This window comes from Sebastes fasciatus, chromosome 7, assembly GCF_043250625.1.
Source record: "Sebastes fasciatus isolate fSebFas1 chromosome 7, fSebFas1.pri, whole genome shotgun sequence".
Lineage (NCBI taxonomy): Eukaryota > Metazoa > Chordata > Actinopteri > Perciformes > Sebastidae > Sebastes > Sebastes fasciatus.
In genome coordinates, this window is record NC_133801.1 from 4,400,169 (window position 1) to 4,472,257 (window position 72,089).

Consider the following 72,089-nt stretch of genomic DNA (forward strand, 5'->3'; position numbering starts at 1 on the left):
GTGAGGAGGGGGAGACAGACAGACGGAGGGACGGAGGGAGGGACAGACAGGGAAGGAACTGAGAAGAAAAGACTCGGACCAAAAGCTTGTTTCTTTTTTTTCTCTCCTTTCTCTTTTTCCCCTGCGAGGTTGGAGAGAAATGAACTCTGGAATTGTGATTTTTCCTTTTTTTGTACTCTTTAATATCAAACCTTATCTGCTGTACTGGAAACTGCAACGCCTTCTGTCTCTAATGATGAGTTTCACAAAGCACACATAAAAGTTTCCTTACAAAATACCTCCGCTTGTCTTCATGTCTTTTTTTCTTGTCCTTGTCTGTCTGTGTGAAAAAAAAGTGAAGCTGAAACATCTGGATCGCCCCCTGGTGGTCGGCTGCAGTATAGGTCATAAACCCGCCGCCTCCATGTTAGCGGACGGGACATGAGCCAATAAAAGTCAAAATACATGTCAAATAAATATTCCTCAAGGTGGTTTCTGTCATTTAATGGAGTTCTTATCATGCTGATGTTTGTTCAAGTTTTTCTAAGATTGGTTCAGGTGGATGACCTCGATAACGTGGCTCCACCGCCCGATCACTACTGCGCAGACTCCGGCTCCAAATGACAGGAAAATGTCCAGATGAGCCCGACTATGTAAACAAATCACGGAGAAGATTGCACAGAGACTTCATTCTCTGCTCAGGTAGACATAAGGCAAGGCAAGGCAAGGCAGCTTTATCTGTAGAGCACATTTCAGCAACGGCAATTCAAAGTGCTTTACATAAACATTCAAGAACATTGCGAGAAAGTGCAAAAGAACATTAAAACATAATTAAAACAGTTATAAAAACATTAAAGATTAGAAATTAGAATTTGGTGCATAAAAACTGAACGCTGCATGTTTAGTTCTGACTCTGGGGACACTAAGCAGAATTGATCCAGATGACCTGAGAGGTCTGGCTGGTTCATAACATAGCAGAAGATCATTACTCCTCTATATCTTTATTTATAAAAAGTTGTTTGATGCTATATTATTAATGCTCTGGATATTGTATAGAGAACTGTTAACCTTCAGTTCAGTCTGGATGTTAATCATGAGGTGTCAGGAGGTGTCAGGAGGTTCAGGAGGTTCCAGACTGCAGCAACCTGCATGTCTTCATGTTGCTGCAGCTCCATCAGTGAGGTGGGAGGTGGAGCTCCGCCAGCAGCAGACCTGATGGATCTCGGACTGTTTTTAGGCTCGAGGAACGGAAATGGGCAGTTCCTTGTGGAGAGGAGAGATGTGCGCACGCAGCACCGACCTGCTTTTACGCGCGCTGAAGTGCCACTACACTATACCTGGAGCAGCTCGAGACCTCCAGACATGTTGGTGACATCAGAAAAATTGACGGTGTTTGTTTAGACCCTTCCTCCTCCTCCTTCTCCTCCTTCTCCTCTTCATCATCATCATCATCAGCTGCTCTTCAGTCTGGCTGTTGTAGCTCCGCGCGCACTGGAACCCCGGTTCACCTTCAGAGCGCGCGGCCGCTCCTCCTCTGGTCACCTGTGGCTGCAATGATGCTCGCGCTCACCTTCACCTGCCGCGCGCTACTTGTCTACCTGCTGTCGGAATCAGTCCGGACCGACAGAACCAGACCAGCGGTAGGACCCGGACTCATTAACTAACCTGGACCCGGACTCTGTTACTAACCCACTAACAAGCAGCCTCCAGCTGTTTACTGAACTAGTGAAACTTCTGTGGTGTTGATGCTCAGATATATATATATATATATATATATATACATATATATACATATATATATACATATATATGTATATATATATACATACTATATAACATGCATATATAAAGTATATATACATACTATATATATATACGTATGTGTATATATGTATATATATGTATATAAATATACATATACACTAAAACTAGTAGCTGTACTGGTGTTGCGTTCAAAATGTACCTTAAAGGGAGATTTGTCTAGTATTTAATACTCTTATCAACATGGGAGTGGACAAATATGCTGCTTTATGTAAATGTATGTATATATTTATTATTGGAAATCAATTAACAACACAAAACAATGACAGATGTTGTCCAGAAACCCTCACATGTACTGCATTTAGCATTAAACAATATGCTCAAATCATAACATGGCAAACTGCAGCCCAACAGGCAACAACAGCTGTCAGTGTGTCAGTGTGCTGACTTGACTATGACTTGCCCCCAACTGCATGTGATTATCATAAAGTGGGCATGTCTGTAAAGGGGAGACTCGTGGGTACCCATAGAACCCATTTACATTCACATATCTTGAGGTCAGAGGTCAAGGGACCCCTTTGTAAATGGCCATGACAGTTTTTGCTTGCCAGTTTACAATGTTATGATTGGAGCATATTTTTTATGCTAAATGCAGTACCTGTGAGGGTTTCTGGACAATATCTGTCATTGTTTTGTGTTAATTGATTTCCAATAGTAAATATATACACAGATTTGCATAAAGCAGCATATTTGTCCACTCCCATGTTGATAAGAGGATTAAATACTTGCCAAATCTCTCTTTAAAGTACAATTTGAACAGATAAAAATGTAAGTTGCGATTGATCACGATTAAATATTTTAATCGACTGACGCCCTACGTAGAACAAAATGTTAAAATCTCTTCATCTTGTGTTAAACCACGGACCTTATTTCAGGCATCTAACTAAAAACCCACTGACTTCCAGACAAGTGCTAAAACACTAACTCATTTCTGGGTTTTAGGACTCATTCCTACACAACTCTTTTCCATTTAATTATTAAAACGTACTTCTCACGGACCAAATAAGAGAGAGAGGGAGAGAAAAATAAGGAAACAGCAGAAAAGAAACCACCAGCTTGTGAGCGGTGGAAAGTGTGTTGTTGTTGTTTTTCATCTTGTTGGCTGTCTGTTGAGGGACCACTAGCGGCTCCAGATCGCCAGGTTTCATCCACTTTGGCTTTAATTGGTTTTCGTCACACTGAACAGACTCGACAACAACAAAACCCAGAACCGCCTGGTATTATTTTGGTTATTCTGGTACAATATTGCTTTTCAGAGTCTTAATCTTCATGTTTGTGTGGTGTGTGTGTGTGTGTGTGTAGGTGTGTGTGTGTGGGTCCCTGGAGGACAGCGGGGTAACACCAGCCAGCGAGACCAAACCATAAACACACACACGTTGCTGCCAGGTAAATATTTGAGCTGCTACTCAGGGGAAACAGACAGGTGTGTGAGAGAGAGAGAGAGAAAGTGAGAACTCTTAATGAAATAGAGACCCAGTAATCCTATAATATATTTTAACAGCATGCTAAACAAATATCACAGCTACACTGAGAGTAGAGTACAGGTAGAAGTATGATCAAATATATGAAATGAGATCACTAAAATCTATAAACTCCAGTAGAATATGGCAGTAGTTTTATTAACGTAGGTTAATAAAAAGAGGAAAATTCATTACACAAACTATTGGATATAAAAATGTGCCGCTTAAGAGCCAACAGGAATATTATAAAGAAGCCTGGTGGAAATATACCAATAAATGATATTTATTAGGCTGAGTGTGCTGACTTGACTATGACTTGCCCCAAACTGCATGTGATTATAATAAAGTGGGCATGTCTGTAAAGGGGAAACTCGTGGGTACCCATAGAACCCATTTACATTCACATACTGTATCTGGAGGTCAGAGGTCAAAGGACCCCTTTAAAAATGGCCATCACAGTTTTTACCTCACCAAAAATTAGTATATAAGTTTGGAGTGGTATTTAGCCTCCTTCGTGACAAGATATTATGACATGGTTGGTACCGATGGATTCATTAGGTTCTCTAGTTTCACATGATGTCAGTATCTTCTATAGCTACAACCTAAAAATCATAAGTTGCGAAAAATAAATTAGTGGCGTTAAAACAAATTTGCGTGAATGCGTTATTATTGTGTTAACTTTGACAGCCCCAGTTCTTTAAAAGTGTCTTTTTTAAAGGGAGTGTTTGTAAGAATCAGAAATGCTTGTTAACAGCGACACCTGTGGCCGTTAAGCCAATGAAAGTCAGCATCCTGTTGCTCGCGCTTGTGCTCGCTCTACATAGACATGAACGAGCATCGCTCAAAACAGTGAGGCGACACACGTCAGCTAAAGCCACAATATCACTCTATATTTCAGCTGCTTGGCAGTAATGTTAGCTGACCAGACGAAGGTCTCTCCATGAATCAATGGTGATCCTAGTGTTGGCTTTTCCTGCTTCAGTCTCCCGACCGCGGCCGGAGGGAACAGGGGAGACACCGGAGTTTTGGTCGGAGACGATAACGTTTCTCTCTGCAAAGCCCCGTCACTTCACAAGACACGGGAAACCTCTGTTGGTCTGGAGGAGCTGCAACATTTATTTCTGCACAAACATCCACTGTACATTCACTAGATATTCTCAGAGCTAAACTAACTCTTCTGCAGTGTGTAGTGTGCGCGTATGCACGTGAGAGTGGAACAAAAGAGCGAGAACGAGCGCGATGTGTGAGTGAAGGCAAGGCAGGCAGAGGAGCAGAGGAGCAGATTACAGCAGAGACTCCGGTCCTGGAGACCAAAGCTACGGCCCCCCCCCCCGCGTCCTCCGACCGCCACCAACACTGTTTATCAGACGGGCTTCACTAGATACAACCAAGAGGTTTTGGTGCTTTCGTGTAGTTTGTGTTGGAGTCTGAGTCTGAACAGCGTAGCCACACACGAGCTCGCATGGGACACCGACCCGGATTGATTTATACGTGTAAGAAGTACAAACAGTCCCTTTAAAGGTTTGAAATTAATGTGAAAACTGTGCGTATGCTTTTGAGATGCTCAACAGTTAATGTAAAGTGCAGGTAATTTGTGGTTAACGGGTTAAAACATATGAAACTACCAGTCTGCTTACATATAAAGTGAGCGGCACAAACACTCTGTATACCTGCAGGAAGATTATATCTTCATCAGCAGAGTAAACTGTGTGTTTGTGTCTCCGATCACAGCGTATGTCATCAGCTCTGAAGAGTGTGTGAAGGTGTTTGTACACACACACACACCTCTGAGATGTTAAACATGTCATCCCTCCGTGTGTTAATGATCGGTTTAACTACTCAGCCGTACGGATTAATGGCTGCGTTCACAAGTGAGCGATTCACTCCTTCACAGGCAGTTAGTTGAGACGCTGAATGCCGCCGGCCGGGTGTCAACAGGCCTTTCAGCAGCATCGGCGACCCTTTTCCAGGACAAACATGGTGTTTGGTAAAAAGCTCTGGAGATGAGTTTTTTTATGTTTTCCTAAAGCAGGAATGTGTGAGGCAACGAGGAGACAGTGGAGGCTTGTTCTCGCTTCCTCTGCTGCTCGCTCACTTCCTGTCTCAACATACGTTTACGTTGCCAAAGCAAGTGTGAAATAACAGCTAGAAATGCACGGAAAATAAGTAAAGATCTACTAGAATAAAGAGAGGTGTGAACAACATTTTAATTACATATATAAATCAAAATAGGTCATGTTTAACTTAAACATGCAAATGGAAAAATTGTGATTTGTCTCTTAATGAATATACTAAAAAGGCACTAAACAGGCAGTATGGGCTCATTTGCCATGTTATGATTTTAGCATATTTTTTATGCTAAATGCAGTACCTGTGAGGGTTTCTGGACAATATCTGTCATTGTTTTGTGTTGCTAATTGATTTCCAATAATAAATATATACCTACATTTGCATAAAGCAGCATATTTGTCCACTCCCATGTTGATAAGAGTATTAAATACTTGACAAATCTCCCTTTAAGGTACATTTTGAACAGATAAAAAAAAGTGTGATTAATGTGATTAATCCTGATTTACTATTTTAATCAACTGACTGTATATATATATGTATATATATGTACAAATATATGTATATATATATGTATATATACATATATATATGTATGTATATATATATATATATATATATATATACAGTACAGATGACAGTACAGTACAACTTAAGACAAAAATAGAAAGTATGTAGACACATGGCTGAAGTTGTATTGGCCCAGAAACTCTGGTTAACACTGAGGATATTGTATAGTTGCTGTAGTTGTACCTGACAGACAGGAAATCCAGTCTGACCAACGCTTTGCACCTGGTCTCCTCCTGCCCTCCTCCACTCCTCCCTTCATCCCCTCTTTCCTCTGTTCCCTCTAACCTTCCTCTACTCCTCCCTTCATCCCCCCTTTCCTCCGTTCATAATTTAATCTTATTTTAATCACCAGAACCAAATGATTGTTGTTGTTTTTTACTTCCTATAGTTCTGATGATAAAAATAGTTGCAGGTTTATTTTCTCTGTCGTCTGAGACTAGTTGAATTAAACCGGGTTATATTTAATATCTGACCCAGCAGTCGTTCAACACATCAGTTCATGTCTGGACATTAAGGCACAGACGTCTCATTCACCACTAAACTATGTCAACACTGTCGGACACAGCAGAGCTCAGAGAGAGAGAGAGAGAGAGAGAGAGAGAGAGAGAGAGAGAGAGAGAGAGTAGTGAGAGCTGATGGACAAAGAGGCACTGATGAAGAGAGAGGAGGGGGAGTCAGCGTGTGAGTGTGTGTTTCAGGTGTTTTCAGTGAGTGTGTGTGTGTTTCAAGTGTTTTCAGTGAGTGTGTGTGTGTGCGTGTGTGTGTGTGTGTGTGTGTGTGTGTGTGTGTGTGTTTCAGGTGTTTTCAGTGAGTGTGTGTGGCAGCGTGACGAGTTTCATGTATGTTTTGGAGACATGTGAAGTTATGTGTGATCCTGTGCTGGTGTCAGGCTCCTCGAGGAGCATGTGGGAGTAATTTAGATCATCACGCTGCCAGACTCTCCTCCTCTCCTCTCCTAGACTCCTTTCCTGGTTTCCTCTCCTGGTTTCCTCTCTTTGTTTTCTCTCCTCTCCTAGTCTCCTCCTCTCCTCTCCTAGTCTCCTCCTCCGGCCAGGCTGCCTCATTGCTGCTCCGCCGGCCTCCGGCTGGGAGCCAACTTTGACACCCTCTACCTAACTATTTCAACTGTTTATTCATTACTTTTAGCTAATTTTAACTAACTATTTCAAGTGTTTGCCCATTACTTTTAGCTCATTTTTAACTGTCTATTTTGACTGTTTATCCATTACATTTAGCTAACAATTTAATTTTTTATCCATTACATTTAGCTAATTTTTCGGGACACTGGTGCTTGGAAAAACTACCGCTTTTTACTGCCAAAATCACCTCAAAGTGAAAGTTCCTCGTAGAAGCTTTAACTGTAAAACATACAGTTGGTTGGTTACAGGTTTTAATAGCTATTCCAAAACATATTTTTTTGTGTGTTTTGCAGCCGTTCCTGATCACAGAGAACATGTGGCCTCGCGGTTGTGTCCTGGACTGCCAGAGGGGGCGCCACAGAGCCGTGTGCGGCAGCAACGGCAGGTTGTATAAATCACTGTGTGCTTTCCAGAGGGCCCAGTGCATCAACACACAGCTGCGTCTCGCTCCACGAGCACACTGCTCAGGTACTAACCTCCAGTATTTCTTTCTCTTAGTTCTCTCCATTTCTCTCTCCGTCTCTCACTTACTGAAGGTCCTTTCAGACACAAGGCGAGAACTAGGGATGCACCGATACCGATACCAGTATCGGGTATCGGATCTGATACTGTGCTCATGTACTCGTACTCGTCTCGTAATCTGAATCTAAAGAATCTAAAAGTATAAAGTAGAAGAAAATGGAAATAATCAAGTAAAATACAAGTACCTCAAAATTGTACTTAAGTACAGTACTTTAGTAAATTTACTTAGTTACTTTCCACCACTGAGCACACGTTGATAATAATGTCTTGATTTTTTCCTTTCGTTTTAGATCCAAGTCAGTCCAAATGCCAGCTGGCCCGGGCTCAGGCCCTGGAGGCCGGCGCCCACAGCCGCCATGTTAGCCCAGCAGCGGTCGTCTTTGTGCCGGAGTGCAGTCCGGACGGTCACTTCCTGCCGGCGCAGTGCCACAACCAGACCGGATACTGCTGGTGCTCCATGCCCGACGGCAAACCTGTCAGCGGTACCTCGGTCCTCCATCTGATCCCCAACTGCACTGGTCAGATATACTTTATTCACAGCTCTACAAATTAAAGGGAAAACTACCCCCCTTCAAAATAAAAGCCCCGTAGAGTAACTATCTTAGGGAGCTAAGGATGAGGCTTGTTTTTCAAAACAAAAGCCCCTAACCCTCACTGTATGTTAACAGGTAACTAGGATTGGACCTAATTTTTCAAAATAAAAGCCCCACAAGGTAACTATTTCTTAACAGGAACTCAGAACGAGACTGTTTTTTTTTTTCAAGATAAAAACCCTATAGAGTAACTCTATCCTAACAGGACATTCAGGATGAGGCTTGTTTTTCTAAATAAAAAGCTCCAACTTTCACTGTGTGTTAACACGAAACTAGGGATGGGCCTAGTTTTTCAAAATAAAAGCCCCAGAAGGTAGCTTTTTCTTAACAGGAACTCAGAACGAGATTTTCTTGTTTCAAAATAAAAGCCCCATAGAGTAACTCTATCCTAACAGGACTCCAGGATGAGGCTTGTTTTTCTAAATAAAGGTCTCCAACTTTCACTGTGTGTTAACAGTAAACTAGGAATGGGCCTAGTTTTCAAAACAAAAGCCCCAGACGGTAGCGGTTTCTTAACAGGGAACTCAGGACAAGGCTGTTTTGTTGTTGTTGTTTTTTTCAAAATAAAAGCTCCATAGAGTAACTCCCTCCTAAAAGAAACTTGTGATTTGGGATGCGCACCAAGTACCAGGCACACTGTCAAAATTTCTTGTGAAATGTTTTAGTTGATATTATAATTATACCTTTAGCACTTTTGTATATCTAGAGAGGACCTTTTTAGTGTCTTGCTGATGTTCAGGAAGATCTTGAACAAATATGTGAGTTAACAATTCTGTTACTTTAAACTAAATCTGCATGAAGGCTTGTGTGTTTTCCACACTGAAGTGTTTTTGGTTTTCAACAGATCACATCGCCAAGTTGGTTCAGACCAGCGATGCAGATTCTGCTCTACTCAAAGGTGAGAATGATGTTTTACTCCAGATTCACAAAGGCAGCATTGCTCTTTATGACAACCTTTTTCTTCTTCACATTCTAGATATCGACTTGAATACTTGAGCTATACGTTCACTAAAAAAGTTCTGTATGTTTCTCGTTTTCACTTTTTTCTTCTGGCGTGGCACTCTGGGTGTTTCTCTGCCAGACACGCCTGCAGGAAGTGGAGCATTCACAGACCTTTCCACATGCCAAGACTCCCTCCGTTCTCTCATTCTTTCTTCCTCTGTGACGACTATTTACAACCTCTATTCCCGTTAATTTCACTCTTTTCTTGTGTTACAGATGAACTTGGTGAACCTGGACCTACATTAGACCCCAGAAAACCCACAGGTGACCAACCGAACCTTCTCCAATAAGGATCCTGTGTTGCACTGAATATGAATGACAGATTTCATCCAAGCTATTGCAGACACTTACTATTGATCATATAATCCATGCTGTAATTAAGCATCCACTGATTTATCAGAACAGTATAAGGAACAGAAGGTTATGGTTTGACAACCTCAACAGCCAAAGCAAATACTTGCCAAATACTTTCCCTACTCGAAATGTACAGCACATTTTGCTGCCTCTTAAAGGAACAGTGTGTTACATTTCAGAGGATCTATTCATAATTATGTTTTCATTAGTGTAAAATAATCACCTGAAACTAAGAATTGTTGTGTTTCTGTTACCTTAGAATGAGTCCTTCATATCTACATAGGGAGCGGGTCCTCTTCACGGAGTCCGCCATGTTTCTACAGTAGCCCAGAACGGACAAACCAAACTCTGGCTCTAGAGAGAGACTTTCACTTTTTTTTACGTTACCTGAAGGCCACCGTAGTTCGCCGACACATTTGTGAAACTGCGGTAGCGTGAGCCGCAAAGTGCTAAACCATGGTATCGCCATCCCCCGTCTGACTTCCGTTGCTCCTAAAGTAGTGTTAATATGGTGAGGGTGGCCTCTGAGTGAGGTGAACGGCGTTACCATGGTTTTGCACTCGGTGACTCACATTACCACAGTCTTGAAAGGGAGGAGTGAGCAGAGGGGTACTCACTATACACACTATAACTTTAATGTTAACTTTCCTTAAAGGTGCAGGGTGTCGGATTTGGTGACATCTAGCGGTGATGAAAAAGACTTCATAGAGACGTCCAGAAGCTGGTCTTTCTACTGCTTTTAGATTTATTTTTATTTTTTTCTTCTGTCTACGGCTGCACGATTATGGCCGAAATGATAATCACAATTATTTTTTATCGATATTGAGATCACAATTATTCACTGATTTTAGCGACAACATATTTTTATTGCACTTTCACATTATAATAAATTGCTTTCACTTCCAAGCTGTGCTACATTCCTGCTGTGAGCTACATTTTAAAGTTAAATGCATCAATCTGGTGCTCTTCGAGAACAACATTAGCAACATTAAGAGCTAGATAAACAATGTTATGCTCTCAATTTAATCATAAACATATTAGTTTGTATAGATAATATCTATCCCCAAAAGTGAAGTAAAAACATCTCGATCACCAGCTGGTGGCTCGCTGTTAGTTTAGGAAGCGCTTGATTTGATATGCAGCAGTTTTCTATGAGCAGAACGTGTCTTGTCTTGTTCATGAAAGTGTGGGAAGCCAAAATTGTGATCAAGATTAATATTTGATTAACTGCGCAGCCTTGCTCCTGTCCCTTTGGTTTGTTTTGGTGTAAAACATCACAGACAGATGGACGGTGTTGTTAACTGGTATTGATGTTCAGATTATCTCTCCCACCTTTCCTTCGCTCTCCTCTGCACAACATCTCCACGAGCACAAATACCTTCAGTCATTCTCTGACAGTCTGATTCTCTCCTCCAGAGCTGACGGCTCCTCCGTTCTGGGTGACCATCCTGATGAACTCTGACCCCAAAGGAAACCGCTCAGTCAGACGACCCACTGGTAAGACTCAGTGTGCCAATTACATTCTCACATTCTGCAAATATAATATGATGACTAGAAAATTATTTCTCTAAACATTGGTATATGTCTTCATTTGAGAAGCAAGTCCACACAAATGCCACCAGGTTTTCTTGTGTGTGTGTGTGTATTTGTGTTTGTACAGACAGTCCTCAGACGTGTGAGCGTGAGCGAGCGTCGCTGCTCTCTCAGATGAGTTCATCCTGGCAGGAAGAGCGTTTCATCCCAGAATGCACTGCAGACGGTCGCTACAGCCCCGCGCAGTGTCACGCTGCTACGGGTTACTGTTGGTGTGTCAGGGTGGACAGCGGCAGGCCGCTACCGGGCACCTCTGCAAGGTCATCACTCAGTCTGACAGCTCTATAGTTTCTGTTAACCCTCCTCCTCTCATCTCCTCATTAGATATGACTGGTTTATATAAAGTTGGTAGAGATATAATTACGGACTGATGCACCGAAGTATTTCATCTTAATCATCCAATGTTACACCAATTACTGTCTGCGTTCCCTCGCTGGGTTTCCCTTAAAGGAAACACACAGAACAAATCACAGTAAATCACGGTTGGACGGTTTTGTTCTCGAGGGGTTTATCAGGATGTTTTCATGTGATGGTTTTTCTTTGGTCTACTGGTGTGAGGAAAACTCCCTGAGGCCTGATAATGTTTGTTTTTTTCCTTCTGACAAGCAGTGTATACGCTATCTCTGGTTGTAATTAATTAGAAAGCATTTAATTTGACCAGGGAAGGACAATTAAATAATACTTTTATTCTGCTTCTTGATAAACACAACATTTCCACCACTAGATTTATCCAAATGTAGCATCCAGGGCAGACATATTTTGATATTTGATTTTTTCCCTACAAAATCAGCTGACAATTCTTGGCTTTTCTATTTCTAATACATACTTTCAGTGTAATGTTGGTTTAGTTGCTCTTTCTGTTTCTATGCAGGAATCGTATCCCAGAGTGCACTGGGGCAGAGGAGGCACCAGCAGACAGGAGGAACAGGGAAAAACCTCTGCCTGGTAAATATGAGCGTTTCTCGAAAAAACATGATTTTAAAATTGCAAGAATTCTGTAAAATGTTTGATGCGTTTTCTCTAGCAAATCATCTGAAAATCTCATCCTGTTTACTTCATTTATAATTTATAAAACATTTTGTTGCCTGTCTGACAGAGGTGATAGAAACAGAGCAGCAAACATGAAACCAGGCAGCAACCTTCGGGTCTGAGAAGTGAAGCCAATGCTGAAGTGCCTTAAACTGTCATTCTTTCTAACAGCCAGCAGGGGGCGACTCCTCTGGTTGCTAAAAGAAGTCTGGTTGTATAGAAGTCTATGAGAAAATGAGCCTACTTCTCACTTGATTTATTACCTCAGTAAACATTGTAAACATGAGTTTATGGTCTCAATCGCTAGTTTCAAGTCTTCTTCAATACAGCATGATGTTCATTTAGTAAATGATGGTCCCATTTAGAGTCAGATAGACCATAAAGCAGGGGATGCTTTAGGGCGGGGCTACCTTGTGATTGACAGGTCACTACCACGGCGTTGTCCGGTCTGGGAGTTGTCTGTGTTTTTGTCTTACAACTTTAACCCTTTCACAGTGTGTTTTCAGTTCATGAAAGTTAATTATAACCTTTTTGGTTACCTGAAAATGTCTTATTCATCGTTCGGTTGTACTTAGCTCCACCCTCTCGTATCACTTCTGGTTGCAAAAAACAAGATGGCGACAGCCCCAAAACTCGAGGCCTCAAAACGGCAGTCCACAAACCAAAGTGTGACGTCACGGTGACTACGTCCACTTCATGTAGTCTATGCATGAAACAGAAGGGAAGGATAGAAGTGTAGACCAGTAGAACATCCAGGGTTACCGTCTCCTCTGTTCTGTTCCTGCAGGATGTCCCGGAGCTCGTAAGAAGCAGTTCCTGCAGAGTCTGGTTAGAGCTCTGCAGCTGGAAGCAGAGCATGCTGGGAGTCTGAGTCCCTACCAGTAAGTCTATCTCCTATCTACTGCACATTACAGTGAAGCTCCCAGTGGTCCAAAATCACTCCCTGTTTACCATAAATTGGGTAAACTATTGAGTGTTTGTTATATAGAGAGATTTGAATATTGAATGAGTGAATGAGGGAGTGACACAACCTCAGTTTGTCTTTAATTAGTGAATACTAGTGCAACCAAACTGTCTGACGGCCGACCGTCGGCTTGGTGTGTGTCGGGGCCTTTACCGAGTGGTCAAAAACCAATTTCACACTTCAGTGAACAACACAGACCTGATGAAGTACCTGATTAACTGTTGAAAGAACAGAACAGACCAACTCCATCTGTTTCTCTCTCAGTTCATTTACAGACATCCCTCTTTTTTTGACTCACATTTTTGCCATCATAAAATTTTTCTTCTAATTTTCACCAGTCTGCATCCCGTCCTGTACCCTCCTCTCTATCTCTATCTCGCTCTCTCAGCTCCCCAACATTACCATTTTTACCAAACCCAGGTTTCATATCCATCGTTTGTTTTCTTCCTGTTAAATCAATTCCAGGTTTATTTGTGTTTCGGTCTGATACAGAAAATTGAAGGTGTGGTCTTTTGCTCGCTTTATAACTGTTAAGGAACCCAGGAGCCACCTGGTGATGTTGTGTTTCAGCTGGCTGCCACCGTCGCTGACCCGTCGCTAAGCCCCGCTCACCGCTGCTACTCCATCAGAGCTGCCGTAGAGCCCACACCGTCACTAACTCCATAAATATCTAAATCATTTGAACATAACGTTTTAGAAATCTCCTTCCAACCTCTCTGGGTAACGAGTATCGCTATTACACAACGTTTAACCACGACTAGCTCTAAATCCACAAAAGTCAGATTTTCATTGGAGTACTCCTTTAAGCTGGTGTCACTTAAACCTCTCACCTCTTTGGTTTTGTCCCGTTTCTTTCCACCAGGGCCTCAAACACACCTCCCTCCAGCTCCCCTTCTCCTGCATCTTCCAACAGCCCTTCCTCCTCCTCCACTCCGGACGCTGTTTCTCCTGCTGCTCTGGAGGCCGTAGACTCCTCCAGGCCAGAGGTGGCGCTGCGGTGGCACTTCGGACAGCTGGACGTGGACTCCAACGGGCTGCTGAGCGAACGCGAGGCTCGACCTCTTCGTCAGTTCCTGCGACAGAGGCTGAAGCCGCGACGGTGCGCCAAGAAGTTTGCTCAGTACTGTGACAGGGACGGAGACCGAGGCCTGACGCTGGAGGAGCTGAGGGTCTGCCTGGGCCTCTGAGGTGGGTCAGAGACGGGTGTGTGTCCCAGATGACTGTAGTGTGATCTAAGGCATTATCTCATGTTCCTCCAGGCCACTTTCAAACTTCTTTTTCCTCACTGTACTTCATGTATGAGTACAAGCAATTCTTTGACACACAGTGACGTCACACTCTACCCACACCGCCGTCTGCTACAATGCATATTTGCACCTCCGCCTCCATAGCAACCGGTTGTTTGGACCTCCAACAACAATGGAAAGACCCCAAATGCCCGCATGCGTGTGTGAAAGAATAAAAATACATAAATACCCTGAGCAACAGTGTCCTTACCCTAACAAACACATCGTAGCTGCACATCTTTAACATAACTTTAATTGCCTAAATTCGATGGTCGAAATCAGAAGGTAATTTCGATCGTTTTCCGATTTAGAATAGTAGTCGTGACACCCCTACAACTGTCAAAGTTACCGACTGTAGCTTTAAAGTGTTCAACCTGGACCCTATTTTTAACGTGTTATTGTGGGGAACAGTATTGAGGGATAACGCTGCAGGCTTCAGCTGTTAAACGGGCTGTAATGTCATCTCTCGGCGGGGCAATTGCATTCTGAAATCTCGCGAGAGGTGACTTGTCGAAATCAGCGCCATGACATTGAAAATCACTGGTCCACAGGCCGAGATAAAAGCGTCTTTTTCCTCCTCGCCAGGTTGTTGATCCCAGGAGAGCCGAGCGTTTCGGGCCAGCAGCCAGACAAATTACACCCACCGCTGTCTGAGTGTTTATGTACCTTTATGAAATCAAAACAAACGTGGGCAGCGGTTAAATGGCCTGCTTGTCAGTGAGCCATCAGTCACAGCTCAGCCGTGACACCAGCTCGCTAATCAGGCTGCCGCAGACGACCATGACAGCTACAGGAGTGTGTGTGTGTGTGTGTGTGTTGCTCTATGAGGTGCATCAACAGGGGAGTCGGGGTGTTATTATGAGTGTGTGTGGGTCACTAGCTCACTATTCAACCTGCCTCGGACAAAGAGCCTGTTTCTACATGAATATTTATGGCGTTTCTGTTGACATATACAAAACAAAATATCTGGTTTATACAGAGAACTTCTATAGTGCCTCACTGTACAGATCGCATAGACACACACTATCGTTGAAAAGGTCTGAATCTGCTGCCACAGCAGCTCGATTGTGTCCAGTCAGATGTGTGAGAGGACTTCTCTATATGTCTATAAGTCTTCTTTACTAATAGACGTTATTCAGTTTGGTGCAGTGATTCTCAAAGCGGGGTCCAGGGACCCCCAGAGGTCCGTGGCACTCAGTCAGGGGGTTCACGAAATCATTAGCTATAAATTATAAAATTGTGCTGTATCATTAAAAAAGTGCAAATCTACAGATGGCGACCATTTGCAGCAATAAAACAAGCATATTAGTGTCCATTCATCCAATAGAAACTCTGATACGATTGTGACACACAGCAAGAAGTTCACTATTTTTATTTATTGTTAAAGGGACTGTTTGTAACTTCTTACACGTATAAATCATTGTGGGTCGGAGTCTCTGCTGTACTCTGCTCCTCTGCTCCTCTGCCTGCTTGCCTTCACTCACACACCGCGCTCGTTCTCACTCTTTCGCTCCACTCTCACATGCATGCGCGCACACTCCACACTGCAGAAGAGTTAGTTTAGCTCTGAGAATATCTAGTGAATGTACAGTGGACTTTTGTGCAGAAATAAATGCTGCAGCTCCTCCAGACCAACAGAGGTTTCCCGTGTCTTGTGATCGTTATCGTTAAACTCCGGTGTCTCCCCTGTTCCCTCCGGCTGCAGTCGGGAGGCTGAAGCAGGAAAAGCCAACACTAGGATCAGCAGTGATTCATGGAGAGACCTTCGTCTGGTCAGCTAACATTACTGCCAAGCAGCTGAAATATAGAGTGATGTTGTGGTTGACTTTCGCTGTTAACAAGCAATTTCTGATTCTTACATAGAGTCCCTTAAGTTGAAGCACTTATTCATTAATTTCCCCCAGACTTCGGTTGCATGGTAATCAAAATGCAAATGTAATTTTTTCATCATTTTTATGTTCAAATCATTCAAGAGCAGCAGAGGTAGAGCTGTCCAGGCGAGCAGCGATCAGAGGGTGGCAGATTGAAAGGAACAGGGGGACATAGATATGAACTAGAGGGGTGAGGAGCAGCTGGCAGAGATACTGTAGCAGTGACCTCCGGTGGTGACGGAGGAGCAGCTGCTGAGTTACAGTAAATGAGAATGTAGTTTATCCCCCCTTGTAGGTTTTTAATGTATTTATTTCTCTCTCTCTCTCTCTCTCTCTCTCTCTCTCTCTCTCTTTGCCACAGAGAGCAACAGGACAAGTCACCTGATGCATCTTATTGAGACTTGGATTATACTGCATAAGTTGTGAGAGTTTGTAAACAGATGTTTTGATATCGTTTTGCTGTTGTTAAACGCGGCTCCCATTTACTTCAATTCATCAAGACTTCTCTCCATTTTTTTCTAGGGCTGGGACGATTCACCTATCTCCCGATTCAATACTATCACGATGCTTGGGTGCCGATTCGATATGTATTGTTAAGTATTGCGATTCAATATTACTATTTATTGTAATTTTTGTAAACTTTTTTAACACTACCATGGGAAAAAGTTGAATCATACACTTCTAGGGACTTTTACTTTAGAAAATATCTTAATTAATACGTTAACAATGTTTAATTTTCAGCATGTATGTAGTCAGAGATGTCCTGAATTCAAATATATCAGTCATTGTCAGGAGTTATTTTTTTTAATTTTTTTCCAGCAACCCAAAAATCAAAGAATAAAGACACAAATTAGTGGTATTTTCTTTTTAATTTACAAGGGAGATGTAATGTTTTATACTTCTGGTGAATATAATCCATCAATTTTATTTCCATAAATGTATTTTGTATATACAGTTCTCTTTGTTTACACCTTATTTTGAAAACCAGACGTAGTCACACGTGTCTACTTCCTCTAACTTCTCCAAGGTGGTCTCTAGCTCTCCCGTCAGCTCCGTTCTCTTTATACATCCATGGTCAGCTCCATCGGGGCCGTTTGACTGTATTTAACATAAATGTCAGTATCTGGGTGCTCTACAGTTGTAGCGTCGGCCCATTTGACCACGGAGATGAGAGCGACGGTCGGCTCGACCGCACGTAACCGTGATACGATGATGTTTCCTGTCCGTGACAGAGTTAGCATGCAGCTTTAGCCGTGATGTCCAGCTCTGCTTTTCCTGCAACGTGTGAAACCCAAAGTGTTTCCATCCTTTACTGGATGTGTAGTGTTTACATCGCTGGATTCAACATGTGAGGGTGCAGGTCGTATCCACGCAGACCCTCCGCCGTTTTCTACTTTCTCGTTTCGGCTTGCTGTGATTTGTTTTGGTTGACGGATACGGAACGGATATGACGTCACGTTACTCAGACTACAACAATAAAAGCGGTGACTTTCTTCTACCTCCACATAGACTCAATTGAAGCAAATATATTGATTCTGACATTAAAACAATCTATTCGTAAAAAATCTATTCGTAAAAAAAAAAAAAAATCGTGATAGGTGAATCGATTTTTTATTTTCCCACCCCTGAAGTTTTCTTCGTTCACTGTGGAAGCATGAGAGAAAAACAAAGTTTTCTTCACAAATTCGAGGTAGCAGGGTGAATAATTGATGTAAAAATTCCAATTACCTTTTCTAACATCCTCACCTCCTTCCCTTAATCCAACCACCTTTTCTTTGCTCCCTCCCTACCTCCTTCCTTTAACCCTTCCTTCCCTCCCTGCTTTGTACATACTTTGCTTCCCCATATTTCATATACATATTGCCAATATATTGATGTGACATATTTTGATCATGTTTAATTCATGAGTTTTTATACATTATATTTTAGACAGCACACTTTCTAAGACACTAAATTGTTTGCTGATTGATTGATTGACTTGAACTGTGATGAACGTCTGAGTCATTTCCAGTTTTCGATTCCTTGACGTTTGTAAATGTGATTTCAATAAAAGGTTGTCATCTCCTTTTTCATTAATCTCAGCAGTGATACTGTGAGAATTGTTTTTGCCAGTAATCATCATCAGTAAATGTGAATGAAGTTGTTTGGTCCCAAGGGAAAGGGAAGGCCTCTGGTTGCCACAGCAACCGCTGCCCTCATTGGATGTCACAATAAAGAAATCAGCAGATAAACAGGAAGCAATAGAGGAACAGCCGAGTATATTCCAGGATGCATCAGCTCCTGTCCAGGTTGATAACTGTGGACGAGACGTTAACAAGACATCATTAAAGGCAACAGGACTCTCTTCCTCTGTGGTGTCGTTACTGCAGACTGAGCCTGAAGGTCCACCATGACAGGCTTTCCTATCAGGGGCCACTGCTTTCACTTCCATGCTGTGCTACATTCCTGCTAATGTACAAATTAGTGCTGAACGATGTTGAAAAAAAAACGACATTACAATATTTATACTGTTACCCAAGAGATTTCAAGATTCAAGATGTTTATTGTCACACCGGTTGTACAAGTACAATTGTGTGAAATACTTTTTTTCTGGAAAGCTCCATTAAGAAAACAGCAAGTTACGTATAGCAAAAAATAATAAAATAAAAATAATAATGTATTTATAAATAATATACAGTATAATAATAATATTATATTATATTTAAAGTAGTACAGTTTGATACCAACAAACAGTACTACTTTAAATATAATATAACGAGCATAAAATCATAATTTTACGAGAAAAAAAGTCGTAATATTACAAGAATACAGTCATAACTTTACAAGAAAAAAAGAAAATAACACTATTTACCATATATACAGTATATATATATATATATATATAGTAAATGGAAAAGTAATTCTACCCTCACTTTTTATTTTATTTTTTATTTTACATTAGTTAACAATACAATGATACCAATAAACAGTACTACTTTTAATCGAACAGATACACATATACATATATATATATATATATATATAGAGAGAGAGAGAGGTATATTTATACATATAGAATAGAATAGAAAGCTTTATTGTCATTGTATTAAATACAACGAGATTCACAGTTGCCACTTCTGGTTGGTGCTTTAAAACAAATACTTGACAAGACTAAACGAGGCAGATAAAACATATAACAGGTAAAACACACACAGTTATAAAGCAAATAAAACAGGTAAAGTAAATGTAATAAATAAATATAAACAGAAGTGTTACACTAGAATTATAAAATATAAAAATAGATGTAATATAAACAGAGGTAATTGCACTTGTAAAATAGGTAGGGTAAATGTAATAAATGTATATAAATATATATATGATAAATAGAAAACTAATTCTCTCTCTCGCGCTCGTCTCCCTGGCGACCCGTCGCTGACTCGGTTGCCATGGCGCTCTGCTGCAGTTTCCCGGATGTAGTATTTCCCCCAGTTCCAACATGGCGTCGGGAAAGTAAAAGACTTCAGTTCGGTTTGTTGCTCTAAAGTTATCCTTCATCTGCTCCTCTCAACACAGGGGCGGTAAACTCCACACCGCGGTGGCAGCTGAACTAACGTTTCACTGTGAGTTTCGGGGTGAGTGAGACATATTTAGGTTTAGTAGTTTGTTGTGGCGCGTCTCTGCTCCTCCGGTTAGATGCTAACGGTGGCTAATGCTAGCTGCTACTCCAGTCTGTTAGAGGAGACCACCACAGCACCAGGCGGTCTGGTCCATCTCTCTCTGTGTGTGGGTGGTGTTTGAAGAAAACCTTACTGTGAGTGTGAGGAGTAGTTAGGAGTAGCCAAAGGTAACGTTACAAGGTGATGAGTCACTTGTGAAAGTTGTTAAACAGTTATAAACAGCAGCTCTGGGAACATAACAAGCTAGTTTAACGTGTGTTTCTCTGCTCTAAGACCCTCTAAGCTCGCTGCACGGCTTAATGGCAAATCCAGGAGAAAAGCTGGTTCTGGTAACATTAGCTTTTCTTATCTGTCTGCACAGCTATCAGCCAACTCCCTATTAATGACAGTGGTGGTAATGTAACTAAGTACATTAAGATAAGATAAGATATTCCAAAAATAGATGGGGAATGTGCAGTGTACAGCAGCAAAAAACAAGACGCATCAGCTTACACAGTAAAAAAGAGCTAAACTAAGTGTAACAAAATATGAACCATTTAAATAGAAGGAAGTATAAAAATAGGAGCAGTATATACAGTATTGACAATAAACAGACTATTAACAAAATTGCACAAGTTGAAAATGATATTGCACAGTGAGAATGAATGAATGAATGAAGTACTGTATTTACTCCTTTACTTGTCATACTTTAAAGGGGACATATCATGTTAATTTTCAGGTTCGTACTTGTATTTTGTGTTTCTACTAGAACATGTGTACATGCTGTAATGTTCAAAAAACAACATTATTTTCCTCATACTGTCTGTCTGAATATACCTGTTTTCATGCTCTGTCTGAAACGCTCCGTTTTCAACAGAATGGCAACGGAATTGCGTTGCTAGGAAACAGCTTGGGTCCATGTTTACATCCTGTCAGTTGGTGTCATTCACATACACTGCAATATTTAAAACTGTGTAATGGTCTAATATTGTACATTTGTGACATCACAAATGGACAGAAATCCTAACCGCTTGTTTCAAACGCACAATTTCTGAATAGGGGCTGTGTGTATTTCTCCATGGATTGAGTGTTTTGATACTTTCACAGTATTTATATAGAACTTAAACCTGCTTTATAATATAAAAGACATGGAAATCTCTCTTTTTACAATATGGGACCTTTAAGTACATTACATTTCATGATTACTTTACTTAAGTAAGGTTTTGAATGCAGGACTTTTACTTGTAGTGGAGTATTTTCAGTGTGGTATTAGTTCTTTTTACGAAAGTAAAGGATCTGAATACTTCCTCCACCACTGATTAATGATAGTATAATACACATGTACAGCTACGTTTAACCGGTTCCTGTTAGTCACTATTAGGGCTTGTATGATTCACCTATCTCCCAATTCGATACTATCACGATACTTTGGTGACGATTTGATACGTAATGCGATTTTTAAGTATTGCGATTCGATATTACGATCTATTGTGATTTTTGTAAACTTTTTTAACACTAGACCATGGGAAAAAGTTGAATCATACACTTCTAGAGACTTTTACTTTGGAAAATATTTAAAATTAATACTGTAAAAATATTTTTCAGCATGTATGTAGTCAGAGATGTCCTGCAGTCAAATATATCAGTCATTGTCAGGAATTATTTATAATTTTTTTTCCAGCAACCCAAAAATCAAAGACTAAAGACATTTCGCTCCCAAATTAGTGGTATTTTCTTTTTTATTTATAAGGGACATGTAATGTTTTATACATCTGGTGAATATAATCCAATCAATCTTATTTCCATATATGTATTGTGTATATACAGTTCCCTTTGTTGACACCTTATTTGAAAACCGGACATAATCCCACGTGTCTACTTCCTCTAACTTCTCCACGGTGGTCTCTAGCTCTCCCGTCAGCTCCATCGGGGCCGTTTGAATGCATTTAACATAAATGTCAGTATATGGGTGCTCTACAGTTGTAACGTCGGCCCATTCGACCACGGAGATGAGAGTGACGGCTGGCTTGACCGCACGTTACCGCAATATGGTAACGTTTCCTGTCCATGACAGAGTTAGCATGCAGCTTTAGCCGTGATGTCTAGCTCTGCTTTTCCTGCAATGTGTGAAACCCAAAGTGTTTCCATACTTTACTGGATGTGTAGTGTTTACCACTTTGGATTTAACATGTGAGGGTGCAGGTCGTATCCACGCTGACCCTCCGCCGTTTTCTACTTTCTCGTTTCGGCTCGCTGTGATTTGTTTTGGTTGACAGATACGGAACGGATATGACGTCACGTTACTCAGACTACAACAATATAAGCGGTAACTTCTTTCTACCTCTGCAGGGACTCAATTGAAGCAAATATATCGATTCTGCTATTAAAAGTAGTATAGGTGAAGCTATTTTTTTCCACCCCTAATCACTACCGTGTTACACTTTAGTTTTCACCTGTGAAACAGGTGTGTGTGTGTGTGTGTGTGTGTTTCAGCCGTATGCTGTCTGGCCAGGCTGAGAGAGGATATTGTCTGTCTGAGATTAAGTTGCTCCCTCCCCTCCTTGACTCCACTTTTTATTGCACTAGTCATTTCTCCCGTCCTTTGGTCTTTAATGTTGTTCCCTCCTCTTCCCTTTCTCTCAGCTGGCATTTATGTATGTGTGTTATTCATATGTCTGCAGTGCGTTTGTGTGCGTGAGTGAGTGGAAAAGAGAGTTTGCGTGCAGTTAGTTGTCAGCAAGGTTGTGCGATTAGTGCTGGGCACACCACACATTCCTGGGATGCCAGAGCTGTATGGAGGGGTCACTCTTCTATCTCACATATACACACCCCAGCAGTGAAATCAACCCCCATCTCTATATCACGCTTTGCGAGTTATTCAGTAGGGGTGTAACAATACGTTTTTACAACGATACCATACGTATCACTTTCCATGGTTCCGATACAATTCAAGGACATATTTGGCTCAACTAGAGCGATACGATACGATTCAATGACTTTTTCTGACTTTTTCAGTCCCGATATCGATACCGATACCTGGACTTAATCAATAAGCTGTATGTTTCACAGTGTGGAAGTGACTGGGATCAATCTTTTATGTGTAAGGCAACAACAGGCCTGACTTAAACATTGCTTTCTTAACTTTGTAAAACAAAATGTGACCAATAAATACATAGATATGAATATATATATAATTTTTATTTATTGTAAAATAATAAATTGTACACCAGCAACTTGGTAAAAAATCTTCAAAATTAACAGGAATTACAATTCAAGTGTAAACCTTTTTAATGCAGCAACAAATTAGTCACAACTAAAACAGAAATTCAAATTACAGAATATAATGTATATAGTATATAAACATAGAATTGAATTGAATAGATCGGCCCCATTGTCACCGATATCCGATCGAGCTATCTGAATCAGTATCGGCCAGATATCCGATCCAGTATTGGTGCGTCCCTAGCAAAATGTCAATGATAAGATTCCTGTATTTGATTTAGAGCATACAGAGACATTATTATTCATCTTCTGTTCTGACAGAGATCGTGTGGTTTAGATAATCGATTAACTGTTTAATTTGTCGTTCTCTGGTGTAAGCTTCTCAAAAGTGATGATTTGCTTCTTTTCTCTTGATTATATTACTGTAAACTGAAGATCTTTTGGTTTTGGACTGTTGGTCGGACAGAACAAGCACTATAAAGAAACAAAATTGTGATGGCACTATTTTCTGACATTTTATAGATTAATTGATGAATCAAGAAAATGATCGTCTATTAATCTATAATGAGTCATAATTTTAATACTATAATAGTACTCTGTTTATCGGGTAAACTCTGTGCTGTTCCTCTCTGTGTGTCTTTTACTTTGCACAGATTGAGGAGTTTTGTTCTTGTGTTTGCATGTACCCTTGTTTTAATCTCGCCTGAAAAATCAAGCTTGTGCCTGCATGTTCCCAATGATACGGAGGTTTCACACACACACACACACACACACACACACACACACACACACACACAATACAGAGAGAGTTCTGGATGTTGGCTGCGTTTCACCTCAGTTGTACTGGTGGTGTTGCAATGCTAGTGAAAGGCAGTATGTTGTAGTGGGAGGGAAAAAAAGCTGCTTAATGTTTTTTGCACTCTCATAACTCTGGAATAGTCTGGATGACACAAGCAGGACTCTTGTTGCAGTGCTCTGTCGCTGCTATTGATCAGGATCCACGATCAAGTGCTGTTAACCCTCTGAGACCCACAATAGACCTGTTTATGTCTTTTTTAGGGGGGTACAGGGGTCTTTAGGGGAGGAGATAGCAGGTCAACAGTAGACGTCACGTAGAAGTGGTGTACATCATCTGAAAGCTGGGAACCTGAAGATTAATTTGAGATGCTGCTCAGTACTGTGTGTCAAGTCGTTCTAGTCATAAATCAGAAATAAACACAAATTATTTAATTGAATTGTAAAAGTGTATGAGGGTTTAGAACATTATGATCAAAGCATATGATGTCTATTCCCATGCTGTATTATGTCTCAAAAGTTAAATTTTTGGGTTGATACCATTTGTTACACAGATTTGGTGCTAAATTTAAGAACTGCCTTGTAGACAGTAAATCTCAGAGCAGCTGATGGAGTGAAGACTGGCCTCAGTAATGACAGGGGAGATTGATGGGATGTTTGACCTCTTCACAGCGACATCACCTCATTGTCTGTTTTTGACAACATGCCATCAGCAAGTAATGATGGTGCTGCACTGACTCATGTGTTTTACAGTATGTTTGATGTTTAACTGACATCATCATTCTGCAATAAGTTATGATGAGAGTAGTTGAGTAGCTGTGGTGGAATGTAATTTACATATTCAAGTACTGTAATTAAGTAAAAAATCAAGGTTTTTGTACTTTACTTGAGTTTTTCCATTTTATGCTACTTCATGCGTCTACTCCACTACATCTCAGAGGTAAATATTGTACTTTTTACTGCACTACATTTATCTGACAACCTTAGTTACTTTTAGGATTAGGATGCCCGATGGCCCGTGGCCACAAAATGTCCCCTGTAGGTGTCCCCCTGTATGTGGCCAACAAGTTTTATCAGGTCTCTCTTGAAAATGAGAGTGTGTGTCTCAATGGCCTTGTTGAGATCTGGCATTAACATATGTTTGAGTGATCGGACCACAAGTGAACAGTAGGCTTGCTGCAGTGATCGGTGTTACCGGTGTTACACGGTGTCCGGGCATACGCAGAGCTTCAGAGAGCCGGGGAGGAGAGAGAAAGAGCGGGCGGGCGGCTGTCAGCTCCGTGGACATTTATTTATTGTTTTACTTTTTATTTTTTACCGGTGTTTACTGGTATTGAATTGTTATCGAAAATTGTGGAATTTCACTGGTATTGGTATCGACTACTAAATTCCTGGTATGGTGACATCTCTAGTGTAGGCCTATGGGAACTGACAAAACGCTTAATTTGTATAATTGCTATGCCAAAAGGTGCAGTTTTGGGAACGCCTAAATTATCTGCTGGTGCACTCAAATTAAAAAGTTAGGCGCACCAGTGCCACCAATGAAAATGGTTAGTCTGGAGCCCTGATTCGTCTCTCTCTAACTTTAGTACTTTAAGTACATTTTGCTGATGCATAGTTTTATTTGAGTAAGGCTTTGAATGCAGGACTCTTACTAGTAGTAGTGGAGTATTTTTACAGTGTGGTATTGCTAACTTTAACTTCCTGGATCTGAATACTTCTTCCACCGCTGCAGTACAGGTAACAATATACACCTGTGAAAGGCAGATGTATTATGTGTGACAGGAAGGAAGGAAGAGCAGAGAGAAAGGTAATCCTTGAAGTTGCAGGTAGCTCATGAACTCCTTCCAGTAAACTTGACTTCTCTGAACTAGATACTCCAGTCAGTAAGTGGAGGGCAAGCAAAGGTCTGTTTGTTTATGTGTGCTGAAATATGTGTGAGCTAGCTTGTGTGATCTACGTAGCGCTCTCTCTCACTCTCTCTCTCTTTATCATTGACCTTTCCACATTCCACAACCTGCTTCTGGAAGTCAGCCCTCATTGGCAGCAACATTGCATGCTTTGTTTGAACTCGGCCTCGCGATTGGCAGGTTTGTGTGTTGTCTGGCTCCGATACGTTGAGCAGACCTGTTCCTGCTGTATTTTTACTCTCAGAGGAATGTCAACAGGCCTTTTCCCTATTGAAGCTGACACCTTGTAGTCTGTCAGATAGTGTAGATAGTGAAACAAATGGAGGTGGTTCACACTACTCACTTAGGCTGGCTTTGACAAAGGGTTCCTATTATAAACTGTGTTTTAATGTTTGTTTTTATGTTAAATTACTATGAAATAGGAAAAAGAATCTAGGGGGGGTTATCATAAGATTTAAGGCAGCAGGTTTATTTGCTCATTTATAGACTGAAATAACTTCTGTGATGTTAATGTTACATATTAGTCAGTATGCCAACAAGCAGAGGTGGAAGAAGTATTCATGTTGTACTTAAGTAAAAGTAGTAATACCACAGAAATACTCTGTTACAACTAAAAGTCATGCATTCAATGTTTTACTTAAAGTAGTAATACCTGGCTAATACCATGGCTTATAGACCAACAACTAATCGATTGATCTTAGAAAGTAATTGACAATGAAAATAATCGTTCGTTGCAGCGCTAGTGTGTTAAAACTATGCCACTATTTTAGCTGTTTGGATTGGCATCATGGGTAACAGAGCGGGACACAGTGTCAATATTTTTTTTTCTCTTAGCAAATAGCATTAAAGTATGAGATTAAAACACTTCCGTGTCCAAAGTATTGTTGTCTTTAAGACAAGTGTTTTGGCATGTAGCCTTGCCTTCCTATCTGTGTGTAATGTGTGTAATGTCTTTGGTGATGGATCTGTTTATATTAGCAGGCAGACATGGTATTTCACAGCAGCCTGCCTTCACCAGACTGCTATAAATAGCAATAATTAGTGTCACAGCCTGTTGTGCCACAAAGTGAGTCATATTGTCATGTGATGTCATGTAAAAGCTAATCCGTAAAAATAATACATGAGGGCGGCAACTAACGATTATTGTCATTGTCGATTAATCTGTTGATTATTTTCTTGATTAATCGATTACTTGTTTGGTATATGAAATGAAAAATGTCGATTAGTGATTCTCCAAAGACCAAAATGATGAGTGACAACGTTCGGCTCATTTTCTGTGTTGCGTGGCGGAATTAGCAAGCTAAGTTAGCTCAGTAGAATTGAGGGCATATAAATCTTTGGATGCCTATAGTTAACTATCCTCCAGTAAAGTTAGTCAAAAAGAGAGTCGTACAATATCGGCGTTGCGTTTCGGAGATGGAGAGAAAGGGTTACAAATAGTTAAGCCTTCTGCTAACTGCAGCTTTTTTGACAATGGCCGCTCAATGGTGCAGTGGTAGAGCTTTATTTTTTATTATAGTAAAGAAATAAAATAAAATAAATAAGAATAAACATATAAACATACATACATCTATATAAAGAAAAAGTAACATAAATTCTCATCGGCTCTCTCTTTTTGTATTTTAATTTTTAATTTTTTTTTTATTTTAGAAAATATAAGTACATCAACAGTATATGCATACAAAAAGGGGTACATTAATAAAGTAAATAAATAACAATAACTACGTATTTAACAGGACATAAGGTTTCTGATAGAAACCTAACGTCCTAATCTGTCTCTTTCCTTTTTATTTAAATTGTTTATTATAGTAAAAAAAAAAAAAAATAAGAATAAAAAATATATATAAAGAAAAAGTTATATAAATTCTCTTATTTATTTGTTTTTTTACTTTAGAAAATAAGAGTACATCAACAGTATATGCATACAAAAAGGTGGTACATTGATAAAGTAATAAAAATAACATAAATAAGAATAAAACATATTTACATCTATTTAAAGAAAAAGTAATATAAATTCAGAATAAATTCTCATCAGCTCTCTTTTTTATTTAATTTTTTTTAATTTTAATTTTTTTTTCTTTAGAAAATAAAAGTACATCAATAGAAGAACATCTCTCTCCTCCCTCTCTCCTTCCGGTGACGTCATGATACTGGGCCGCGTTTTGCTGAAGGAATGCGACACACTTTGTATTTACAGCCCAAAGAAGCGACGGCACTTTCTCCGTAGCTGTGAATATACACAGCCTATATGTTACCGTCCGTTAACCGTCACCGGGTCCGGTGTTTCACAAAGACGTAACGACGAGTTGAAGTGAGTTTAAGTTCTTCGCGGAAGCAACTTTGTTGCAGTTTTCTTTCCTCTTCTCTTCGTCCTGCTGCGTTTCCGACATGAGATCAGGTGGATAGTGTGTGCTGCTGTACCTGACGAAAAGTGAGTATCAGTAGTTTTATTTATTCACACTTTGTGTTATAGTTTAACTCCTGTAGTTTGAGCACAACTTGTGCTGCTGCTGAAAGTTAATCTGGGCCACAACAACAAAACTCTGTTGTTAAAATCTCCCAGCATGGATTAACTGAGAGGCAGAGGAAGAAAAAACAGCATAATAACTTTATTGTTTGCCTTGTGTGAAGGGAGGGAGCGAGGGATGATGTGTTGGACTCTTAGTTCTCCTCCTGACTGAACATTACTAACCTGTCACTGACTGCCAGAGAAACAAGCAACCAGGTCTATAGAAACAAGCCCAAAAGAAGCAACTCTCCCCCCAAAAAAGCCCAAAAGAAGCGACCTTACCTACCACAATATAAGAAAGAGAGAGGCACTTCATATATATGTATGAATTTATTTTGGACTGCATGCATTTCAGTTCATTTTTGCATTGCATTGCATTTAGATTTTTTATTATAGTAAAAAAATAAATGAAAATAAATAAGAATAAAAAATATATACATCTATATCAAGAAAGAGAAATATAAATTCTGAATAAGTTCTCATCGACTTTTATTCTTTTTTTATTTTAGAAAATATAAGTACATTAATAGTATGCATACAAAAAAGGGGTACATCAATAAAGTAAATAAATAAATAAAAATAACTACTTATTTGACAGGACGTTAGGTTTCTAATAGAAACCTAATGTCCTAATCGCTCTCTCTGTCTTTTTCTTTTTATTATAGTAATAAAATAAATAAGAATAAAAAAATATATACATCTATATAAAGGAAAAGTAATATAAATTTTCATCAGCTCTCTTTTTTATTTATTTATTTATTTTACTTTAGAAAATAAAAGTACATCAACAGCATATACATACTAAAAGGGGTACATTAATAAAGTAATAAAAATAAAATAAATGAGAATAAAAAATATATACATCTATATAAAGAAAGTTATATAAATTCAGAATAAATTCCCATTGTCTCTCGCATCCCTCCCGACTTCCAGTGACATCATAATACTGGGCCACGTTTTGCTGAAAACTAAACTTAAAGTAGTAAAACATTTTATTTCATTTTTGTATTTCATTTTTAGCTTGTAACTTTACATTTTTCTTACTTAAACAAGTTGAACATTTAATTTAATTTTTGCATTACGTTTTATTTTTTTCCAAAGACCGTGAATCCAGTGTCGGTAAGCCTCATTAAAGAGAACGATGCTGTGTTTCTTTTATGTTTTTTAGTGCTAACATGTTGAGCCAGATCGGCATGATGTGCTCATATATATCACACTTACAATTACGGCATACTGCCTGCGAATAGTTGGAGAGAAACCGGAGCAAACCCAAATAAGAAACAAGCTATAAAAAAAAAACGCAACCCTACCAATATTTGTAAGCGACTTTTCAGGAAAAGTAGCCCAGAGTCTCTTATAATAAACAGACTTGGCAACTCAGTGCTGACTGCTCATATCTGTGACTGTCCAAGCAGCTGTTGCACTCCAGGTCATCTGTCTCTCTTTGCACAAGTGTTGGTGACACATGGAGAAGAGTTTGGTCGTGATTCACACTTTGTCTCCGTGGTAACTCGCTAGGAAGTTGCTCCTTTGTGCAAGAAGTTGCTCCTTTCCAGGAAGTTTGTTTCATGCATGTTGACACACTACAGGTGAATATGATAAAAAATATATATAGAATAGAGATCACTATGAAATGTCCCCAGTTGATTACTTACATTATTATAAGATATTAATATTAGATATTTATTTTTTCTATTACAATTTTTCTGAAAATGGACGTTTATGTATGTATATATATGTATATATTTATTATTGAAAATCAATTAACAACACAAAACAATGACAGATATTGTCCAGAAACCTTCACAGGTACCGCATTTAGCATAAAACAATATGCTCAAATCATAACAGGGCAAACTGCCGCCCAACATGTAACAACAGCTGTCAGTGTGTCAGTGTGCTGACTTGACTATGACTTGCCCCAAACTGCATGTGATTATCATAAAGTGGGCATGTCTGTAAAGGGGAAACTCGTGGGTACCCATAGAACCCATTTTCATTCGCATATCTGGAGGTCAGAGGTCAAGGGACCCCTTTGAACATGGCCATGACAGTTTTTCCTCCCCAAAATTTAGCGTAACTTTGGAGCGTTATTTCTTTCTTTCTGACAAGCTAGTATGACATCATTGTTACCAGTGGATTCTTTAGGTTTTTTAGTTTCATATGATACCAGTATCTTCACTCTAGCTTTAAAACTGAGCCCGCTACAGCCTAAAAATTGCATGTAATCAAGGAAATCTGTTGTTAACCTGTTACTTTTGAGATCTCATAATATTAACATCGGCTTGTCGATGCAGTTTCATGTCATGTGAACTTGAAGTGTAACCACCAGTTCTAATTCACTGTAATAGTAGACAGATGTTAGCAGGCCCACTCAGTCTTAAACTGAAGCTGAGAGTGACACAGATACACTGTTTTAGTATTCAGATCTTTTACTCAAGTACAACAATGTCAAAAATACTCCATTACAAGTTTAAGTGGGTTGATTATTATTATTTTAGGTTTTTATGTCATTCTGTAGCTTCCCAGTGGTGTTTCTTATGTATTCAAATCTGAGCATTCAAATTTTGGTCAAAGTACCTATTTTACATATTTTTTTTGTGAACAGAGTCTGGTCTGGTAGCTTTAAAGACAGCAATATAACGGCTGTAGTTCCCCGTCGAAAAGGGCTGTCTGACAGCGAGGTGAAGCGGTGAAAATATTCGAAATATAGCGTACACTTAAACCGTTATTTTTTTAGGCGGCTAAAAAAAAATATTTTTTCTGCTGCTCCCGTCCACAACTGCTTTACCTCGCCGTCAGACAGCCCTTTCCGATGGGGAAGTGAAAACAGTCATTTTCCCTTGCAGAACACAGGAGAACATACAACCCCTTAAAAAAATCAAAACTAACCCTTTCAGTTATTTCTGAACTTAGCACGGCTAACGTTGACTCAGCTAGTGCTAGCGTTCATATTATTAATAAACGTATTGATTAGCTTACTTTGGTAACCTACGTCACTTTTTCCATTTGACAAAGACAGAACAGAACGCAGATGGACCCGCTCTTTAAAATACAGTACTTGTGTACTTTCCACCACTGTTGTGAGCTGGCCGATGGTTGTTACGTCAGTAGCTCCAAGGTCACACAGTGTACAGTATGTTTGCACAGCACTTTATAAATCTGGGAAACGCTGGGAGAGAGGTGCTGTCCTAAGTGTGTTTGCAGTAGTGAGAGAACAGGCTATTAATTATCCCCCCTGATTCAGCACCAGCAAGCTAATGTAAGAACACCACAACAACAACAATGGTAACCTGAATACTGCTGTCTGCTTTTTGGCATCTCACTTTCTAAATCACTGTCTCAGCTGAAGGCTAACAAGTAATTACATGGGTTAATTTGCCTTGTTACAAGTTGGTAATGAGGTAAAAAGCTCTCTGAAATGAATCATCTGGTGCCATAAAGATTTATTTTGTCTCTTTGAAGTGTTTACATTGGCTGAGTGTTGTTGGTGTATTCTAGTTATGCGAGGTATGTCTCATTGGAGCCACAGACAGAAAACCATTAGACCGGAGGGAGGAAATGTGTGGTGCATGCTCTTTGTCGTGGCCGATGCTGATGAGGTGTTTGCAAAGTAGTGGTGTCTGTCACTTGTTACTTAAAAAAAAGGCAGATCAGCGATAGACGACTTGATGTGAGGTCACCACTGTGTCGATAATACATTTTGTAAATCACCAAGATGACAGAAAATGTTTGTGCTATTATTTCCCCCCTTAATATGCTTTTTCAAACCGTTGTTTTTGTCATGAGTACTTTCACACAGAACACAAATGTTAAGTGGCGAAAAAGCGACTTTTTTTTTTCAGAACAAGGACGATTTTCTGAGCTTTTGCACTAAGGCATCATCGATCACATTGTGCGGAACGCATTGAGTTGTGTCTATATTCATGAAACCACGACACAGAGGCTCTACGTTGTCCGAACCAGGATGTCAACTTTATTATCAACCTTGAGAAAGGCAGCGCATACCAGATCCACTCCTTCCGTTCTTACCTTTAACAAAATAAAGCCCTAGACGTATAATATTCGCAGGCGAGTATTTCACAGTTTCGTGTCGTTTATTCGTCACTCCCCCGTTCGTAAAAGCTTTTAGAATTGTTTCCAGGAATCAATAAGCAGAATCAAAAAGCATGTTTCTTAACAAATTCGCCGCCCTTATAAATTTGGTTCCAACTGTCTCAGCCCCGACTGTATCATTACAGACAAATAGTGTTGTTGTTGTGACTGACGGTGTCTTTTTCTGAGCGTGGACGGGACCACCCATGTGCAGTACTTGAATGAGGCCAGAGGACAGCAGCTTCATCCAGAGCTTATCAGCCGGGCTCTGACCCGCTGACCAGACAGGCTTTCTCACTGCTCAGCCAGGCATACAGGGAGAGAGTGGGAGGCTGTTATAGGGGGGAGGAGAGCAGAAAGAGAGTTAGAGGGGAGTGGTGGGGCTGATGAGACACTGATGGATTTGGAGTAGGAGGGAGGGGGAAACACAGGGAAGCTATAACTACAGTGATTGTTGTGTTCAGGGAGGGATCTGCTTGTTTTGCTCTGTGAGAGGAGGAGTCCTTTTATAGCTTCTGGTTTACTCTGTGTGAGAGAGAGAGCATTAAAACTGTTCGAGTAGGTGGAAGGGAGCAGCTGTGTAGCTCTTCTACTGTTTTATCCTCAGGTGAAATGATTTGTCTGTCAAAAACCATGTCCCAGTTGCAGAACATAATTTATACCTTGACTCAAGATCACTTTTATCTTTGAACTTTCTGTTGTTTTACTTCATACTGTAGTAGTTGGACCAGGGTGTCTGCATGTATCGATAGGTCTCAAAAAGTCTTAATAAATTTCACTTCATTTTTATCGCGTTAACTTTGACAGCCCTGGTTTATATATATCTGGACTGACTGAATACTGGGCCACTTGGTAATGTCTTCCACCCACTCACTGATAGCACATGGATCTGGAAAGTCAATTTGGTTAGGTTGCATTCGCGATCCCTGGTAGGTAGTTCATGCCCTTGCATAGCTTGACAAGCCATTGCAAGCCGCCGTACTTCTGTTGCCAAACTACGTGCGCACACCTACCTACGTCATCTATGTTTGCTCTGTAAAAGGGTCTATTAAATGAAACAAATCATCTAGTGGTCTGGTAGAGCAGACACCTGTTATTCATGTCTGTGGTTCTCACACAGTGTTTCCTGTTTTATGGTGATGGGGATATGGAGGGGGGTTTGGTCAGCTGAGCCCTGGGGGCTGCGCGGGTCAGACGGCGGAGTGATCGTACACCTGTTGCAGCTGTTAATCACTCTCCTTGGCTGTTTGCCTGCAGCTCACCTGTTCCCCTAACACCTCTCCCACTCTCTGTCTGTTGGTACAAGGCTTGTGCAATACAGGAAAAAATATTCAATATATTCTTTTTCTGTATTTTGTGTATTTGATGTATATTTGTGCGATTAATCGTGATTAAAGATTTTAATCGATTGACAGCCCTAGTTTATTCGTAATACAAACAGTCATGGCACCAAGTGAATAAAGTTCTCTCTCAAATCAAACTCTTGGAGTTCAGAGCTCTGTAATCAGTTTACTGTTTGCCAAACAGCCTTCGTCACATTTAAACTTTATCGTGTCTTGGCTCTTGACAGCAGCAGTAAAATCTTGTTTTTCACCCACAACCGCTCAAGCTCAGAGTTCCAGATATCTCCAGATGCTGCAAATAAAAAAAAAAGCTCAAGATCTGAAAGCCACAATTCTCCGTGATTCACAGCCAGACCGCTGTCTGTGACTATGAGACGCTCGATGTCATTCTCAATCCCCATATCACCATTTTTATACTGATTTACGGCTTATTGAAGCTCCGTATAGTTTCAATAAGATATTGGGACTCAAGCCATTAATTAACAGCCCATAAACGTTACCATCTTGCCGATTGTTGATCTAATCATTGGTTGCATGTACATACTGGTTGATGTTATTGTGCTCTGTATGGTTTCTCCAGCTACCGTGTTATTATCCCTATATTAAACTTGTTCAATATTTACGATCGGAAGTCCTGCTGTGTGTGGGGAACCCTGAGGACAGCCGAATACGCAGTCATGTGGGAATGAACAATAGCCCATTGAAAACCAAGCTGACTGAAGCAGAAGGACAACCATCGCCGTCATGGCGGCCGTGGCTAATGCATGAGCTAATGCAAAACGTGAAGCATAAAGTAGTAGTAAGATGGAGCTCAGAAATGGAGGACCAACTTGTTGATTTGTGGCAACAACACGAGTGTTTATTTAACGTGACTTCATTCATCCATCCTTAATGCATTTTCAGTACAGAGTAAGAACTAACATCGCTAATTCTTCCTGCCCGTCGTCCGCCATGTTTGTTTTCACGTTTGATTGCGAGAGATTTTGTGATATTTCCGTTTATTTTAGTCCTTGTTATTTATGAATGAATCTGTTAGTGTGTGGTGTGCTGTTTTGGCCAAATCGTTGCTCTCCACACACTATAGGAACAAAACTGTTAAATTTAACGTAACATGTCGTTATGTGTGGGCTCACTCACATTTTACACATCTGTTAAGATCTGATAAAATCTTTTAGTTTGGGCCGTCCTAAAGGCAGCAGTTACTATCTGTGTGCCAGAGATGCATTGATTGGCTGTATTGCTGTCTCAGTCCAGCACTAATGATAGGCCTCTACAGTGATTTATACGCCTCTTCTCTGTTGTCACCAGATTCATTATGACTGCAGAGAGGCATTTATCACCAGTGTTGTAACCTCGCTGTTATGAGACACTTTTCTAATGGTTATAAAATCCAGAGTTGGTAGTTCGGTGGAGTAAACTGAGCATAGATCATATTGTGGTACTGTCGCATGGATGACTATGAGATGAAATCACTTTCCCACTTTGAGGATACTGGCACTAGATCAATAGTGAAAAATCTGATTTGATATATTTGAAAAATGTCTAATTATTGTGCTGAAAATCAGCTTAAACTTTTGAAGACAACTGTGACGGCAGCTTCTGGAAAACAAAAACACTGGAATACATTATGATTTATATTCTCATTCTGTGTTGTCATTAAAAAGCTATGACATTAGATAGTAATTTATAAGCAAAGCTATTAATTCACCCTCTGAGACCCACAATAGAGCCGTTTTTGTCTTTTTGGGGGATACAGGGGGTCTTTAGGGGGAGATAGCAGGTCAACAGTAGACGTCACATAGAAGTGGTGAACATCATGTGTCAAGTTGATCTAGTCATAAATCAGAAATAAACATGATTTAATTAATGAATTCATTAAAATTAATTGTAAAGGTGTATAAAGATTTAGAACATTATGATAGAAGTATATGATGGTCATTCCCATGCTCTATTATGTCTTATAAATTGTTGCAGCAATGTTTGGGTTGATATCATTTGTTACACAGATTTGGTGCTACATATTTTTATCATTTTTTACCACTCGAGATTTGATAGAAGTGATCAATAATCCCTCCAAAATACCACATTAAGACACCTTGAGGAACACCATAGAAAAAACCATGCTGTGCTAAAAAACTTTTGACATTTTGGAGATTTCTCCAAAAACTGCTCAGAAACCCCCTCATTGTCAATCTAGCTAGGAAAGCCATCCATCCTCTGAATGCTCCAGGTCTCTAGTTTGTGACTGTAAAGTTTCATGAGGCTGTGATTATCGTAGAGGTCACCACAGGTCATTTTATACAGTGAGGTCATGTTTTTAAAAAAATGGTTTCACAACAATGAAATGTCTCCTATGGGGACTAACATCATCACACATGAATACAGTTGGGCTCATTGGATCCACAAGTCTCAGCTTTACAGTGATACCCAATTTATATAATTCAAGACTGTTTAGGGACCCCGGTATGCAAAAATATTCAAACACAACATTTTAGAATAGGAGAAAATAACACATTTATACTGCATTCAAAAAACCTGCATGTGATTGTCATAAAGTGGGCATGTAGATTGGTGTGTAAAATACTCTCCTGCTGGCTTTGCACCACGTTATCACATTCAGTGTATGTCAGCAGATGAATATCCATATTAGCAAAGTATCCTGGTTTCTTTGGGCTGTTTTTTAGTACAGTGTTGAAGCTCTGTGTCGGTGTTGTCATTGTTGGCTGTGAACCTCACTTTTCTCAGTGTGTTCCTGGGCGGGTCCTGCTAGACTTCAAACACTCCTGCTGCGAAAGGCTTTATTAACGCTGCAGCGTGACTCATGCCCTCTAACTTATGACCCGCCCAGACCCTCTCACTCAGCTCACCATCCGCCTTCTGCTCCTCACATCCCTGCATCTTTTTTCACTGCCTTGCTTTTGATTTCCCCTGTTTTTAGTTCTTGGGTGCAGTATTTTGTAGAAAAACATGAAGAGAAGGCTGTGGCAGAATTTAACAGGCCCTCCCACTCCTGTTGCCCCCCTCTGGTCAGCTGCCCAGCAGGTTCTGGTTCTGCTGATACCACACTGATCACTAACGAGCCTCTGTTTGACTACTGGGAGTGTCTCCTTTGATACCCACTGACAAAGAGGGAGACTATTCACACCCAAGCCAAAAATGGAGAGCCGTGCTTCACAGGATAGTTTGTAAATTCAGAAATCATCCACCATCTGCAGGTTTTTATTCCAGTTTACCACAACCACGATTTTAATGTTTTTACTGGGGTTGTCAAAGTTAACGCGATAATAACGTGTTAACGCAAATTCGTTTTAACGCCACTAATTTCTTTAACGCATAAGCTACCCGTATCATATGAGACTAGAAAACTAAAATAAATGTACTAAATATATACATACATTTGCATAAAGCAAGCCTATTTATACCACTCCCATGTTGATAAGAATATTAAATATTTAACAAATCTCCCTTTAAGGTACATTTTGAATGGATAAAAAAAATTTGGGATTAATCACGATTAACTATGGACAATCATGCGTTTAATCGTGAGTAAATATTTTAATTGATTGATAGCCCTATAGTATATATAACATATTAACAATGATAAACCTTACCTATAATAAAAGAAAATATTAACTAGATAGTTACAATAAAGTAAATACATACATATATACATACATTCAACACAGTTTTTCCTAAAACAACTTGTTTGTTGTTTTGGTTTTTGCTCATCCCACCTTGCGCGGCTCTACAGTAGTGATGACAGTCGCGTCGATGAAGGGTTTACTGCCATTGCCGCGGCAACCCGACAAACTTCTGCTCCTGCTCGTCAAAGTCCGTGTGTACGCGATGCTCAAAGTTGGATGGATTGGAGATCTGGATACGAGACTTCTTCTTTTTGGTGAACATGATGGCGGCTGTGGCAGCTGCAGCCGAGCATCAGACCTTCAGAGAGGAAAGAGAGAAAAGTTAACAGGAAAGAAAACCAAATGTAAATCTTCCACGGGGCACATGTAAAGCATACCACACATGCATGCAGACGGGCATAGACAGCAACTTCAGAAAACTCTCAATTACACTCTATTTGAACCAGGTGTGTTTTCAGGTGTAATTGAGAGTTTTCTGAAGTTGCTGTCTATGCCCGTCTGCATGCATGTGTGGTATGCTTTACATGTGCCACGTGGAAGATTTACATTTGGTTTTCTTTCCTGTTAACTTTTCTCTCTTTCCTCTCTGAAGGTCTGATGCTCGGCTGCAGCTGCCACAGCCGCCATCATGTTCACCAAAAAGAAGAAGTCTCGTATCCAGATCTCCAATCCATCCAACTTTGAGCATCGCGTACACACGGACTTTGACGAGCAGGAGCAGAAGTTTGTCGGGTTGCCGCGGCAATGGCAGTCGCTCATCGAAGACACGGCCAAAAGGCCCAAACCCTTCATCGACGCGACTGTCATCACTACTGTAGAGCCGCGCAAGGTGGGATGAGCAAAAACCAAAACAACAAACAAGTTGTTTTAGGAAAAACTGTGTTGAATGTCATGATGACTTATGTTTATTAGTTTGTGAATTTTGATCAAGCTGCATTTCGACTTAATTAATTGCAACAGCTGAGTGGGCGTTTCCATTTGAAAAAAATGGAAAAAGAACATAGATGGACCCGCCCTTTAAGATATGTTTTGTATGTTAGGGCCTCTCATCCGGTTCACTATCCACTAAAGTCCACTTTTTTTTTGTTCAAAATTTCCAGACAATTGTACGTGGCAGCAAGCTTGGAGTGGACGGCTCTCTGACCTGGCTGTTGGATGAGTTTGACACCATGTCTGTGACTCGCTCCAACTCCCTGCGACGAGGAAGCCCTCCCATCCAGCCTCGCAAGGACTCCAGCTCTTCAGTAGTGGGAGGGCAGGAGAACGGAGACCCTCACCACAGACACTACTCACACCAAGACAGGTAAATAGTTAACCCTCGCAGGTCTCAGAAGGTTAAACTGCAACATGTTGACATCATAACTTAATAATGGGAAAGGTGTTGTCAATACAAGCCAATGAGCCGTTACACCAACACAAGTATCGTCAATGACCTTTGCATCGCTCTGCTTCTCAGAGACCGACCCAGACCGGACCGCCAACAGAGCGTAGGTGACCCCCGCCAGGGTCAGCGTGCGCTCCGTCCTCAGTGGGACGAGGCAGTCCAGGGTCGGCCCCAGCAGCAGCCCCGGGGCCAAGAGCCCAGCCGGGCCCACAGAGACAGACCAGGCTCCGGCCCTCCTCCTCCTCCTCACAGAGACAGAGAGCCTCGGGACCGGGACCAGGTAGGGACTGAAGATGAACCCGTTTGTTAACTTTTTTATCACTAGACCATGGGAAAAAGTTGAACCATACACTTCTAGGGACTTTTACTTCGGGAAATATCTTAATTAATACAGTAAAAATGTTTGATTTTCAGCAGGTATGTAGTCAGAGATGTCCTGAAGTCAAATATATCAGTCATTATCAGGAGTTATTTATTAATTTTTTTCCAGCAACTCAAAAATCAAAGAATAGATTTGAATAAACAAATTTCCCTCACAAATTAGTGGTATTTTCTTTTTAATTTATACGGGACGTGTAATGTTTTATACTTCTGGTGAATATAATCCAATCAATCTTAATTCCATAGATGTATTGTGTATATACAGTTCCCTTTGTTAACACCTTATTTAGAAAACCGGACGTAGTCCCAAGTGTATACTTCCTCTAACTTCTCCAAGGTGGTCTCTAGCTCTCCCGTCAGCTCCGTTCTCTTTATACTTCCATGGTCAGCTCCATCGGGGCCGTTTGAATGCATTTAACATAAATGTCAGACTCTCTTTGTTTTGGTTGACGGATACTGAACGGATATGACGTCACGTTACTCAGACTACAACAATAAAAGCGGTAACTTCCTTCTACCTCTGCATAGACTCAAATGAAGCAAATGTGCCGATTCTGGCATTAAAAAAATCTATTTCAAAATCGTAAAAATAGAATTGTGATACGGTGGTGAATTTTTTTTCCCACCCCTAATTTTGATCCACCTTTCCTCTATCCATTTACCCTTTCATACATGCCGATAATCCCTCCATCTCTCACCCAAACCCTGCCTCTCTTCAGGAGCAGGCGGCTCACAGGGATCAACCCAGTGACCAAAGGCCAAAGTCCAGCTACATGGTGCGGGATGGCAGCCCTCAGTCTCCCAAGGACAAGAGGCCTCTCTCTGGGCCCAACATCCGCACCCCAAACCTGCCAGTAACAGAGGGAGTGATGAAGACCGCGCAACAGACCACACGGCCGTTTAACACCTACCCGAGGGCGGACAGCGAGGGCGGACGCAGCCCCACAGGACAGGTAGGGACGGCAGGAGGAGAAACGGTTGACTGAGAGAAAAAGGCAGACGGCTGCAAATTTAGCCGCTGGCTGATGGATGATAGCTCTTATCACCTTGCTCTTTGTTCTCCAGGTCAAATTTAGCCGATTCTGCCCTCTAGAAGCAGTTCAAGTTCAGGGCTTTTTATAAACAGAAGAACATTGTGCCAAAGTGCTGTATCAGTATGAAATCAAGGTACTCACGTAATGAAAAGGAAATTTAAAGGTCCCATATCAAGCTCATTTTCAGGTTAATTTTATATATTATTATTTTATGTTTCTACTATAACATGTTTACATGCTGTAATGTTAAAAAACTGGGGCTGTCTAAGGTAACTTGATAATAACGAGTTAACGCAAATTCATATTAACACCACTAATTTCTTTAATGCATTAAGGCGTACTTGCAATATTGATCTTTCGGAGGTCATAGCGGGCTCAGTTTTAAAACTGGAGTGAAGATACCATGTCATAGTAGCTCGCCGAAGATATGTCATATGTCATACTAGCGTTAACGTGTTATTATGGCGTTAACATTGACAGCCCTAGATATTCATATTTTCAATGATGCAAGTTATTTATACACAACTTGGCTCTAGATTTATTATTTGTTCTGTTTGTGATGACGTTCTCTTCCTTCCAGCCGGGCCGACACCATGAATCTTCCCCTCAAAACGGCCCCTCTAGCGGCTCCAGCCGAGGTTCCTCCGGCTCCAAGCCCCCTGTAAGCCACCCGCACCCTCATCACACCTCCCACCCCAGCCTGACCCCTGAGGCCACCCAGCACCCACACACCCCTCACCCCAGCGTTCCAGCCCCGCGGCCCCCAATATCCTCTGGGCCCCCGGCACCAGGTGCTCCGCCCCAGGGCCGCTCGCCGCAGAGGGAGCCCCAGAGGGTTTCCCATGAGCAGTTCAGAGCGGCGCTACAGATGGTGGTGGATCCCGGCGATCCGCGGACCTACCTGGACCACTACATTAAGATAGGAGAGGGGTCCACGGGGATCGTGTGTATCGCCACGGTGAAGACCACTGGGAAACTGGTTGCTGTGAAGAAGATGGATCTGAGGAAACAACAACGCAGAGAACTCCTCTTCAACGAGGTAAGAGGTCGTGATGTAGTGAATGCTGTGATTCAGAGCAACTCAATGTCCGAACACACTGAGTGTGATAATAAAATGCATCATCTGATGCTCGATGACGGCTGCACCGCAGACAGCAGCGTTTACTAGGCTTGGGCGGTATCTGTTTTTTGGGTGCTGAGCAAAACTCGGTGGAGCAGCTTGTCAATAACACGAGAATAGCTGAGTCACCTTAAAAGCCAGCCTACCTTAAAGGGATAGTTCATGTGTATTGAAGTGGGGTTGTATGAGGTACTGATCCATAGTCAGAGTATCACCTACCGTAGATGACGGTCGGCTCACGAGTGATCGGGCTTCAGTGTGTCCGATGGTTGTTGATCGATTAGAGCATCGACCCCACAGACACACGATAGTCTCTCTACCTGCACTCTTTTGATTCCAGTGTAATTATACCCTGTCTGTGTGTCCATCTGTTTCCATGGTAACTGCAGGTGGTGATCATGCGGGACTATCACCATGAAAACGTGGTGGAGATGTACAACAGCTACCTGGTGGGAGACGAGCTCTGGGTCGTCATGGAGTTCCTGGAGGGAGGAGCTCTCACCGACATTGTGACCCACACCAGGTGAGAAACTTTTTTTATGTGTATCAAGTCATTTACGTAGCGCCTCGCAACTTTGGGGGGGGGGTATATATGACCTTTTATTCCATGTAATAAATATATTTTCATTAGGGCTGTCAAAGTTAACGCAATTTCATTTTAACGCCACTAATTTCTTTAACGCATTAACGCGATCGTTCTTTCCGAGGTTTTAAAGCTAGAGTGAAGATACTGGTATCATATAAAACTAGAAAACATAATGAATCCATTGGTACCAATTAAGTCATACCAGCTTGTTGTGAAGGAGGCAGCATATTTGCCCTCTCCCATGTTGATAAGAGTATTAAATACTAGACAAATCTCCCTTTAAGGTACATTTTGAACAGTTAAAAACTGTGCGATTAATTTATGATTAATCGTATTTAAATATTTGATTTAATAATATTTTTTCATGTGACTTAAGCCTTTTAATTAGAAATGAAAACCCTTTTTCTTATTACTGCCTCCATTACTCTGTATCCTGCTTTATATCTCCCTCATTAAATCCCACCAAAACTCTGTTCCTCCATAAGGGGGCGGTGTCGTCTAATGTGCTCTGCACAGATATATGTACAGTACTACCATCAGTGGAGGAAGAAGTACTCAGATCTTTTAAACAGTAAAAGTAGCAATACCACAGTGTAGAAATACTCTGTTACAAGTAAAAGTTCTGCATTTAATATCTTACTTAAGTAAAAATGCATACGTATTAGCATCAAAATATACTTAAGTGTTAAAAAGTACTCTTTATGCAGAATGGCCTGGTCTGAATCATATAAACTGGTGCAGTGCTCGTTGAAATCATGCCTGTTCAGGCCTGTTGTGTTTCTCAAGAACCGCTCATACAAACAACTTCAAATCTCTGTTGCGTCTCCTTCCCCCTGCAGGATGAACGAGGAGCAGATCGCCACGGTGTGTCTGTCGGTCCTGAAGGGGTTGGCGGTCCTCCACACACAGGGAGTGATCCACAGAGACATCAAGAGTGACTCCATCCTCCTCACTCATGATGGCCGCGTATGTACCACACGCTTCCAGCTGCATCTTTAGTTCTTTTTAGGCAGGCAGAGCTCTTTATTAAAAGATATTAAAGAATAATTTAATGCGGGTCGGTCTGCGTTCTGTTCTGTTTTTTTCAAATGGAACCGCCCACTCAGCTGTTGTCAAAAAGCAGTGACGTAGGTTACCGAAGTAAGCTAATCAATACGTTTATTAATAATGTGAACGCTTTGAATACATACGGAACACCACTGGGAAGCTACAGGATGATATAACAGATATAAAGTGAATAGTGTAGTTTTCTTTTCAAATTAGTAGCAGCACACATCTGCTTTTATATATGTCAAACCACAACACTGTGGCTGAGGCAGGACAAAAACATTCTCTCTGCAGACATTTTGACTAGTCATAGCGGGACAAGCACAGGTGTCACTCAGATCTGTCCCATTTAAATGATCCAGTAGGCCATCATTATCACGCAGCGATCATTAATGAGGCCACTGACAGAACTTCACCCAGTGTTACAAGAATAAAAGGAAAGGTTGGGTTGTAAAAGGGAACTAAATGCCACTCTGTTAACCACTACTGTAGAGCTGAGGCGGGTGCCACATCGCTTCCTGCCTGCCAAGCACGTTTCTGCTTTTCACAAAAAATGAACCATGTACCGTGAGACCAGGGCAAAAGGGAACTCAGCCTCTTGTGTAGTTCAAGTGGTCTGAGTTTCTGCTGTAGTGTTTCATTTGTGCACACAAATTACACAAGCCCCTTTGCTGAATCTGCATGGATGGGTGGTTCTGCTGAGCTGCGGTTTCAACCACTCTTACCATTTCAACAAAGTTGAGACAAACCTTCCGGTTTAACTTGTGACTTTCTTCATATTGGTTAGATCCTAAAGATCACATATTTTGTAAATGATTTGGTAATTTGGGTTTAGAGAGGTTACTTCAGGTCTCACTCTGGGTTTTCCGTCCTACGACAGTGGATCACCATGGTAACTTATGCTGAACACCTAACCTGCAGGTTATGTTCCAGATAAGAGATCAGCTCGTATAAAAGCACCGCCTACTGACCAATCAGAGCTCGGTGCACGGATCGTATGACAATATTATATGAAGAAGTTAAAGTCATAATCAAGGCTAAAAACAACTCAGATTAAATTGTGAAACGCAAAAAGGACAGCTGAGTATTCTGTTAAATTAATCTGTTAATTTACACATTCACACATCCGCATTTTTTTTTCTTTTACCAGCTGTCCTTCCTGCATTTAGCAGCTTCAACTGTGTTGCTTTTAGTCTGGATTATGTGTTTAACTTCTTCGTATTTGTCGAATATCATAGCTTGCTCTTCCTTTGCAAAATGTGCCGCTCTGCTGACAGTAGACTTGTCCATGTCTGTGATCGGTCATATGCTGTAAACACCGTACCGTTCATGTGAACATAACCAGATGATGAAACCCTGGGTTGATTTACCGAGTTGATAACCAGCACCGTAGGATCGCTGAGCGTGATCTCGGTTGTTAGGGTTAGTTGAGCCAGATAACGAGAAGATATTCTGGGTATGTTGAACTCACTTTGTAGTACAGGCCGATGTAGATGTCTGATGTAGATCGTTTTGCTGAGTCTCTTGCACAACCTTACCATATGTGTGCAAGTCACACATGTGATACTAAGATGAGCCAAGACGTCAACCACAGCGTCTTTGAAGACAGCTGAGTGTTTGTGGTTGCATGATTTTATGAGCTGCTGTGGCCTGCAGCAGTACGCATGGACAGGCAGGCCTCACAGTGACACTCAACTTCTTCTTCTTCTGCTCTGTGAGGCATAAAAAAACAAACACCTGCAGGGTCTGAGTCATGTTGCTCATACTGCTGGTAATGCTGCTGATGATTTTACCCGCCACTGCCAACAATTAACCCGCATTTGGCGGCTGGCGGGTGCTAAGTTCAGAACCTGGTCCCATCTACTGTATGAGAGTTGTTCATACATGTACAGTATGCACCGGTTCTCACAGCAAGTGTGTTTCATTTCTCTTTTTGAGCCACCTCAAGGCTAACAGCCGGCCCTGGAGGCTGCTTCCCTGTATCTAGATACCCAGCCATGCTCAAACTTTCTCAGAAAGATGGGTGGATATTAGCAAATGAGCAAATCTCATGGGCTGGACTCCTTGACTAATGAAGCATAAGATGTGCCTCAGATCCCCAAACTGAATATTTATTTTGCTGAAACACATCTTTTTTTTGTATTTTATATTTAAAGTAGGGATGTCACAATACCAGAAATGCTCACGGTCCATGTGTCTTCTGTAGCTACAGTACTGGTCCAACAGCTGTTTTCAAACTCTATCTACATGTGGGTTAAGATCTAAAGGGTTATGTCAGCTATGTCAGAGAGTTATTGTATTTTCTCCAACCTCACATAAACAAACGTGATGTTAATAAAAACTCTTTGTCACTACGTTTTGTACTTAAAGTGAAAAATAATCCTGACATTCATTGTTTCTTCTTTGTGTCTCCAGGTGAAGCTGTCAGACTTTGGTTTCTGTGCCCAGGTATCAAAGGAAGTGCAAAGAAGGAAGTCTCTGGTGGGAACGCCGTACTGGATGGCACCAGAGCTCATATCCAGACTGCCTTATGGACCAGAGGTACTACTCGATATTTACTGCTATTTGTTGTGTAAACAAGCACGTCTCTTCTACTTGTTGACTGTCTCTCTCTGTCCAGGTGGATATCTGGTCTCTGGGTATCATGGTCATAGAGATGGTGGACGGGGAGCCGCCGTACTTCAACGAGCCGCCGCTCAAAGCCATGAAAATGATCCGAGACAACCTGCCTCCCAAACTGAAGAACCTGCACAAGGTACAAAGACGAAGCACCGTTAGCAGATGTCATTATAACATCAAACATCTGGACTTGTCCCTTTGACGTTGTGGTGTCCTTTAGCTAAAACAACATAATCAGATGCATAGAAAGTGTTTTGGTTTATAACAAGAATCCTTCGCTTCTACAAGAGGAAGAGAAAAGACAACTTGCAGGGTTTGATTATAACCTGCGTAGGGATGTTAACGATTAATCATCCATCGATTAATGGTCGTTAAGAATTTGATCGAGCATGTGAAACTTAATCAATCTATAAAATAAAGATCTGAAATATAAACAGCGTCTAGTTACATCCTAGATATCAGTAGAATGGAGTATTTTCAAAGCACGTTTCAATGACTGGGAGAGGCGGTGGAGGTGGCCACGCCGAACCCGCATGCTGAAGGTGATGCGCCCGACAGAGACGCTGAGTCAAGCTATCGGTTAGCATCCCTAATTAACACCTGGATGTTTTCTCCCGCTCGCTTGTCTCCCTCTCCCAGGTCTCCCCTCTGCTCAAGGGCTTCCTGGACAGGATGTTGGTGCGAGACCCGGCTCAGAGGGCGTCGGCCAGCGAGATCCTCAAACACCCCTTCCTGACGAAGGCGGGTCCGCCGTCCTGCATCGTCCCCCTGATGAGGCAGAACAGGATGAGATGAAACCGGTGACACTTAGACCTCCAGACTCTGCAGGTTCAGACGGAACAGAATACTCCTGCACACAGAGAGGCGGCCCACGGGGGGGTCAGAGGTCACGGATCGGAGAGGTCCTGCTCTCAGAAAGAGCTGCAGAGTGTAAACCGGTGTGCAGGAGTATTCTTATTTTCTTATGTGAATCATTGAACCGAGGGAGTGTATTCCCTTAATAAGAGGCAATAAGGCTGTGTGTGTGTGTGTGTGTGTGTGTGTGTGTGTGTGTGTGTGTGTGTGTGTGTGTGTGTGTGTGTGTGTGTGTGTGTGTGTGTGTGTCCGTGTGTTTGTGTACATGTGTGTGTGTACATGTGTGTGTGTACATGTATGTATGTTGGCAACACTGTTCATGACGGTGTTTCATGGCTCATACATGTGCGTGAGAGCAGAGAACTTTGCCTGTCGAGTGATTTTAGCCGATTTCATTTAAACGTTTTGTTTTAATTGAAGACCTGGAACGATTGTGGCTGTTTTTATTTCTCCATTTGGACCTTACCTGGATTTTACGTGTGACGGTGGGGTTTTGCACACCAATCGGATGCTTTGAAGGAGCCGGCGGCGGATTTTAGAGACTGTGCGGAGCCACATTTTTAATCTCACTACTATTTGACGGTCTGGAAATTTTCTCACTACGAAGACTTCTCCCGCGGACGGATCCCAGACTCGGTCCTCATCACACCCAGAACTTTACTACTGAGGGAGGAAATCTTTTGACCCAGAAATGAGTCTTTATTTTGTAGCCATATAAATACTAGCTTCCTGTTGTAAACAAGCAAACAAACACTAAGTCAAAAGGTAAACACTGGAGTTGTGGGGTTTTTTAAACAGATGAATTTTCCTCTTATTTCCTCCTTATTTTCCTGTGTAAGTACGATGAACATAGAGAGATATATCAGTTTTGATGTTTTGCTATCTCTATTTTGTGATTGTTTTATTATTATTATTATTATGATTTATTTCTTTGTTAATTTTAGAGCGAGATGTGATGATTATTGAAGCACTGTCAATGAGAGATAGAAGCTGCACTCCCGGTTGATTCCAGATAATAGACACTAGACATTTCATTTATTTTTTTTATTTTTTAGACCAGACGTGACGTGTTGACCATGAACCGAGACGAGCAGGAAAGGTTTAACAGAAACATGAAAAAACAAAACTGATAAAAATCGTACCCCCGTTTTAACGTTCTTTCTATTTTCGCCGTAGTGTTTTAGAAGAGTCGGTAGCTGGTAGAGGTAACTCACGTCACAAACTAATGACTCTTCTTTGGTAGAAAATCTACTTGAGCTGCTTTTTAGGCAATCAGTGAGTTGTTTTTATTCTGTATTGCACGACAGCTTCCTCGTAACGTCATCGCTCTCCTTCAACAAACACACAGCGGCTGTTGTTTTCAGTAAACGGCCTGCTGTCACGTTCTGCTGTTGAACCGACTAATGTTGGATTTCCTGGTTGATGCTTCTGGCAGAGCGCTGCTGAATCCACCTCACGGTGCGAGTGCTTTATTTCTAAAAGATAAAGGAAAACGCTTCCACTACTCGGCAACAGATGGTACACAGGTAAACGACAGGTTAACATGAGTGGGAGAGGGCTGACCTGGACTTCTGCAGAAGTCTGATGTTTGCTTGACTCTGGGCCGAAGAGAACAGACAGAATATTCTAAATAAAAGTCCACAAAAATAGTGACGTTTATGAAGTAATTTGAGATAAACTCACAGAAGATCAGCGCCGAGTCAAAGTGAAAAAACAGCAATATATCAAAGTCTGTGATCTCCTGCGTAGAAGTGGCAGCTCTCAAGACGAAAAAAAGCTAAATTCGCTCCGTCGTAAACGCCCCTCAGCAACTTAATTTGATATTTAGTCCGCTTTACTTTGTGCACTGAGAAACCGAACCAAAAGTATCTGCGGTTAGTTAAAGCGCCCCGAGATGACATCTTCTGTCGCTTTTTGTCTCAACAAAAAAAGTCAGATAACACTTTATAATAACCGTTATTAATTAATGGTAAATTGATAGTTAATTAAACTTTACTATAGTATAGTAATAGTTATTTTACTGTTAACAAACAATGAAATAATATAAGTACGAGTTATAAATATACAGTATATAACTCATACTGAGTTTATGGTCAATAATTGGTTTGTAAACCATTTATACACATTATTTGGATGGCTGTTATAAAGTTGATGATTATAATACTTTGTTAAATGGTTATTTACACAGATAGTTAATCATTTGTAAATGGTTAATAATTTGGTTTCTGGTCCATCTATATGTAATGTTTATAGATGTTTTACAAACTATTTCTTAAAAGTTTAAAAATCATTTGGTAATCATTAACAAATACTAAATATAGTATATAAAATGTTATAATGTGTGCAACAATAAACTGTTAATAAATAGTTTATTAATGTAATCAGAATGTAATTATCGTCTCTTATCAGATATGATACAATATATAATTTATAAACTAATTATATTTCATGTCACACAACCTAATGCTAAAATAACAGAAATGATCGCATTACTAATAGTAGTAAAAATCATTAATTATAATTATCAATTCAAATTCAGAATTATTAATTTAAAATCAAATATAACTATCAACGTACCATTTCTTAATGATGGTTATTATTATAAAGTGTTACCAAAGTCAAGACTGCAACTAAACAGGAGGGAGGTGGTGGACGTGTTTTGGATGGCGTAGCGCGCTCGCTGTTCTCGTTGTCGTGTACAGCTGAACTCCTGCTGACACAGCGAACACATTGAAACCAACGACTGTGAGGCCTTGTACGTACGAAGAGTAGGAGGAAGGCTTTTTACAGTAGTTTTCTAACATTGTTGATAATTCCTGCAAAGCACAGCCAGCTATGGTCGGAGAACTAAAGCCACTCTTACTGTTTATTCATGTTGTGTAGCTACACTTGTTGGAAGAGGAGCATAATAGCAGCAGTACGCTTCAGTGAAAACGCTTCCTTCCAGGCGTCGTTGTCTGTAACTTGAAGTTGTAGTTATGAACTTTTAGCACCAGTGGGAGCAGAGAAAATGTAGTTTCCATTTCCTATAAACATGTGTTGTTCATGTTTGCGTGCCACCGCAGGTGAACGTTGGTTCATCATTCACTCAGAAGAAATTCCTGCTAAAGTAGGTGTTTTTCTACTTTGTGTCCTCGGCTGCTTACTAGGGGTGTCACGATTTCGATTCTAAATCGATCGAAATGAACTTCCGATTTTGACCATCGAAATCAAAAGCAGGATTGGTGATTGTCCCAGTTTTTTATTTTCTCCGCCCTCGCCTACTTCAAGCCCCCAGGAACAGCTCTGGTTGTTGAGCCCAGTTTTCCTAGTGGCCAAACGGCAGTACTACAACTTCCGTGTCCGTCACGTGATGCCATTGGGCCCAAAAAGACTTTTCCCCATAGACTTACATTGGGAAAGAGGCGTCTCACTCAGCGGATACTTTTTTTTTAAGGTAAATCAACTTCCCAGTATGAACACTCTAATAACCCTTATTTAAATCATTAGGTCCTAAAAGTTATAAAAGCTGAGCTGAATGACAATCAGGTGAAGATCTCAAATTAGAATATTGAATCTGCACATATTGATTCATCACTTACTTACTATATTTTAATAAAGGTAAACACTATTTGGGGATTGACAACTAATAGACTATAATGAAGGGGAGAACCTCCTGCTATGTAAGGAATGATAATGTACAGCGAGCCGGCATATATATATATATGTATATATATATATGCCTATACAACCACACTCTGTGGTACTACACACTTAGACTTCTTGTTATTCCTCATCCCACATTAGATCAGTTTCTTTGATTATCGATGTGAAAATGTGTTTACCTGAGGACTGATCGACTGTTCGGTAGACTGTAGCTAAGTTTTTTATTCTGCTGCTGTCTGTGTGAGTTCCTGCCTTAACATTTACAATCACTACTAGACGGATTGCGGTTCCGACTCGACACTACGACTGTTAGAGATGGAGAAAGGAGACTTCCATGACGCTTCTCATCTCACACATCTGAAAAGGTCTTTGTATGTACAAGTGGATCTTCTTTTGGCTAAAACGTTGACGGCTCTCATTCACATTCCTGTCGAGACCACTTCAGATTGCCTCAAAGTCGGCGCTCTTCTCACCTCAGTTTACCAGAGCTTCCCAAAGCTTTCAGTTGATTTCTTCATTAATCGCCAATGAGCAGCTCCAGTGCTGCTGTTCAGGGTTCAGTGCCTTGCTTTGCAGCATCTTGACATTTTGGGGGATTGTCCGGTTAAGTGAGTAGTTCTTAGGACTGACCAACCAGCCTGCGCTATAAAATGTGACAAAAAACTGTTATGATTTTCATTGTCTCGCCTCTTTTTGTTTAAAAGCTGATTTTGTTGCAGTGTAGACGACTTCATTTGTCAAACATCGGATTGCAACAAGCGTTCCTGCACCATCTTGTTTTTGTAAATTTCACTGATATTGTAAAAAAAACAAAAAAAAAACAGACTTCACTTTGCAAATTTTACTTTTTTTTTGGCAAATACAGATTTTGTAAAAAGTCATCCACGGTGTTTTGTTTTCTGTATGTTTTGAACATGTTTTGTACATTGAAGTCAGATACCTGCCAGCTTGGAGAGGCACGAGACTGCAAGTTATCGGCGGATCTGAATCAAAGGCTCTGAGATCGCCGTTACTAACCTCAGACCAGGTCTCGTGCTTCTTTGGTCCTCTTAACTTCACACCATCTACATCACAGAGCTTACTATGCCCCGGAAGGATGCTGTGGTGGAGGCCCTACGAACACAAGAGCCTTCAGTACGCTGAGGCTTCGTAGGCAAGTCAACTACTGGGCTACTTAAGGACACGGGAATCCGAGGCCAAGACCAACGCCAAGCCATCAGAGCCCTCTCAAGTGCTGCCGAGCAGGCAAGTCGGCGGCTCTGGATTAATAGGAGAGACGACACCTGGGACCCAAAATAACACCAGCGGCATCAGAAGGGGTATAAGCAGAGGGGGGGGCACATCTGGGACGCCAGATGTCGCAGATAAGCCCTCTAGAGGTGTTGTGGGCCCACCTGATGACCCTGATGAAGCTTTTACCCCAAACCTTTACCGACTATGACTTGCCCCAAACTGCATGTGATTATCATAAAGTGGGCATGTCTGTAAAGGGGAGACTCGTGGGTATCCATAGAACCCATTTTCATTCACATATCTTGAGGTCAGCAGTCAAGGAACCCCGTTGAAAATGGCCATGAAAGTTTTTCCTCGCCAACATTTTGCGTAAGTTTGGAGCGAGAAAACATACTTATGAATATTATAATCCGTTTCTGCTAATCGTGCTGATAGATCTCCTGAAATGTTGCACATTCAACGACTCATGATGCATCAACATTTGATGAATTCAGATGTTGATGTTGAGTTACCTGACTGACTAATTACAGGTCTGATAAAGTTCCCACACGCTGCTTGATGAGCTGCAGATTAACCATCAGTGGAAACCCTCTTTTTTTCTCTGCTGTATCGCCGCAGCACGCCTGTATTTTTAGCACTTCCGTCGAGTCAGTGGAAGTAACTGAGAAGCAGCAGCTCTGCGGCTCGGCAGCTTTTTACTGTAAACAGAGAGCCTGAAGGGTGGGACCCAAACACAATGACAGACCACAGGACAGCTGGTAGAAAATAAAGAAGAACAGCTCTTTACTTCTCTAGTGGCTAGTTCAGGGTTAGTGTGCACGGATGGACAAACTTTGTCCAAACATTCATGTTCCCCAGAGGATGTTTCCTACTGACTTTTCCTCTAGCTCAGGGTCTGTAATCTGCAGCTCCGGAGCCACATGGTGCTCTTTAGCTCCTCTCCAGTGGCTCCTGTGGATAATTAAGAAAATTAGTGGAAATGAATAACTGTTTTTTTGTTTACATTTTCATTTTTATTTATCATTGTTGTAGGTCTATGGTACGACGGCACTATATATATATATACACTATATATAATACGGAGTATTAGGGCCACATTGAGGGAAAAAAATAAATCTGAGATTTCGAGAATAAAGTCATAATTTAACGAGAAAGAAAGTCGTATTATGAGAACTAAGTAATAATATTATAAAGCAGTTATTTTACATGTTATTTTCTTTCTTTTTTCTCGTAAAGTTATGACTTTATTCTTGTAATGTTTTTCCCTCAGTGTGGCCCTAATACTCCGTCGCACATTGTCTCCTGGACCCTCACTGCATTAGACTTATATACTATATACTTAGACTATAAACTGTGTTAGCTCCATGCTCCAGACAGATTTCTTAAAAGCCTAAATGGCTCTTTTGATAGTAAAGGTTGCTGACCCCTGAGTGAGGGGGTAAGGAGGTGAGGAGGTAAGGAAGTAGGAGATAGGGAATGTATTATGTCAATGAGTGTCCTCACAAAGGTAGAAGTACAGGGATGTGTGTGAGAGAGAGGAACTAATTGGTTAATGTGTGTGTGTGTGTGTGTGTGTGTGTGTGTCTGTGTGTCTGTGTGCGTGTGTGTGTGTGTGTTTGTGCGCGTGTGTGTCTCTCTGTGTGTGTGTGTGTGTGAGATAAAGGGAGTGTTTCCAGAACATGACGGAGCCTCTCCGGTGGGCGGTGTTTGTTGGCTCTCAGCAGCCAATCAGAGCTGATCAAACCCAGCTGATCGATGAGTCAGTCAGGAGAGAGAGCAACAGAGGAGGTCTGACTGTCACACTTGTTGCTGAGCAGGAGCGGCTGCAGACGGAGACGGAGAGATCCACACCGAGACATCCACCTATCCACTCTCCTCCATCATCTCCTCCATCCTCCTCCTCAAACCGGCGTCTACTCCTCCGCTCCTCGTCCGCTCCAGAAGCTCCATCTCCCCGCTGCTGCTGCCGCTGCCTCCTCCGCGGCTCTCAGGTGAGACATCCAACGCTTTAAATCTGCTTTATTGTTTCAGAGCTCGCTGTTTTAACTACCTGTAATGTAATCAATAATGTATATCATCGATTATTCCCTCATCTGATCCACTGAGTGTGTGCGCAGTGTTTTTATGTCTGTTTGATAAAAATAGATTGACTTGAGTCCATAACATAACCTGTTCATTGCCTATTAATTATTAATTATTACAGCTTTATTGACCAAGTATGTAAACACATACAATGAATTACACAGAAATACAGCTAAAGACAAGGACAAATATAAGTATATAGCCTACTAAGACAATAATGCAAAGGATGCTGGAATAAATATAGCCTGATGCTTTATATAGATAATGATAATAATAATAATAATACATTTGTTTATACAGTTAAAAACAAGGATCAATACAAGTATATAGTCGACTAAGACTATAATGCAAAAGATGCTGCAATAAATATAGACTGATGCTTTATATACATAATAATAATAATAATAATACATTTATTTATACAGCTAAAAACAAGGACAAATATAAGTATATAGTCTACTGAGAAAATAGTGCATAGGGTGCTGGAATAAATAATACCAATAATAATAATAATACATTTATTTAACGGATGTTACAAAGTGCTTCACAAGACAATTAAAGCAGATAAATAAAACAGGACATCACAGAACATATGAATAATGAAATATTATTTTTTTTGAATTGTGCGTCATAGTTTCCTTAAAGGGACTGTTTGTAAGAATCAGAAATTGCTTTTTAACAGCGATACCTTTGGCCGTTAAGTCAACGAGAGTCAGCGTCACAACAAAACTACAACTTCTTTAGGTTTAGGCAACAAAAACTGTGATGAACACATGAATGCATCAATAATAATATATATTATAATAATATCATCCAGTATTATATACGTATATATAGTTATACATGACTCTGAAATGGGCCATTCTGTATAATTAGTACTTTTACTTTTGTTACTTTAAGTATATTTTGATGCTCATACTTTTATACTTAAGTAGAAATATAAATCTTTAAAAAAGTTAAGTTTACTTAAGTACAATTTTAGATGCAGGACTTTTACTTTGAACAGAGTATTTCTACACGGTAGTATTGAGACTTTTACTTCAGTAAAAGATCTGAACACTTCTTCCACCGCTGGAGACGTCAGATGTGGTTTAAAAACGAGTCAGTTCTTAATAAAAAGAGAACAATAGACTTGAATCCCTCTCGAGGGTTTGTACCTGTTGGTTTCTGAAGCAGCGGAGCAGAAAGAGCAAAGTTCAACACAGCTACTGATCAACCAGAACGTCAGATGTGGTTCAGTGGGTGAAGACGCTCAACACTTCTTCCTCTGCATGTTCAGTTCACTCTGTGTTTTTCCCAGTGGAAGTTTCTGCTGGCTTACTCGGCTCTTCCTCTGTTTTTCGCCAAACAAATCACTGTTGTGGCTGGAAACATAAAATGCATCACTTCCTGTGTGCCTGAAAATATTTCCAAGAAAGAGCCACCTGGGAGTTTACAGGCATCATGTTTGAATCACCATCAGAGTGTGTGTACACAGAGGTGCTTTACTTGAGTATGTTATGATACTTTCTACTTCTACTCCTCTACACACACTAAACACTACATCTCAGAGGGGAATAGTGTACTTTTTACTACATTTGTCCGACAGCTTTAGTTACTTTTCACATCCACTTCTTGTCCAGGTGAAACCACGATTCGCCAGATGTGTTGATGTTGAATGTTTGTGATAAACTGAAGGATTAAATGTTCCTTCATGTGTTGAGAAAATCCTTCTGAAGCTAATTAAACTCTTTAAAAAGCCTCTTGGATCAGCTGGAAGATGCATCGTCACAAAGCTGAAAACAGGCTGACTTTAGAGATACGTGGTTCTCACAGGACAGCAACGCTACAAACACATGATGATCTTATAGACCATGATGCATTGCTGTAGATTAAACTGGCCAACAGGATATAAAGGAGGTCAAATGCAACATACACATTAATGCAGCAGTAATATTAATCCAGAAGCATCAGATAGAATAGGAAAAAACTGACAGGGAACACTTTACTGACACATCAATACTTTTACTTTTCGTACTTTAAGTACGTTTTACTGAAGTAAGGTTTTGAATGTAAATGTAAACTAGTTTTTATTATCACACAGTGAAATGTAGCCTCTGCATTTAACCCATATTAGGAGCAGTGGGCTTTTACTTGTAGTTTTCACAGTGTGGTATCAATACTTTTACTTCAGTATAAAGTATCTGAATACTTCTTCCACCACTGCATGTGCACAACAACCACAGCTAGCTTATGCATTAAAGGAGCAAAATGTACTGTAGTACTAACGGCTAGCATTTAAAAAGCGGTAACGGCAGTCCAAATTCAAAATAAATGACTCGATAAATAAACATGTAATTAAATGTAGCAAAAATAGTATTAAAAATACATAGTCATTAATTAATTGATAAAAATGCAATATAAATTGATATTTCTGTTTTAATTTGCTTCATTATTTATTTATCTTTGTATTAATCCCCTTATTTATTACACTTTTTTTTATGTATTAAAATAACTATTTATTTATTTTTTATTTTTTCATTTATTTTTTCATTTATATTTTATTTATTAATTTATCTTAATAAATTAAATTTAAAAGGAGAACATAGTGGTTGTAGCATTGCTGTTGGGGAAGCCAGTATTTTAATTCAGCATGTTTCCTTAATCTCTGATGACATATCAGGGTCATTTTATGATTTATTGTCACAGTAAATATATTTCAGATTGGTCCTTTAACACAACCCGTTTTTGACTGTTAGCTAATACAGTGGTCAGTCATGAAGGGAAGTTGTAGATGACGGAGATAACGTCCGCTCTGAGTGTGTCTTTTCTTTGTAAATTCATCTGAAACAGAGGAGGAAGTCCAGTCCCTCGAGGTGTGAAGTGAAGTCACCTGTAGTGAAGCTCAAACATGCTGTCACTCATGTTTATATTCAGCCTTCACCACCCGGCAACAAAGCGGTGCCAGATTGTGACATTTGAATGCTCGCCAGAGTGATGTTTGTAGCGTCGATGCGTCACGTCGTTTAACTTCTAATCATAAGCTCATGATGGTCTGAGCTTGTTAATGTCGGCTGTGGTGGAATGTAAGTTAACTTAGGAGCGTTATTTAACCTCCTTCACAACAAGCTAGTGTGACCAGCTATGAAACTGAGCCCATTACAACTTCCGAAACCTTTGACAGCCCTAATGATAAGAGTATTAAATACTTGACAAATCTCCCTTTAAGGTTCATTTAAAACAGATAAAAAATGTGCGATTAATTTGCTTTATGGACAATCATGCGATTAATCGCGATTAAATATTTTAATCAGTTGACAGCCCTACTTGTAAAAGAGCATTTCTACACTGTGGTATTACTACTTTTACTTATCTAAAAGATCTCAGTACTTCTTCTTCCTCCATCACTGGACTCCCTTCTTGATTTAACAGCATCACGACATGCAGTTATCACATGAAATGGAGCTGAATAAATTAATTTTGTTTTAAAAAAAGAGACATCTTAATTTTCTGCAGCAGAAGTTATAATATCACAGAGGGCCGTGATGACTAAGATGGAGAACTCCCACACAGATTGTGGTCACATAAGATGGAGCTGTGTGTGATGACTGGCATCTCTCTTGACATGAAAGCACAAAACACACACTAAAGACAGCCAAAGCTACACCTACACACACAGTTTCACACACTGGAAACACACGGTGGCATTTAGGCTGCCGCTCCAGCCGAGGTCTGGCTCTGTTGGCACCAGTTCATCACAGGAAGTAGCGTGATAGCGATGGCGCGCCGGTGCAAGTCATCTGGAGAAATTTAGTTTGGGTTGTTGTGGCGGCGGTGCTAGTGATCGGTTTCTGTTTTGTTTCTCTGCTCACTGTCGGGTGGGCGTATCGGTCAGCGCGGCCAGTGTTGAAACGGTAAACAGTGTGGGGTGACAGTTTCATTATCAGTCGACTGAAAGGTTGAGCGCAGGTTTACAGTCGTGGTTTGATTAAAAGACGACAAAGCAGATCACTGGAGCAATGTTTGAAGGGATAGTTCACGTGTTTTGAATTGTGGTTGAATGAGGGACTCGGCGTGTTACCTACAGTAGATGGAGAAGCAGACAGGAGTACCAGCACGGGAGCAAAGCGATGTGCTGCTGTAACAAATCAATATCAGTTTAAGTGTACTCTATATTTACAATATTTTCACCTTTTCAGACAGCCCTTTCCGACGTGGAGCTGAAATCTATGCTCTCACCAAAGCCACCAGACTCCATTGAAAAAGCCTATAATGTGACCTCACAGAACACGGGAGTTGCTGTTCTACCGCTGCCTCGATCGGTTAGTTAGTTTGTGTTATTGTGTGACTTTGGTTAGTTCAGATTCACCAAAGTCACACAATAACACAAACAAACTAACCGATCGAGGCAGCGGTAGACCAGCAACTCCGATTTTCTGCAATGTAAAAAAAATGTTCAATGCAGTCTGATGGCTTTGAAGAGAGCATAGATAACGGCTTCAGTTCCCCGTCAGAAAGGGCTGTCTGACAGCGAGGTAAAGTGGTGAAAATATTCTAAATAGAGCGTACACTAAACTGATTTTTTTAGGTGTCTAAAACGCGTTTAGCTGCTGCCTCCGTCCACAGCAGTACATCGCTTTGCTCCCGTGCTGCTACTCCTGTCTGCTTCTCCTGTCTGGGAGCGGAAATCAAAATGAAGACGTCGATCGATGCAGCTGCTCAGTGAGCAACAGGTGAAGCCAGCGGAGGTGTGTGTGGTTGCACTCAGCAGCTGACAGGTGTGAATGAACACAAACAGCAGGCGGGTTCACAGCTGCAAATACATTTAGACTGAAAACAACATTTTTCTTTCCCTTTAAAAAGTTTTAGCTTGAGCTGCTTTAGTGAGAGAGGTGTGACTTCTGCCTCCTGTTTAAGGATAATTTTACTAGACATCAGTGTGTGTGTGTGTGTGTGTTTACAGTGTGTGTTTACAGTGTGTGTTTATGTGTTTTCTGCTGCTGACTCTTCATCTCCGTTGTGTCTTAAAGGAAGTCTGGTTTGATGTCTGCGTCGGTCCTGTATCCATCGTCGTGTGGACTCGTCAGTCTGGTCTGCGGACTCCTCCTCCTGGCCTCCTCACCGCTCCTCACAGCAGGTACGACCTCTGACCCCCAACATTCATGCATTCATTAAGTCTCTACGTTGGTTTCTCCTTCATTCACTGTAGCAGAAAGGAAATATTATACACAGAATTCAAGTGAAATCTACGGTGACTCTGAGAGCTCAACGCGCTGCAAATAGAGAAAACACAATACAGCTGTTTCCAGGGGACACTAAAAAGTGATGCACACACTGAAATTAACCTTAACTGTGGTGGAATAGTTTTATTTTCTTAGGAAGGTTCCTAACTGAGTGAAATGACCCGGAAGTATCTACGTGGCAGCCTTTTTAAGAGCTTCTATAGATGTTAAGGAAAGGTGCTTCAATGCTTCCTTTCTTATCTCCTTTAGCTTAGGATACACTGAACCATCCTTTACCAAAGGAAAAGGAGATAACGCCGCCACACAATTCCTTTTGGCCGCACCACAGCAGACCCACGTCAACAAAGAACGTATATCGATTAAAAAGTGAATGTCAATTGTTTTCGTTGCAACGTCAGCGCTCAGCAGCAGCTACGCTTCTGCCATTTTGGACTGAAAGCGACTACCGGACGCCCGTAAAACGTCGGCCTACAAAGAGCCTGAAAGTAAAACAAAATGATTTCTATTCTATTGTCATATTTAACGTCTCTACAGAAATATCCTATGTTCAACAATAAGAATATTATAAATATGTATACTATTAATAACTATTTACTGACTTATTTATTAGACTCTTTTGCCCGGCTGCTTCCCAGAGGAACGGAAAGGGAGCGATGGACGTAAATGGAAGTTAGAAAAATCCAGCACACAGATTTCTCAATCTTTTTCATGTCAAGGATCCAGAATGAAAAATAGACCTCAGACCATGGATGTAGAAGAGGTTGTGTCCTGTGCGTGTTAGTAAATAACCTACAACTCCATTAAATCCTGTTGATGTCGTGCTACTAGCGCTACTAGTTACTGGCAAATAGACGGTTGTTTGGGAACAGAGACGTTAATACATCCACCATGGTACAGGAAGATAATAAAAGTGATGAATTACAGCCAATATATCCATTATTACAGCCGTATACAGCTAGCAGGAAGCTGGCAGAACCAGATGTGTCGTGCAGGGCGGTGCGGTCTTCCGTGGGTCTGATGCACGCTCATTATGCCGAGGAAAATAACTCCCATTGTGCCGCAGCAGTGAGTTACTGAAACAATCTTTAATTGTAAATACAGTCCAGACAGATGTTCATTAATGGCACACAGTCATCAAACTTTAATGATGACTGATAGTGAAACATTAAGTGAACTTTAGTCAGCGTGTTGCAGGATGTAGACACTTTCTGCTCGCTCTGTTTCGAGAGTCTGGTTCTTCCTCTTCTGTTTGTACTGTGATCAACAGTCATCAGTCAAACTCTGCTGTTCATCAGAACCGGGCTGTGACTTCCTATTCTTAACATTTTGTTTCTGAGGAAAACCATTCAGACTTTTCCTTGTTGCAGCTTCATTTCTAGTGATTTTCCACTCTCAGCCTCGTCACGTGAGGCTGTTTGGGGTTAAGGAGCTAACGGGGGCAGTGGAAACCATAATTCTGCAGACGCAGACTTTTGAGATGGAAGGTGGAGAAATAGAGGAAGTGGGTTAAAGTGTTGTCTGTTCTGCCCGTTGGGGAAGGCAGCAGAGGAGGTTGTGGGCAACGTTTTGATGCGGGAAAACCCAGCATTCAAATGTACACAGACACGTATAAATATAAATATGTAAACCAAATCCTGAGCCTTTTACTCACTTTGTTTACCGTAAGTAAACACTTATGTATGACTTGCCCCAAACCGCATGTGATTCTCATAAAGTTTGCATGTCTGTAAAGGGGAGACTCGTGGGTACCCATAGAACCCATTTACACTCACATATCTGGAGGTCAGAGGTCAAGGGAGCTCTTTGAAAATGGCCACGCCAGTTTTTCCTCGCCAAAATATAGCATAAGTTTGGAGCATTATTTAGCCATTTAGCATGACATGGTTACATGGTAACAGTGGATTCTTTAGGTCTTCTAGTTTCATATGATACCAGTATCTTCATTCTCGCTTTATAACTGAGCCCGCTACAACCTCTGAAAGACAGGGCCCACCAAGAGACGTCGGAGTGTTAAGGGGTTAGAAATGAACCAGTAGCGATGGTTGTGAGGTAAAGGCGACTAACGACCACTGTCTCTACAGGCCGGCTGAGTAACTGCACTCACCCTCTGGTGCCGGAACATGGAGGTTTCCGCTGTGATCCGTCGCCGTGTCGAGGTTTCCCCCACAAAACCTCCATCCACTTCTTCTGTGAGCCGGGGTACCACGTCCTCAACAACAAGGCCCGCGTCTCCAGGTGTCGCCACGGGAGGTGGCAGCCTCCGATACCGGCCTGCGTCCCCATCAGAGGTGAGAGTTCAGAAGACTGAATACACTGAAGTCTAACAAGTCATATAGTATTTATGTTTGTTTTATTATGTTTTATGTATGAAGGAGAGAACCTGCCAATAATAAATGTATAAATTCATTAATGACTCAATAAATACATAAATATATCATTAAATGTAGCAAAAATAATATTAAAAATAAATGTAGCCACTAATTAATTGATAAAATGTGACATAAATTGATATTTCTGTTTTAATTTGCTCCTTTATTTATTTATCTTTGTATTAATTTCTTTATTTATTTACTCTTCTGTTTAATTTTCCCCTTTATTTATATATTCTTATTCATTTTTAAATGTATTTATTTATTTTTGCATTTATTTTTTATTTATTTTATATTTATTCTTAAATGTAGGTATTTATTTATGTATTCATCCATTTTTTAAATTATTATTTCTGCATGATTTTCCCCTTTGCATTTCACCCCTAGAAATAAATATACATAAATAAATTTAAAAATGAATAAAAAGAAATACACACATAAGGGGAAATTAAATAGAAGAGTAAATAAATACGGGGATTAATACAAAGATAAATAAATAAAGAAGCAAATTAAAACAGAAATATCAATTTATGTCACATTTTATCAATTAATTAATGGCTACATTTATTTAAAATATTATCTTTCCTATATTTAATAACATATTTATTTTTTGAGTCATTTATTTATTTTTGATTTTGGCACGTTGCGTCCTCCATACTGATGTTCAGGTTGTTTTAAGCAGGGTATGAAGTGAGTTCTCTTTACTGATAATTAAGGTGCAAAAAGTGAATTTCCCTGCAAGTTTTTATTTGTCACAAAATATCGCCACATCTAAAATTATACTTTATTAGTGATCAGATACTCTCGGACGACTCTAAACATCTCTTGACATTTCCCAGCAGCCCCGGGCATCGCAGCGCTCCTCAGTGATTTGCTCAGTTTATAATCTACTCATGACTCAGCGCAGCGACGACCCTGACGCTTTAACCGCTGATTAGTCATTTAAAGACACTCACTTCTGGTTTTGAGTGTGCAGGAAGCAGACGGCGTGTCATTTTCGTTACCTATACTTAAATTATGTGTTATGGTTGATTGCAGACATCAGATGAGTGTCAACAAAAAGACGTCTCAGAGGCCACTGGGAGTTTTATAATGCAGCCAGCTGGAAATAAGTACATTTACTCAAGTATCGTACTTCAGTACAAATTTTATATACTTCTGCTTTATTTACTGCTACTACTCCACTACATCTCAGAGGGGAATATTGTGCTTTTAACGTCATTACATTTATTTAACATGCATCTTTAGTTGCAGATTAATCGGTTTGCAACTAAAACATGAAACTTCAGAGCATTTCGGAGCCGATCCCTTTAATGCAAACTCTCTTTTGACCTACTTAACAGAAACATACTGAGACTGTCTGTCTGCAGCGGAACTAGGAGCTTTACTTTCCTCAGACCAGTTCCGACTTCCTCTGTCGCCATTCACTCAAACGCGCTGCGACAGGAAGTCAGAGCGCAGATAGAGGAAGCGGGCGACGCCACCATAATAACCATTAAACATTTCCTCTGTGTTGACGCTGCAGAGCCTCATGGAAAGCTGCTGTCGTATCATCACAGGCTCAGACAAACCACATATCTAGATAAAAGAAAGCTTGCTCTCATAGATTTTGTATTTGATAATCTATTTCTGTAAAGAGAATTCATGGGTTTTCCCACAGCGGTGATTGTTTTCTGTCACAGCTTCAGCTCATTGTCTTAAATCTACCGTTTTGCATTTCAGCATATAAATACCAAATCAATATTTGGACTTGACATGGCTGGGTAGCTAGCTAATCTTGTTGTTAAACATGCCGTCAAATTATATTCACTGTTTTTCAACTGTACGCTACGCAGAGTTATTGACTTTGAATCTTGATAGCAAAACGTTAGCTTTATGCTAGCGTAACCAAGATTGATGTAAAAAAAACTATGGATTTTGGTTACAAACTTTTTGTTTTCTTCGGCAAGTGACCTGGTAGAAGTGGTATAATGCTCTTTGAGGTGTCCATAATCAGGAATTAATGGACGACGCACATCAGACGGTTGCCTCCGCTACCTTGTCGGGCATTATCCTTTACACATATATATATATTGTATATATATATATATACAATATGTGTAACATCCGTTTTAAATTATAGTGCAAATAGAAAACTTTGGTTATGAGAGTAGTGCAAAAGATGGTGGTATGATAATGCTTCATTTGTTTACGTACATAAAAAGCAGATAGTTGTATAGTTTCTGTTGTCGTGTTTCTAATGTCAACATTTGTGTTTCTCCTCCTCAGAGAATGTGAACTCTGACAACAGAGCGAACGACTCGATGCCCAGCATGGCCACGACGGCGGTGGGCGTGTCCATCTTCCTGCTCACCACCACTGCCTGCCTGGTCGTCAAGTCCCGCCTCTACCCCTGTCAATCACACAGGTGAGAAGACCACTGTTTCCTGCAGAAGACTGAAGAGGTTTAAACTGTGATCTGTGATATTCCAATAGTGCTAACCCCTTAACCCAGGGGTCAGCAACCTGCAGCTCTGGAGCCACATGTGTCTCTTCAGCTCCTCTCCAGTGGCTCCCTGTGGATTTTAAAAAATGGAAATGAATAACTTTTTTTGTTTATGTTTTCATTTTTATTTATCATAGTTTTAGGTCTGAAGGTACGACAAAGAATTAGGGCCACATTGAGGGAAAAATAAATAAATATGAGATTTCAAAAATAAAGTCGTAATATTATAAAGTTATTTTATTTTTTTCTCGTAAACTTATGACTTTATTCTCGTAATATTACAACTTTTTTTTCTTGTTAAGTTACATTTCATTGTAGTACATTTTACACACTTTACACTTTAGTACACTTTGACCCTCACTGCATTAGACTTATATACTATATACTTAGACTATAAACTGTGTTACCTTCATCACAATGCTCACATGTTTTGCGGCTCCAGACAGAAATGAAATGTCTCTTTTGATAGTAAAGGTTGCTGACCCCTTCCCCAGACTAAAGATAAAGGCACTCAGATTGAGGTCAGAGGTCAGGAGATCCATTGTTTATAATTCTCTCTGTTTGTGTCCCAGCAGCCGTCGCTCCTCAGATCAGCTGGACCTGATGGTGGACGGACATCCCGTCTCCCTGCCGTCCTACGAGGAGGCGGTGTACGGCAGCTGGGGGCAACGCCTCCCCGCCTGCTCGGCGCCGGGACCCACCCAGCTCCTCTTGGCTCAGGAGGCTCCCGACTCGGACGGCAGCCACCGCCCCCTCCTGTCCAGCCCCGACAACCCCCCGCCCGCCTACGAGGAGACCCAGTCATCCCATCCCAGAGACAGGATGAGTGACGGGGACGTTCGGCAGCTACATGTTGCATTTTCAGATGACAAAGACACTTGATTGAAAGACTTCATGTTGTTTAGCAAATGAAGGATTTTAAATTGTCAGCTGCAGCGTTTTACTCTGCCGGTTAAAACAAACACAGACTGACAGCAGACTCCTGCACTTTTCCTGGTTGGCTGCAGCTCACCAGCATCAGGACACAATCACACGCTAGTTTAGACGAAGCAGATAAGCTCCGATTGGCCGGTTGTTAGGTCACAAAGAGGACTAAAGTTCACTTATACATGAAATGTTGATTGTTGTATTAATGTCAGTGACAGAGGAGGGAGTTTATGTGCTGTCTGGTGAAAACCTTTATATCCTGAATGCCTTGTTTTTAGTGTGATGTTTAAATGTTTAAATATAAAAATCATCACATAAACTAAAATTATGAGGTTTTCACAAGACAGCAGTCATATACAAGTGTAAGTGCCTGTGTGTGTGTGTGTGTGTATGTGTTTTCAGCGTTGCCCTGGAGACGTCGTCCATCCTTTCCCGTCAGTGACGGGGCCGATCATGCTGTTGCAGAAACCCTGTGTGTTTCCACGGCAACCGACTCTATTTTGATTTAGATCTGTTTCTATTGGTGGAGTTGAAGCCAGCGTGGTGGAGGACGAACTCAGATCCTTTACTGAGGTAAAAGTACTAATACTCCACTACAAGTAAAAGTCCTGCATTTAAAACCTTACTTAAGTAAAATGTACTTAAAGTAAATAGTGACAGTCTAAAAGCTGTCAGACAAATGTAGTGAAGTAAAAAGTACTCTATTTACCTCTGAGATGTAGTGGAGTAGAAGTACAAGTACGTTGAATTTGTACTTGAGTACAGTTCTTATAGTAAATGTTCTTCCACCACTGGTGCGCAGACGCTCTGGTTATAGACAACAAACAGCATGTCATGATATTTATTTTGTGTACAGCAGATATTTAGAGACGTGAAAATGCTCGGCAACCAAGCGATCGTTTGAAGTGTTTCTCTGGTATTCGTTCAGCGTGAGTGAAGTGAAACGATAATATTTTGATTCATTTAAATGAAGTAAAAAAGAAACAGTTGTACAGTTATTTGCCCTCGTGGCATCGGTGCAGACACACATGGTGCTTTTAACACTTTTAATTACACGACCTGCAAAAACACAGAAGTTGGAACAAATAACCTGAAACAAATCAAAGGTGTGTGTGTGTGTGTGTGTGTGTGTGTGTGTGTGTGTGTGTGTGTGTGTGTGTGTGTGTGTTCACTTGTTCCCTCTCTGTCACTCTTTAACCTCTGCAGAGCGACTGACGCCTTCAGACCTTGAATGTATTTTATGTTAATCTTGACTATTATATGGATTGTAATATTTACAGAGAGATTATTTGTACATTGTATTATTGCACAGAATTATATGATGAATAAATGTTGAGATGTTTGACATCTTGGCCTGGATTGTGACTTGATTGACGCTAATTAGCACCAGCTGGGTTTACCGGCATGCTGCAGGACTCACTTGTGTTTTGGCCCCGCAGACAGACAGACGTGAGGATTCTCCCCGAGGTAAAGGAATCATTTACTGCTGATGTTTTTGGTTGAATTCATTTCAGAGATCTAGCAGCATTTGCAGAGCAGCTGCTCAAATCTTGATTATAGTTTTTTTTTAACACAATCCTCAAACAATTCATACATTCACTCAGCTGAAAAACAGCAAGAATCTACATAAAACAGGTTTTAAACTACAACTTCTTTAGGTTTACGCAACAAAACTGCAACTTATTTAGGTTTACGCAACACATCTACAACTTCTTTAGGTTTACGCAACAAAACTGCAACTTCTTTAGGTTTACGTAACAAAACTACAACTTCTTTAGGTTTAAGCAATAAAACTACAACTTATTTAGGTTTACGCAACAAAACTACAACTTCTTTAGGTTTACGCAACACATCAACTTATTTAGGTTTACGTAACAAAACTACAACTTCTTTAGGTTTACGCAACACATCTACAACTTATTTAGGTTTACGTAACAAAACTACAACTTCTTTAGGTTTACGCAACACATCTACAACTTCTTTAGGTTTACGCAACAAAACTGCAACTTCTTTAGGTTTACGCAACAAAACTGCAACTTCTTTAGGTTTATGCAACACATCTACAACTTCTTTAGGTTTACGCAACAAAACTGCAACTTCTTTAGGTTTACGTAACAAAACTACAACTTCTTTAGGTTTAAGCAATAAAACCAACTTATTTAGGTTTACGCAACAAAACTACAACTTCTTTAGGTTTACGCAACACATCTACAACTTCTTTAGGTTTACGTAACAAAACTACAACTTCTTTAGGTTTACGCAACACATCTACAACTTCTTTAGGTTTACGCAACAAAACTGCAACTTCTTTAGGTTTACGCAACAAAACTGCAACTTCTTTAGGTTTATGCAACACATCTACAACTTCTTTAGGTTTACGTAACAAAACTACAACTTATTTAGGTTTACGCAACACATCTACAACTTTAGGTTTACGCAACAAAACTGCAACTTCTTTAGGTTTACGCAACAAAACTACAACTTATTTAGGTTAACGCAACAAAACTACAACTTATTTAGGTTTACGCAACACATCTACAACTTCTTTAGGTTTACGCAACAAAACTGCAACTTCTTTAGGTTTACGCAACAAAACTGCAACTTCTTTAGGTTTATGCAACACATCTACAACTTCTTTAGGTTTACGTAACAAAACTACAACTTATTTAGGTTTACGCAACACATCTACAACTTCTTTAGGTTTACGCAACAAAACTGCAACTTCTTTAGGTTTACGCAACAAAACTACAACTTATTTAGGTTAACGCAACAAAACTACAACTTATTTAGGTTTAGGCAACAAATTACAACTTCTTTAGGTTTACGCAACAATACTGCAACTTCTTTAGGTTAACGCAACACATCTACAACTTCTTTAGGTTTACGCAACAAAACTGCAACTTCTTTAGGTTTACGCAACAAAACTGCAACTTCTTTAGGTTTATGCAACACATCTACAACTTCTTTAGGTTTACGTAACAAAACTACAACTTATTTAGGTTTACGCAACACATCTACAACTTCTTTAGGTTTACGCAACAAAACTGCAACTTCTTTAGGTTTACGCAACAAAACTACAACTTATTTAGGTTAACGCAACAAAACTACAACTTATTTAGGTTTACGCAACACATCTACAACTTCTTTAGGTTTACGCAACAAAACTGCAACTTCTTTAGGTTTACGCAACAAAACTGCAACTTCTTTAGGTTTATGCAACACATCTACAACTTCTTTAGGTTTACGTAACAAAACTACAACTTATTTAGGTTTACGCAACACATCTACAACTTCTTTAGGTTTACGCAACAAAACTGCAACTTCTTTAGGTTTACGCAACAAAACTACAACTTATTTAGGTTAACGCAACAAAACTACAACTTCTTTAGGTTTAGGCAACAAATTACAACTTCTTTAGGTTTACGCAACAATACTGCAACTTCTTTAGGTTAACGCAACAAAACTACAACTTATTTAGGTTTAGGCAACAAATTACAACTTCTTTAGGTTTACGCAACAATACTGCAACTTTAGGTTTACGCAACAATACTACAACTTCTTTAGGTTTACGCAGCAAAACTACAACTTCTTTAGGTTTACGCAACAAAACTACAACTTTTTTAGGTTTAGGCAACAAAACTATAACTTTAGGTTTACGCAACAAAACTACAACTTTTTAGGTTTAGGCAACACAACTACAACTTTAGGTTTACGCAGCAAACTCCTGTCTCCATCGTCCCCGACCTCCACCCCTTATGGAGTTTCACACTGTCTATACTAGTGTCTGACTTCTGCTCCGGTCATAATTACTACGGTCGCTGTCGTGTTCTGTTATACCTTCTTTTGGTGATCGACCATGTGAATAGATGATAAAACCTACTAGTGGGTGTAGTAGGCCCCTATTGACCCACATCTATGGGGCGTATAGCGACTGATAACGCCTATTTAATAGTCTGATAACATTCTAATCGGCTGAAATACTCAGCTACAAGTAAAAGTCCTGCATTTACAAAAAAGTGTTTTACTATTATATCTGATGTTTCTGGATCAATATTACTGCTACATTAATGTGTATGTTGCATTTGACTGCTGTAGGTGTTTTAACTCCTTTATAAACTGTTGGGTAGTACTTGAGTACATGTACTTAGTTACATTCACCCCCACCCTCATCCACCTCCACTGGCTCCCGGTCAAGTCCCGCATCACCTACAAAATCCTCCTCCTCACCTACAAATCCCTCAACGCCCTGGCTCCTCAGTACCTATCTGACCTCCTCCACCCTTACACACAGCCCCGGAACCTTAGATCCTCAGGCACGGGTCAGCTCTCCGTCCCTCACACAAGAATGAGAACTTTTGGGGACAGAGCCTTCAGTGTGACAGCCCCCACACTTTGGAACTCTCTCCCCATAGAGCTCCGCAACGCACCATCTCTGGACACCTTCAAAAGACTCCTCAAAACCCACCTCTTCACCAAGGCCTATGGCCCCTAGCTACTGTTACATTTGTTGTATTTATTTATGTCTTTGTTAAGCGTCCTTGGGTTTCATGAAAGGCGCTATATAAATCCAAGATATTATTATTATTATTATTCCACCGCTGCATTACAGTTTATTCTTAAACATAATAGGTGTGGCCTCGTGTTTCTTTTTGCAGTCTTGTAAAAATAAACTGCCGTCATTGTGTTCATAAAATACTTCCTGTGAGGGGTTTTCAAAGGAAACAGGATGTGATGATTCAAATATTCCTTCTCGGGAAAACGTTCTGAATCATTCCTGTAAGAATCATTAAAGACTGAACTGTTGCAGGGCGGTGGTGCCATGTGATGATGGTGATTAAGGGTTAAAGATTGGACTTCCTGCTCTATTGTGGAGTCTGGGTGTGTTTGAGGAGAAGTGGGTTTGATGAGTCTGTTTTTATGAAATGAAAAAGGAGAAGAGTTGGTGCTGTTTACAGTAAGCAGTCAGCTGTGGTTACAGTCAGATGAATGGATTTTCTGCCACTTTCTACTCCAACTCCACCACATTGCACTTTTTACTTCACTACATTTAACGTCTTTTTCCGATTTAGATTTTTACATTAAAAAAATGCAAGATCTTTATAGATTAAACCAGTGGTGGGAAGTACTAATGAAAACATAATTATGAACATTATGTTCTATTTCTGCTAATAAATCCCCTGAAATGTTACACACTAGTCCTTTAATTAGGATTTTCAATGCATGTAATTGTAATAGAGTATTTTTACACTGTAGTTCTTAAGTAAAAGATCTGAATACTTCTTCCACCGCTGACGGTGTGTGTGCCGGGCCGGATCGTGGTCCCGTGAGGCCTCTGGGCACATTTTAAAGTTAAAATGCATCAATCTGGTGCACTTTGAGAGCAAAGTTAAAGGGACTGTTTGTAACTTTTTAAGCGTATAAATGTACCGGGTCGGGACATATGCGCGCTCGCGTGTGGCCGGAGTCACTCCTCTGCCAGCTTGCCTTCACTCAGACAGCGAGCGTTCTCGCTGTCTCGCTCCACCTCTAGACGTGAACGCGTGCTCACTCCACACTGCAGAAGAGTTAGTTTAGCTCTGAGAATATCTAGTGAATGTACAGTGTGCAGAAATAAATGCTGCAGCTCCTCCAGACCAACAGAGGTTTTCCGTGTCTTGTGAAGTGTCGGGTCTCTGCAGCAAGACGTTATCAGCGGCACCCGGTCGGAGACGGTAACGTTTCTCTTCCTGCTCAGCCTCCGGTGTCTCCCTCCGGAGAGGGAGACACCGGAGGCTGAGCAGGAAAAGCCAGCATTGATTCATGGAGAGACCTTCATCTGGTCAGCTAACATTACTGCCAAGCAGCTGAAATATAGAGTGATATTGTGCTTTTAGCTGACGTGTGTCGCCTCACTGTTTTGAGCGATGTTCATTCATGTCTATGTAGAGCGAGCAAGCGTGAGCCTGACGCTGACCTTCGTTGACTTAACGGCCACAAGTGTCGCTGTTAACAAGACATACTGAAAGTTACAAATAGTCCCTTTAAGAGGCTAGATTTATGAAGAACTTGGTGCTCTTGTAATCAATTTAATCATAAACACATTGGTTGTATAGATGTGAATGGTGACGACAAAAAGGTCACACCCACAAAGCCTGGTAGACGAGACGGGGTCAGATGGGTTACCGACATCGCTGCAGCCACCTGACGCACTCTTTGGCCACGCATCGCTCGCTGCCTGAGGCTCGGAGGCCTGGACCCGCTGGCCCAGTCCGTAATCTATCTGTATAATGATGCCTTAAAAACACATTGTGTCACTAAAAGCAGAATCTACTCTATTTTGTTTATTATCTAGTTTTATTGTCGTGCTGGTTTCAGTCTTTCTGACGTTTCTTTCTCTTTTGTCTTCTGGTATATTTACAGTTGAGAAATCGATGAACCCTGAACGGCTCACAAGTCATTTATCAACCAGCGTTGTGTAATTGAGAGCCAGTGCCCAGTGTTTTGAGAACATCCCATCATAGACGGGAAGTCACCTTTGAACACTGAGTACAAGAAGAAGTGACTGAGTTACATAAGTTTAAAACTAGCGAGGAAACATGTAAACGTCACCAGAAAGAACAAGATGTTGTCGTCTTCTTTCAAAATAGTATTTTACGTAAGAAGGGAGGACTCGGAGGATTCCCCTCCTCAGCTCAGACGGTGGAATGTAACGGAGTAGTTTTACTCAAAGCACTATCCTAAAGTAAAAGTTTCAGGTACTTAACTTGAGCTTTTCCATTTTCTACTCCACTACTGTACTCAGAAGGAAAAATTTACTTTTTAATTCACTATGTTTGTCTGACAGCTTTAATTACTTTGCAGATTCAGATTAATACAAAATGTAAAACAACTAATAAATTATGATGTAATGATATAGGTCAAGGAACATTAAGGATATCAAGTAATTAAAATGAGCTCTACCTTCACCAGCTGCACATTAAAGCAATGAACACATTAATGCATTCATAATTATAATTCAGTATTATTATGTTATTCAGAAATGGGCCATTCTGCATTATGAGTACTTTTACGTTTGGTATATTTTGATTCTAATACTTTCGTACTTTTTCTTTTGTAATTTTTCTTTTTTTCTTTTGGAAAAGCATTCATTTCAGAATAACAGAATCAGTATTACTGCCAACAGATTAACATAACATTCTGCACATTTAATACAAAATATTATGCAGTACAATTAACAACCTTTTAACAGGCTGACTCCTCCAGAGGTTTTCTTAAGTAATAATTATTAACAGTTGAACATGGGAAGCTTTCACCTTAGAATTATAAAAAAAATATATATATATATATACAAATACATACACTATACATACGCACACACCCATACATATACATATACACATAAATGGATAAAGAGTGGGTTGTTAAATGCGATAAAGTAGCCTAATGTAAAATAAAGTTTTGAATGCAGGACTTTTTGTTGCAACAGAGTATTTCTACACTGTGGCATTGGTACATTTACCAAGTATAATAAAAATGTACAAGTATAAGATTTCACCACTGTCATCAAGTGACTGGTGTGTGACACCAGAGTGAGATTGTGCAAACAGTGAATTCACAGTTACTCAGTCGGGGCTGACGGGAACATCTTCACCCAAATTCCCCACGGCTCTTGACTGGCTGAACACACCTGGTTCAGTAAACCGATCTTAAACTTGAGT

General features: G+C 40.5%; 3 protein-coding genes across 6 annotated transcripts; all 3 read left to right on the top strand.

Annotated features, from left to right (window-relative positions):
* Nucleotides 1-1,165: 1,165 nt before the first annotated feature.
* LOC141770731 (SPARC-related modular calcium-binding protein 1-like) lies at nucleotides 1,166-18,542 on the top strand. Its single transcript, XM_074640581.1, has 11 exons — nucleotides 1,166-1,619; nucleotides 7,330-7,504; nucleotides 7,849-8,076; nucleotides 8,996-9,049; nucleotides 9,370-9,417; nucleotides 10,924-11,004; nucleotides 11,168-11,360; nucleotides 11,972-12,045; nucleotides 12,917-13,010; nucleotides 13,956-14,281; nucleotides 16,612-18,542. The coding sequence occupies exons 1-10, from the start codon at nucleotides 1,533-1,535 to the stop codon at nucleotides 14,278-14,280; spliced, it is 1,359 nt and encodes a 452-aa protein (XP_074496682.1). The 5' UTR covers nucleotides 1,166-1,532; the 3' UTR covers nucleotide 14,281; nucleotides 16,612-18,542.
* Nucleotides 18,543-19,711: 1,169 nt separating this feature from the next.
* Nucleotides 19,712-46,760, top strand: pak4 (p21 protein (Cdc42/Rac)-activated kinase 4). Of its 3 annotated transcripts, none has more exons than XM_074641115.1 (11): nucleotides 19,712-19,861; nucleotides 37,996-38,232; nucleotides 38,504-38,706; nucleotides 38,860-39,067; nucleotides 39,888-40,121; nucleotides 40,783-41,241; nucleotides 41,712-41,845; nucleotides 42,748-42,874; nucleotides 45,371-45,496; nucleotides 45,576-45,710; nucleotides 46,214-46,719. In XM_074641115.1, the coding sequence occupies exons 2-11, from the start codon at nucleotides 38,032-38,034 to the stop codon at nucleotides 46,367-46,369; spliced, it is 1,983 nt and encodes a 660-aa protein (XP_074497216.1). In that variant the 5' UTR covers nucleotides 19,712-19,861; nucleotides 37,996-38,031; the 3' UTR covers nucleotides 46,370-46,719. The 3 variants fall into 3 exon arrangements, with proteins under 3 accessions (XP_074497216.1, XP_074497218.1, XP_074497217.1); XM_074641117.1 differs by having other exon boundaries at nucleotides 19,714-19,849; XM_074641116.1 differs by lacking the exon at nucleotides 19,712-19,861 and adding an exon at nucleotides 27,959-28,243 and having other exon boundaries at nucleotides 46,214-46,760.
* A 6,315-nt stretch (nucleotides 46,761-53,075) lies between these two features.
* Nucleotides 53,076-65,739, top strand: LOC141771148 (sushi domain-containing protein 6). Of its 2 annotated transcripts, none has more exons than XM_074641107.1 (5): nucleotides 53,076-53,298; nucleotides 58,399-58,505; nucleotides 60,693-60,899; nucleotides 63,249-63,387; nucleotides 64,041-65,739. In XM_074641107.1, the coding sequence occupies exons 2-5, from the start codon at nucleotides 58,412-58,414 to the stop codon at nucleotides 64,345-64,347; spliced, it is 747 nt and encodes a 248-aa protein (XP_074497208.1). In that variant the 5' UTR covers nucleotides 53,076-53,298; nucleotides 58,399-58,411; the 3' UTR covers nucleotides 64,348-65,739. The 2 variants fall into 2 exon arrangements, with proteins under 2 accessions (XP_074497208.1, XP_074497206.1); XM_074641105.1 differs by having other exon boundaries at nucleotides 53,113-53,298; nucleotides 64,038-65,739.
* The last annotated feature ends 6,350 nt before the right edge of the window (nucleotides 65,740-72,089 follow it).

Coding starts and splice junctions, on each gene's coding strand:
- LOC141771148 (XM_074641105.1), top strand. CDS start 58,412: ATGTCTGCGTCGGTCCTGTATCCATCGTCGTGTGGACTCGTCAGTCTG. Junction 58,506..60,692: donor CTCACCGCTCCTCACAGCAG/GTACGACCTCTG, acceptor CTGTCTCTACAG/GCCGGCTGAGTAACTGCACT. Junction 60,900..63,248: donor GGCCTGCGTCCCCATCAGAG/GTGAGAGTTCAG, acceptor TCTCCTCCTCAG/AGAATGTGAACTCTGACAAC.
- pak4 (XM_074641115.1), top strand. CDS start 38,032: ATGTTCACCAAAAAGAAGAAGTCTCGTATCCAGATCTCCAATCCATCC. Junction 41,242..41,711: donor GAGAACTCCTCTTCAACGAG/GTAAGAGGTCGT, acceptor TGGTAACTGCAG/GTGGTGATCATGCGGGACTA. Junction 45,711..46,213: donor AACTGAAGAACCTGCACAAG/GTACAAAGACGA, acceptor TCCCTCTCCCAG/GTCTCCCCTCTGCTCAAGGG.
- LOC141770731 (XM_074640581.1), top strand. CDS start 1,533: ATGATGCTCGCGCTCACCTTCACCTGCCGCGCGCTACTTGTCTACCTG. Junction 8,077..8,995: donor TCTGATCCCCAACTGCACTG/GTCAGATATACT, acceptor GGTTTTCAACAG/ATCACATCGCCAAGTTGGTT. Junction 9,050..9,369: donor AGATTCTGCTCTACTCAAAG/GTGAGAATGATG, acceptor CTTGTGTTACAG/ATGAACTTGGTGAACCTGGA.